Source organism: Trichosurus vulpecula, chromosome 1, assembly GCF_011100635.1.
Source record: "Trichosurus vulpecula isolate mTriVul1 chromosome 1, mTriVul1.pri, whole genome shotgun sequence".
In the NCBI taxonomy this organism is placed as follows: Eukaryota; Metazoa; Chordata; class Mammalia; order Diprotodontia; family Phalangeridae; genus Trichosurus; species Trichosurus vulpecula.
The window spans coordinates 4,376,200-4,448,288 of record NC_050573.1 but is presented as its reverse complement, the minus strand read 5'-3'; the positions used below and the strand labels follow the sequence as shown (position 1 = coordinate 4,448,288).

The 72,089-nt window shown below is 43.1% G+C and overlaps 2 protein-coding genes across 2 annotated transcripts; both read right to left on the bottom strand.

Moving 5' to 3' along the window:
* Positions 1–45,003: 45,003 nt before the first annotated feature.
* LOC118855483 (zinc finger protein 585A-like) lies at positions 45,004–54,688 on the bottom strand. The gene is made up of 5 exons (XM_036765585.1): positions 54,313–54,688; positions 53,014–53,245; positions 49,862–49,988; positions 48,306–48,401; positions 45,004–47,903 (listed from the first exon to the last, which is right to left on the bottom strand). The coding sequence occupies exons 2-5, from the start codon at positions 53,044–53,046 to the stop codon at positions 45,124–45,126; spliced, it is 3,036 nt and encodes a 1,011-aa protein (XP_036621480.1). The 5' UTR covers positions 53,047–53,245; positions 54,313–54,688; the 3' UTR covers positions 45,004–45,123.
* Positions 54,689–61,159: 6,471 nt separating this feature from the next.
* LOC118855490 (zinc finger protein 260-like) lies at positions 61,160–71,543 on the bottom strand. Its single transcript, XM_036765597.1, has 6 exons — positions 71,168–71,543; positions 69,867–70,098; positions 65,513–65,639; positions 63,957–64,052; positions 62,181–63,553; positions 61,160–61,846 (listed from the first exon to the last, which is right to left on the bottom strand). Exons 2-6 carry the CDS (start codon positions 69,897–69,899, stop codon positions 61,496–61,498), a joined length of 1,980 nt encoding a protein of 659 aa, XP_036621492.1. The 5' UTR covers positions 69,900–70,098; positions 71,168–71,543; the 3' UTR covers positions 61,160–61,495.
* Positions 71,544–72,089: the final 546 nt, after the last annotated feature.

Genomic DNA, 72,089 nt, shown 5'->3' with positions numbered 1-72,089 from the left:
ATTATGGCTGTGGAGGTCCGTTCTTGCTCTAGAACTGCACACCTACCATTTTAAAAGGTATAGCCTAACCAAGTATTTATAAAGTGAAAATAGTTTAATGTAATTGTTTCACTCTTTGAATTTCTAGCTCCAGTACCTAACACAGTGCCTGGCACATAGTACACTTTTCAAATGGTTGTTGATTGATTAATATATCTCTCCTCCCTTTCACAGTCATACTCCTAGAGAAATACAGGTAGAGTCACTCTTAAATTATGTCTTTTCAATATATTTTCCAAGTCAGTTGTATTTCTGATGAGATATTTCATATTTATTTTACTTTATTTCATTTTCTTGACTTAATTTTATTGTTTCTTGACATCTTGTATTAGGAAGGCAAAATTTATGATTTCAAAGAGAATCATATACATGCCTGAAAGGTTCAGAACCACAGGATATAAGGAAATCTCTAGGTAGAAGGCAGAAGAATTAAAGCATGTATTTAAGCTCCACAGTAACAGACCCACAAACCAGTGTCCCCATTTTGATATTTTGATCAAAAGCTTCCAGGCCCAATAAGTCTACCTCACAAGAGTAACCAGGAGGCCACAGAGAAGCATGATGGTATAAAGCACAATCATATACATGCTTCCCCTCTACAGTAAAAAGATTACCCACTGGTCTCAAGACCTTGCTCAGCACTCCTCGGTCCACACGTGGGTCAGCTCTGCTACCAGCAGCTCCTGCTTCAGCTTCAGCTGTGGGCATCTCTGCCTCCAATGGAAAGAAAAAAAAAGGGGGCTCTAAAAGCTGTCTTTTCTCCTCTTACAGAGTTTTTGACATCATCAAGCGCAGCTTGAATGACCAGGGCCGATTGGTTCTTGAGGTGGCCCCTCCCCCTAGGACTCTGGGAGATTCACATCCACGTTGACTAGGTTAACACCCAACAGGGCATGGCTCTGGAGTCAACACCTCTCCTCAGCCAGCCCCATGAATTGTCACACAGGAAGTTCTCTGCTCCCAGGCATGGGTCTCTGGACTTCCTGCCCCAGAGGAGAAGCAGCAGGCACCAGGGAAAGGTGAAGAGCTTCCCCAAAGATGACCCGACCAAGATTCCACACCTAACAGGGCTCTGGGCCTGGGACCCAGCACCCAGCAAGGCTCGATGAGATAAACTGAGTCACTCAAAGAAAATAAAGGCCATTCTGCTTACAGAAAGTTACTATGGTGACAAAGAAGATTAAAAACAACACTGGGAGGATGATATCTATGTCAAAACTCCTTACATCCAAAGCCTCAAAAACAAATTGGAATTAATCTCAAGACATGGAAGAGCTGAACAAAGATTTTAAAAACCATTACGAGAGGTAGAGAAGAAATTGGGAAAAGAAACGAGAGGGAGGCAAGAAAATCATAAAAAAAGAGTCAAAGGCGTAGAAAAGGAGGAACCAAAAATGCTGAAGAAAAACACTTCTTAAAATGTAGAATTGGCCAAATGGAAATGGGGGCACAAAATTTCAGTGAAGAAAACAATTCCTTGGAAGATAGAATCAAACAAGATGAAGCTACTGACTGTAGGAAACAGGAGGAAACAGTCGAACAGAATGAAAAAAACAAAGTAAGGCAATGAGAAAGGCCTTTCCAAGGGTACTCTCCCATGACTGTAATGTTCTCAATCCTAACTCTAACCAGACCCTAAATGCCTGCTCTGGGCTTCCTGCAAGTCTCAGCTAAAATTTCACTTTGTGAAGAAATTATTTTCCTGGTCCCCAAAATTGGTAGAGCTTTTCCTCTCAGAGTCAACACCATTTTATACTAGGCAAAGCTTGTTTGTACAGTGCTGCTGAGTTGTTGGGCAAGCTAAGTGGCACTGCGGATAGAGTGCTGGCCCTGGTCTCGGAGGACCTGAGCTCAGTTCTTGACTCAGACACTGACTGCATGACTCTGGACAAGTCACTGAACCCTGCTTGCCTCAGTTTCTTCATCTGTAAAATAAGGTGGAGAAAGAAATGGCAAACAACTCCACTGGCCTTGCTAAGAATACTGTGCATGAGGACTTAGTGCTCCACATACCAAAGAGCCAGGGAATCAGTTTAAGGCAGAGGAGCAGAGAGCAGGGCAGTGTTGTTACTACCTGAATCAATTGCATGCCTGTTTTTGTAAAGAAATGCTCCACGAAGAACACACTGGCAGCTTCACAGACCATCCTCTATGTCTGTGGCAATGGGCTCATTGGCTGATGTCTGTGCACAGGCTGCACTCACCTGGGGAGGGGGGCTGCTGCTCCCAGGGACTATTCTGTCTGGTTCCAGGCTCCCTGCTGGGGCCAGGCCTTGGTCCTCTGCAGACTGAGCTGGGCAGGGAGAAGGATCCCAGAGGGGGAGAGGTCTTGCTCTTCTCTTCCCAGGCAGCAGGCTGGCCTACAGGGATTTACAGGGTGAGGCCCCACAGGAGTCACAAAGGCCCTGGCCCTGCCCTCAGGTGAGAGACTCCACCCTACAGAGGGAGGCAGGAAGCAGGGAGGGTCAGGCTGGAAATGAAGAAGGTCTGAACAGTAAGACTACTTCCTCCCCTTCTTATTCCTTCTCTTCCCTCCCCTCCCCCCATTCTCCCACAGAGAGCCAAGAGGAAGAGGGGGTTTGGGACCCCATTCCGAGCCTCAAGGACTCCTCAGTCAGATCTCTCCCTCCAAGTGGTCCTCTGCCCTCCCTACATCCCCTCTCCCTGACTCACATACACATTGTATAGACTACAGACTGACTCCTGGATCTACCAGGGAAACTAAAGAAGGTTGAGGAGGGAGAGGGCTCTTGAATGGAGTCACCAGGGAATGATCCCGGGAAGCGTGTGGCTGGGAGACAAAATCCAGTCCCTCATGAAGCCCCCTGGCAGGGGGCCTGAGGCAGGGGAGCAGGGGTGTGGTCTGGGAGGCAAGACAATCTCACAAAACTTATGGAGGAAGATCAGGGACACTGGAGCTACTGAAGGGCTCCAGGGGGACATTAAGTCTGGGGAAGCAGGATGACTGTGTCCTGAGGTCTAACTAGGGGCTGGGGGGATTGTTGGGACCTTCTGGGAGAGCTTAGGCTTGGAATCCCTAAAGAGAAAGTGGAGACAGGGAGCCACATGCCTGGGATCTGACAAGAAATCAGCCCCAGAACCCCGGGTGCAGATAAGGGGGACCAGGAGAGAGCTTTGGTAACTGTGTTCAAGCCTGGGTAGGCAGGTAGAAAGGTAGGATTCTGGGATCTCCAAAGGAGCTGGATCTGAAGATAAAACAAGGGAATTTCTAACCAGGAGGTTAGAGATTAGGGGACAGGGAGGCAGGACACGTGGGGCCTCATAGGAAGGCTGAAATCAGGACTCCAGGAACCCTAGGGGCAAAGTCTGAAGTCTGGAAAAGTGTTATCCAATAATAAATCTGGGGAAGGTGAGCCAGAAGTGATGGGGGTGTCTGGAAAAGATCTAGGGGCAGGGAGCTCATCCGGCAGCCAGGCTGGGGAGAAAGGTATGCTCCTGGCGGACCTGGTGGACACTCACCATGAGGTCACATGAGGAGAATGAGACCGAATTGCCCGGGCAGCCAGCAGAACCAGGAAATATGGCAGGGCTCTGGCTCAGACTGACTGGGGATCTGCAAGCACAGAGCTGGCGTCCACAAGGAAGAGCGATCTCGGTTCCAAAGGAAGGCACAGCGATCTCAGCTCAGGGGAAGGCAGAGCGATCTCAGATCTAGGGGAAGAAAAGAGAGATTTGAGAAGAAGGTAAAACATCAGTATCAGCTCAAAGACCTCCAGCTTTTGTCCAGCCCACTCTGGGAGGGGTTTTCCTATTCAAATAGCACCAATCTGTCCAGCCCCCTGTCCAGGAGGGTGGGGTCCTTTCCTCTAATCACAACCAGGGTTAAGACTCAGAGAACCCCCCCCCACCAGCTCCACCCCAATGCCCCTGCAAGCCTTGCCCTCCATCACATGGAATGCCTTCTCCAGTGCTAGGATCCCCTCCTCTGCCTCCAAACTCCACCTGGGCCACCACCCACCAGGCTGCCCATCACTGAGAGCTCCTCCTCTTCAGTGTCTCCACCCACTCCCCTCTTCCCTCCCTCCCAGACTCTCCCCCTCTTCCTCCTGAGCAGAAAGCCTGCCAGGGTAAAAGTGTAGCAGCAAACTAAGGCAATGATGGACCCTATACTTTGAGGAGCAGGGCCACAAATAGGCCTTGGGAAAATTGGGATGCTATATACTGTTTGTAACTGTAAATCTAGATAGGATTGGACTGAGTTCTCCCCCAGTAATTGTGATGTTTGACCTTCTACAAGGAGATCAGATGTTAAGGCAAAATAGACTTAAAATTGGGCACTATTAGGAACTAGAAGAATAAAAGATAATTAGGTCAGACTGACTCGATCTTATTGGGAGTGAGGTCTGTTCAGGGAAGAGGAGTACATGCTGTATGGGGGCTGCTGAGCCCTTTTCAGGGCTACTCTCCATCTTTGGTGTCCACTTGGTCCACCTAACTCACCTGTGGCTCCAAGAAGCTGTAGCAAGTGCACTGGCCACACCCCTGTAAACCATCTCAGCAGACGGGAGAAACCAGGTGGAGGTAAACTGAGGGGTCTCATACACATCAGTGACTTAGGGGCGTGTCTACCCCAGCCACATGAAGACTTCCCCAGTGCAATGGGTGGATGAGAACAATTTGTTCCAACAGACATTAAGGTGGCTGATGCAGGCTTTGTGGAGTGCTGAGGGCTTGGCTGGACATACAAGATGCCAAGGTCATTCACCAGTCATCTTGATTCCATGTAACATACATGGAAGAGAGAGTGAGGCCTATGACCTTGTGTGGCTCAGCCTCACTTAAATCCAATTTGTGAGTGAGTCAAAAGACAACACCCACACCATTTTACCTTACTGTGGTGATAGGCAAGTGAGAAACCAGGAGGCCAGGATACACTGGGTGCTATAAGAAGGCACCTGCACACACGTGACCCAGGATATCTGGTCATGTTTTCACTGGAATCGGCAGTGGGATTTGGCAGCCACCTGGGTGTCTGAGGAACCTTTTAAGGCCCTCACTCCTCACCTCCTGGTGTGATGAAGGGGCCAGAAAAGGTGCCCTAAAAATTGTCTGCTTACCCAACCCTGGCCTGATTACCGTAGCAGGTAGGCATCCCACCCTTCAGTCAAAACATACAAAAAAAGGTACAAAAACTGCAAAGATGATTCCACTCACGTATCAGTGTGTGGAATTTTGACACACTTATGGACAACACAAATTTCAGTAGACCTGAAAGTTGAACAGCTCTTGTTTCAAGAGAATTCAGCAGATATCACAACCAAACAGCAGCCCTGAGCGAAATGAAGCTGGCAAAGGAAGGCCAGTTTGCAGAAGCTGGAGCTGGATATGGGGTTTTCTGAAAATAAGGGGGAAATTCAGTGAACAGGAGCACCGTGCAGCTGGTGTAGGTTTTGCAATTGATACTAATCTAGTCAACAGGCTTGTATGCCCACCAAAGGGAATGAATGACAGGCTCCTGACAATGTAATTGCCACTTGCAGGAAAACATCAGGCCACCAGCATCAGTGCTTATGCTCCCACCATGATGAACCCGGAAGAGGTCAAAGAAAAATTTTTGGAAGGCCTGGAGACACTAATCATCAATATACCAAAAGAAGACAAGCTGATATAATTCTGGATGACTTTAACGCTAGAGTAAGCTGAGACTAATGGCAGAGAATCCTGGGGAGTAATGCTGGAAACAGCAACAGCAATGGTCACTTACCATTAAGACTTGTGCATCTCATGACCTTCCCAGCACCAAAACTTTCTTCCTTTTACCTAAACCCAATAAAACTTTGTGGATGCACCCTTGCAGCAAACATTGGCATCTTAGAGACTCTGTGATTGTAAGGAGAAGAGACAGACAAGATGTGAGACTGACAAAGGTGACGTGTGGCACAGAGTGCTGGACCGATCATAGACTGATCCTCTCCAAACTACATATTTGCCTCCAACAAAAGCATTGATCCCAGGGCAAAATGACTAGCAGAAGACTTATTGTCAACAGATTAGAGCTCTTCTCTGAGCAGGACCAGTTTGGTGGGAAAGTTGAGCAAACACAGAGTTGGTAGCAATTGAACAGAATAGGAGTGGGAAGCTTTCAGAGAAGTGGTGCACAGCACTCCATTTACTCATGTGGATCAGAACAGGAACAAACATCAAGACCGGTTTGATGAAAATGATGGGGAAATTCAGAAGCTGCTAAATGAAAAACAAGATCTCCACAGGCGTTCCCAGAAGGGTACTTCACCCATCTCTAAGAATGCAACATTTGACTCCATCAAAGCAAAGTAAAAGTGGAGCTCAGAGAGATGCAGGATTCTTGGCTCATTCATAAGGCACAGGAAATTCAGTTTGGCACTTACAGTAACAATATACAATGCTTTCATGATGCCCTGAAGGCTCTTTGTAGCCAAAAGATATATGCTGCAGCTCATCTATTCACTGCCACCTTAATTACTGATAAAGACAGGATCCTGGAGAGATGGGCCAAATGTTTCCATAGTGTTCTCAGGAGACTTTCACCAACGAGAGATATCAGTCCTTCTTGAACACATTTTACAACTAGGGTGTATGAATCAGAGAATGATAATCTAGGCAAAACAGAAAGAGGAGATGGACAATGAAAAGAGAGAGAGAAATCCCATGTTGGAATGGGAAAGAAAAAGAGATGGAATTCAAAAGCTACTGAACAGGACGAGTTGAATGGGAAGAGGGAAAGAGAAATCTATATGAGAAACTGAGAGGGAAAATGAGAAGTAAGAAACGTAGAATGAGATGAAAGCAGGAGAAAGAAGCACATTTCTGGAGAAACTAGAGTTAAAAGATATGGCATCATCTAAATGGGACCACAAAGGAATATGCCTATTTCTTTGCAACACATGAAACTTCTGTGAAAACCACCAGGGCACAGAGATACTGCAAACAAATATAAAAAGGCAGAAAAAATCAACATATCCTTTCATTCCATAATGAAATAACAATGATAATTAGTTCAGGGACCACAAGCAAAAAACATACAAACCCAAATGGTAGAATGGGAAAGTGGCAAATGTTAGAGAAAAGTGGAAAAATTGGGACACAAATACATTGTTGGTGGAATTGTAAAATGATGCAAACATTTTGGAGAGCCATCTGGAATTATGTGGGCATAGCAATACTTGGTCTATTTGTAAACATGATTAAGGAAAAAGGAAAAGAGTATACATGTTCTAAAATGTTTATAGGAACTCTCTTTGTGTGGGCAAAGAACTGAAAACTTCAGAGATGCCCATCAATTTGGGAATGATTGAAGAAATTGTGGTATATGATTGTGATGGAACACTACTATGCTATAAAAAATAATGACCTCAAGACTTTAGAAAAACATGGGAAGAGTTGCATGAGACACTGAAGTGGGAAATGGCAGAACCAAGAGAACATTCTATACAGTAACAGAAATATTATTTTAAGAATGACTTTGAGTGAAGAAGTTATTTTGTCTATTACGAACACCCAAATTAGCTGTAAAGGACATATAAAGATAGATGTTATCTGCATGCAGAGAAAAGAACTGATAAATAGAAGTATGTAGGGAATAACTTACATACACACACCTAGGGCGGCAGGCTTTGGAGAGGGAAGAATAGAAGAAGAAAACTACATCATAATTTTGTTGTACGTTTGAAAGGAATAGCAACTTGTGCACCATGCATTTGCAGTTTCATGTAAATCACGCTTAGGCTTGGAATCCCTAGAGGGATTCTAGAAACAGGGAGCCACATGCCCGGGATCTGACAGGGAACCAGCCCCAGAGCCATGGCTGCAGATAAGGGGGACCAGGAGATACCTTTGGTTACTGTGTCCAAGCCAGGGTAGGCCAGTAGGAAGGCATGATTCTTGGATCTCGAAGGGGGCTGGATCTGAAGGCAAGACAAGGGAATTTCTAACCAGGAGGTTAGAAATTAGGGGTGTCAACCTGAAAGTTGGTTAAAATAGGCAAATAAGCTAGGTGATATGTAAATTCATATTGTTTATTCCCTTAAAGCTACCGAATACATACATGTATGGAGCCAGACAAAATCTGACTACCTGAACAGAAGAATGAGAAGGTTTAAATACACTTTTAGAACAGTTGCAACTCAGCATACCTGGGTTACTCAATCTTATGATCCCCATCTATGTTTAATCATGACAAAAGAAAAGGATTTTCCTCAATTGAATAGGTAGTAAATACAATACGATAAGAGAGTTGACAAAGGGTCCATTGAAATTATGACCCAGCGTTTCTGTGTTTAATTTACTATTAACATTCCCTAACATAGTACATGCCCATAAAATGTTAAGCAAGATAGTTTCTTGGGTTGAGGGTCTCATCCTTAATGGCTGATAGAGGAAAGAATGTTCTTAAGTCAGCCGGATCTGGCCTTGTTGACATAGGAAGAGGCATTCTCTGAGTGAAGAGAACAAATAGGTTGTTTGTTTAAGCTGGTTAATCAGTTCAGTTTCTTCCTCTGGTTAATCAGTTCAGGCTCTGGCCCTTATTGAAGTTACAAAAATGATATTAAATGATCATCGGGGGACAGGGAGACAGGGCACTTGGGGCCTGACAGGAAGGCTGAAATCAGGACTCCAGGAATCCTAGGGGCAAAGTCTGAAGTCTGCAATAGTGTTATCCAATGATAAATCTGGAGAAAGTGAGCCAGGAGTTTAGGAAGTGATGGAAAACATCTAGGGGCAGGGAGCTCATCCGGCAGCCAGGCTGGGGAGGAAGGTGTGCTCTGGGCAGACCTGGAGGACACTCACCATGAGGTCAGATGAGGAGAATGAGACTGCATTACACGGGCAGCCAGTAGAACCAGGAAAAATAGTGGGGCTTTGGCTTAGACCTACCTGGGACCTGCAAGCACAGAGCTGGGGTCCAGCAGGGAAAGATATCTCAGATCTAGGGGAAGTGAGAGGTTTGAGGTGAAGGTAAGGCAGAGCAGTCTGGGCTCAAAGACTTCCCCTTTCTTTCCAGCCCCTACTGTGAGAGTCTTCCTTTTTCCAAGAGTACCACCCTGTCCAGCCCATGAGGTCTCCAGGATGGTGGGGCCCTTTCCTCCAATCATACACAGCTCTAAGACTCAGAGACTGGCCTGCTTCTCCCCCCAAGCCCTGCCCTCTATCACATGGAATGCCTTCTCCAGTGCAAAGACCCTGTCTGCAGTCCTAAACTCCTCCCAGGCCTCCAAACTCCACCCAGAGTTCAAACTCCACCTAGGCCACCATCCCCCAGGTGGCCCATCTCTGAGAGCTCCTCCTCTCCAGTTTCTCCACCTCCCCCTCCTCCCTCCCTTCCAGACTCACCCCCTCCTCCTCCTGAGCAGAAAGACTGCCAGGATAAAAACATAACCCAATACTCCCTGAAAGTGATACTCTAACTCCAGAGGGAGGGCCAGGCTTGGAAGTGAAGATGGTCTGAACAGGAAGACTACTTCCCTCCTTCTCTTATTCTTTCTCTTCTTTCTGCCTCCCCTCTGCTCCCCATCCTTCTATAGAGACCCAAGAGGCACAGGGGTCTTTGGAATCACAGGTGGGATGAGACCAGCCAGAGACTCAGTGGCCCCAGAGTCAGAGTTGTCCCTCCAACTGGTACTCTGCCCTCCTTGGACTGAGAACCAAGGATGAACATAATTTAAGTAATAGTAGCTGCCCTGCTGGGGACCAACTGGCCAGTTCCAGTTAGACAATGCTACTGTTATCTCCCTCCCCCTCCATCTTTCCTTTCTCCATCCCCTCTTCTTCTTCCCTTCCCTCTTCCTTTTTCTATCCCTCCTTCCTTCCTTCCCTCCTTCCTTTGTCCCTCCCTTCCTCTCTTCCTCTGTCACAAGGAGTTATACCATTACATGTGGGAGTTCTGTTCAAAGGAGTATAAATTTTGACCTCTTAAATCTCCAAAGATCTTGAATTTTGGGAACTGAATTTTTTTCTTTCCTTCTAATTTATTCTGTCATCTAAAAAAAACTGGGACAATTAACGGTCATCTCACGTAGTCTTCATTTATGATTTCTTGAAATATAGCTCTGAAAAACCAGGTTTTGTTAAAGTCCATTGGGATCCAAATGGAGCTACTTGACTATCCCTTTAATCCCAAATCACTGGCTCTCTGGCTGGCCAATAACAGGTCCCAGCCCAAGCCTCACTTATTCCTTCTTTGGGTTTTGACAGTTCAGAGGGAGTGAAAATAGTGTCAACCTTTAAAAAAGACTTTGTTCTAAGAAGGACAAACCAAAGCAGGCTGCGTGTGCACGGTTATTTTTCTCAAAGCTGGTGGATCACACACATAGAGATGCACATGGGAGATCATCACAAAAATGAGCCAAAAAAGGACAGACGGTGGGGACCTGAGGTCTTCAGAACAATTCCCTCTCCTCCTTCACTCCCTCCCTTGCTGGCTCAGGATGCCTGTGTCAGCTAAAATCTCAGTCTTCAGAGGTTTGAACCATAATATGAGGAAGGAATTTCTTGATAGGCTGGATTGTAAATACAGTAATTGTCAGAGTGTCAATTGAAATTAGAGTTCCAGGATGTGTCATACCTGAACCAGCCAGCTATTGCTAGAAAAACCCTGCCCCCAGCCCCTAACTACAAACCCCAGTTTGCATAAGAAAAAAACAGACTGAGTTCCTGCCATTTGGCAAGTGTCCTGGGCCCCAAGACTTTTTCCAAGGAATGTAAGCTAATTACCAGGAAAAGCCTAATGCCTAACGATCTTCCTTTGTCTAACCGAGTGGGCTCAGAGATGTCTCTATCTTAGGTCAACAGACTGAGCTGGAGCATCCTTTGGCCTGTCCATGGCCATTAAGGATGAAAGCCTCGGCCCTAGACATTATCTTGAATTATATGACTTCTGCCTTATCTTGAGCCTTCCTAGTTGTGGGAGTTATGGCAAGATGGACACAGGGATCCTGGGCTGTAATTTCAGTTGACACTTTGTCAGCTATCTGATATGTTGTATCTACAATCTTATTAAGGAGGTTCCTTTTATCATGGTCATAAAAGGTACAGGCATGCCGAGTCTGCAAAATGACATTTCAAGAGGTAACCACTGTACCCTGTATTCTCTATATAAACTACACTTTCACTCCAATGCGGGGTCATTTGATCTGGGATGATTTCCCGAATGCCCGCCGGCTAATAAATTCTCCATTTAAAACTTATACTCTGTGGAGTGTCTCACTCGCTTCTGGTACAACAGATGTCTGTGTCTTTTCTCTCATTTACATGACATGATATAACTAACATAACATAAATAACATGACATGATGTAACTAACATAACACAACACAACACAACACAACACAACATACATGAGGAAAGACAGATGCCCTTACTCAAAACAGTGTCTGCTCCCAGGAGCCTGGTCCTTGGCTGGCATAAACAGAAGAATGCTCCTGCTCAGCTTCGTCTGGCCTTGTAGTTGGTAATACAGGAAAGGGCATTTTGGGCTCGCTCAGAGAGCAAAGCAAAGCATGTCTGTTATGCCAGAGCACCCAAAGCATTATATTAGGTTAAGCTCAGAGTGGGCCACAATGCCTCCCCTGACTGGCCAATCCAGGTTTTAGGCCTTTCTCAGGGGAGGGGGGATTCAAGGTTTGGGGAGGCCCCTGGCTGCTTCACAATACTAATTGTTTCTGTTCTAGTCAGAAGGCCTGAGGGTCTTCCGTTCCAGACTGATTCTTTTGAGAAGTCAAATCTTTAGCCTCATTTCTTACCTGGCCTTTAGTCTCTGAATGGGTATTGCCTCAAACAGACCTCAAGAGACCTTAGCTTACAAAGCCCAAGGTCTCCCACTGTCTTCAGGGCCATCGCCAGTGGTCCTGATCTATGTCTTGCCACTGGACTCTGAAAGACTCTGGGAGAGAGAGTGAAGCTGATGACTTTGTACTGTTATACCAGAAGCAAGTGAGACACACCACAGAGTATAAGTTTTAAGTGGAGAATTTATTTAGCCGGCGGCCATTGGGGTCTTCCCAAATCAATGGCTACATTTTGAAGTGAAAGAGTAGTTTATATAGAGAATACAGGATTCAGTGGTTAATTATCTCTTGGAATGTCATTTTGCAGACTCGGCACGCCTGTACCTTTTATGACCATGATAAAAGGAACCTCCTTAATAAGATTGTAGGTACAACATACCAAATAGCTGACAAAGTGTCAACTGAAATTACATCCCAGGATCCCTGTGTCCATCTTGCCATAACTCCCACAACAAGGAAGGCTCAAGATAAGGCAAAAGTCATATAATTCAAGATAATGTCTAGGGCCGAGGCTTTCATCCTTAATGGCCATGGACAGAGCAAGGGATGCTCTAAGTGTGTTGACATAAGATAGAGACATCTCTGAGCCCACTCAGTTAGACAAAGGAAGATCGTTAGGCATTGGGCTTTTCCTGGTAATTAGCTTGCATTCCTTGGAAAAGTCTTAGGGACCCAGGACACTCGAATGGCAGGAGCTCAGTCTGTTTTTTCTTATGCAGACTGGGGTTTGCAATTAGGGGCTGGGGGCAGGGTTTTTCTAGCAATAGCTGGCTACTCAAGTATCACGTCTCCCACTTCTTTTATGGAACATTTCAAATATTTGAAAAGGAATGACTTGATCCAGAGCACCTGAGGTTTGGGCCACTAAGACAGGGACAGAATTAACTTGAGAACAAATAAGGTTGGAGATATGAGAAAGTAATCAGGAACCTATAGTTACAGACAGGATCAATAAAATGAGGAGGGCCCAGCCAAAGTGCTAGCAGGGTGGTGAGCCAGGGGAAACATTGGCCCCCTGAAAATCACTCAATATCAGCTTAGGCTAGTGCCAGGTGAAAAGCTTGCAGTAAAAATTCCCTAAACGCATCCTGTAAAGCAGGGGTTTGGGAAGTAACTGAAGACATGCATATAGTAACAATACAGGGCAAGGCTCAGGCAGAAATTCAGAAGCTTCTTCATTTAGAGTGGCTGCAGCAGCCAGGGGGTCTAATTGCTTTTTAAAACAGGCAACTGGCTTAGGCAACTAAGGACTGCGTTAGGACTCCCAAAGCCTGTACTCTCCCTTCATCAACCTGCCAAGTGAAAAGTTTGTAAAGACAAGAGTGTTGACAAGAGTCAATTAAAGTATATACCTGTAAAATATTAAGCAAGGTGCTCCTCTCAGGATTAGGGTCTCATCCCTCAATGGCTAACAGGGGAAAAATATCCTTCAGTAAGTCTGATCTGGCCTTGTCAACAGAGGTAGGGGTATTTTCTGAGCAAAGTTTAGAGAACAAAGAAGCCCAGGTCCTGGATCTTTTTCCAGTTACTCATTAATTCAGGCTACAAAATGGTATAAAACGTTCCACATTTCCCCCTTTTGGCCAAAGGCAAACTGAAAGTTTCGCCTTAAAACCAATTAAGGTATGGAAAACCTCTATCTTCCTCAGGGGTGAAGTTGGAGTCAGGCTTTTTTCTTTTCTGTGTTTGGACGTCCCCAGGGATTGGTAGAAATTGTAAACTAATTGTAAACAAGCAGAGGGAGCATAATAGCTAAAAATACTAAAAATACAGGAAAAACAGTCTTGGGAACACAAGGACTCAGAAAAGGGAGCTGTCCTTCATGCAGGTACTCGTCCAGAGTGTCAGGAGGGGCTGCCTGTGTCTGATGCTGTCCCCTTCAGGCTCTTTGAAATTGCAGGGCAAGGTCTCCTATAGGCTCAGATGTCCACTCCTCAGATGTGACAGAAGGAGCAAGGAGTCGATATCCACCTACCAGAGGCTCCCAGAACACATGTGATTTGATGATTGAGAGAAAAAAAAAAACACAACATGGGTCCCAGCCACACAGGGCTAAGTTCAAACAAATACAATAAGTAGTTCAATATCCCAGCCACACAGGGCTGAGTTCAAACAATTACAATAAAGTTTTTTTTCATAATTCACAATACTGCACAATTACATTGAGTCAGGTACAGCACAACAGAGGGGAGATTTGCATGTGACATGCTTTACATTTACAAATTAGATGACCAAGAAAACTTAAACATGAACCATACAAAGTAATGCAATCATTATTAACAATCATATATAACAACATAAACTTTTAGCCATGTCATGTCTTTTTGATGGCATTTACAAATAATCCACAAACCATTCCTAACAAAACTAAAAATGTTTCTGATTTAATTCCAGCACTTAATTGCACATTTTGTATACAAAGTAACTTTGAATTACAGTTACATATTCACAATGTCCATTCAAAGCAGTATTTTTAAATCCCAGATGCCTGATTGCAGTTATCTGGTCCCTTGATAGTAAAAGAGAGTTCTGCTTCTCTGGTTCAGATCTAGAAATCCTCAGACAATTCTAACTTAATATAACTTAGTACAATCACTTAAATTTGGCTCTCCTTTTTTTTAACTTCAGAGTATTTCAGTTCATATATCATCTACTGTTTCTAACCTTACCTAAATTTTGTACCTGGTATAAGAATCCTTCAAAGTATGAAGGTCCAACCATAAATTGAACTCATCTTCCTTTTAAAATCATCAGACAGATACCTTACAAAGGAGATATAATTTCACTTGTAACAATATCTTATACAATTTTCTTGTACAAAAATCCACATTTAAGATCTTATTACCAAAACATACTTACCAGCTCGAATTTCCAGAACTGATAAATTTTGGAGCCAATCATACACATCTGTATAGAATTCTTAGAGGAATCAATCTGATCCTATTGCCTTTTCCTCAAAATTTGCTATCCTATTTAATTAGACATTTATCACATTACATCTTTGCCTTATTTGCTTTGCCTAATCATTTCCCCCTTTTGGAGGATGTTATCCCTATATTATTTCAATGTTTTATTTGGCCATGAACATAGGTTAAAATTGTAAGCTATTCATTGCTGTATCCTATTATAATAACTCAGAGATATTTCAATATTCAGCTATTACCTAACATATTTAGCATAGTGCTTACAAAACTTCTTGATAATATAAATTTGCTATGAAAGAAACGAGGGACTATGTCATATATCTTAACAGAAGGAAAGAACTTCCTCAGCTCTGTTTGATTCCAGGCACGAGTCATATCTGATAGCCAATCTTATAGTCACCAGGTGCTGAAAGCAGGGCTTAGGAGTAACCAGGTGGGGACTTTACTTTTCAGAAAGGAAATAGCAGAATTGGGAAATAGAGTCAGGAAGATCCTACCTAGGCTGTGTCCAAGGTCATCTTCAAGACTTTTCCCAGGCACAGACCTTTCAAGTTCTCAGCTTGCAATACCTGCCATACTACTACTGGCTCCATGTGACCTAGTCCTGTAATCAGAGCTTAAAACAATATTAAATTGTAGTCCCATAAAATCTTAAATAGCAAATAAATATCCTTCAGATAAGACTGTCCAAATGTCATTGAGCTAATAATTATCAAATCAAGCTACATAACATTTCCATCTTCTAAATACTTCCTCACACTCTTTCCCAACCTGCTGAAACCATCTGAAACTATCATCCGCAGGACAGGGGAGGCTTAGCTAACTCCCCTTTGTCCCCAAACTTTCTTATCTGCCTTTCGTATCCCCTCAAGCTTTTATTTACCTTTCCAAATCTTTCAAACCTATTACTCAGTGTCCCTTTACATTTCAACCATAAGACAAAACAACTCATAAGTTAATACTTCTACCGACATAACTGTGTATACTGGAATCCCATTCCAGCTTGCTTAAACAAGCAAAAGAGGTTAATGACTGACCTCACAAGTTGATGGATTTGTCCCTGTTAATTCCTTCTGGAGGAAAAAAGGAACACTTTAGAAATTAAGTCTTATACACATTGTCTCATAAAACTTCTCTTCCCTTTTTCCCAAATTATTCTCATTAACACTTTAGAAACCACATTATCTTTCATTTGGCTATACAAGAGTACCAATATAACCAGGCATTTGATTAAAACAACAAGATTTCACATATTTGCATTTAACCAGTTTTCCAATTTTTTTAAAAACAACTTCTTTCACAATGGTAACAGATTCTGGCAGATAACTTCCCTTTTGTCACTACTTGCTTATTTCTGATTAAAGAGATCTGCCATCTCATCTCCCCCTAAGGGTCGGTTCTTTTCCATCAGAAGGCAAGCTTCACTAATAAGAACTGTATCCTTAAGACCCACATCATCCTCAAAACCCAATCTTATCCTAAAAACCCATCACTTTTGCTGTCTTTAAAAAGGTTTTTTAGGTTTCTGATCCCTACTGTTCTTTCTTTCAGTAAAAACTCAAATCCCAGTAATTGTTGCCCCTCCCCCTTCCTTCCCTTCTGACAGGTGAGCAAAAGTAGAACTCTTTCTTCTTATTTAAACTAATGGGGGATGAGTAAGGAATGCAGACTGCCTCCTTACTCAAAAATGTAGAATAAGATATTGAATGGGCCATGCTTTAACCACCCTCCCCAAGACATCTATAGATAAGCATTAATTCTCAAGTATAAAGTTCTCATCCACAACTTGGAAAACTGCAGGTTTGAACTGCAACCAATTTGCTTACAGGTGGAAATTCAGCAGGCCTTCTGAAAATCATACAAAAAGATTTTACAGAGCATTTTAAAAGTATTTTCCCTTCTTAAAGCAAAATAACCTTTAAACATTTGGATTCATTCATATTCCCAAAGTGCCATCACCAATTAGTCCATAAACCTCCAGATTAACATATATACTTTCAAAGTATTATAACAACTGAATTCTTTGTTATTACAGAATTTCTAGATATCACAAAATCCTTTAGTCAAAAAGATGTTGTAATGGGGATAACACTTAGTTTCTATACCCAATTAAATTAGCTTTTATTACAATAACAAAGTTTACCAGGACTTTTAAAAGCTTTGTCCATAGGAATCCCTCTACCCTGAAAACTTTCACAAGATTGAATATCTAAACGTTCTCGGTTCAGTTAACAACCTCAATTCCTTAAGTAAGTACAATTCTTAATCTAACAACATCCAGATTATGAGAGAAATTATTTTCTAACAGCATAGGAAATGCGATGTTAACCAATTTGTATATAATAACAAATTTACAATTTAACAAATAACAAGCAATAATCATGTATTTAAAACTTGAAACAGATTCTAATTAATTACCAATCTAGTGATCATAACTGAGTTGGATAAGCAAATCAAATCTAGTTCGTAACCACCAGTGGTAACATTCTTAATTTCTAAGGCCCAATACTCTTAGCATAATAAAGGAAAACATTACAGTTTATAAAACCATATTTTAACAGTTCACAAGAGAACGCCAAAAGGCCTCTGCACAAATTCCTGACTTATAGCAAAAACAATTTCAATTGAACTTCCTTTTAAATAAAGACAAAACTTGGAAGTTTATAATTTCTTAGGTTACAGCAGTTGTCTAATTTCTTGACCTAATACAACTTTAAGCCCTAAACATTATTATGTGTAAAGTTTGAACTACTCGTGTCTGTCTAGGTAAATACATTTCTAAACCAAATATGACAGTTTAAAATTACCAAATTCTCATCACATCCTTTAAAAGCACCCAATTCACATATATCAAATAATCGCATAAGTCTTCTCAAATTACAAAATCTAAGAATTTTAGAAATGCAGAAACAATAAATTTCAGATTGCAATTCCAGATTATCACATGTAGGAATCATTGATCCTATTACTTCTGGTATTTCTATGTTAATACATTAATATACATGCATAACATATATCAATACATTAATATCTTAAATACACTTTAGTTATTTAACTGTATATTCTCAATCAGGTAACAAGTTTCTTTTAGCTTCAGCTTTCACAGTCTTTCAATGTGGAGGGTGGGGGGAGGGATGTGGCCAGGAGCAACATCCCCCCCACCTAAATTTCCCCATACAAGTTTTCTCTCTTTCTTTCCTAATTCTTGACCCAAAGCACCTCAAACATTTCAAGTGAATAATCAATTACAAACTCTCCCAGCTTTTATTATTTTTAGAATCTAACCACCCCTTAATTCAGAGCCCATTTACCAATTTAGATGAGCAAATTTCTAAACCTCTATGCACAGAGAATCTTCCATCTCGTCTTTAAACCACCAGATATATGCTCATAAAAACTTTCTCTCATGGAAAGTGTGTTCTCATGGTTAATATCAGTATTACTAATTAATTATTCACTTGTTACAACCACATATAACAGTTCCAAATTTTATCACATATAGAAATTATTCAACGTATTATTTTGGTATCCAAAAAACTACTTCAAAGGTTAACAATTACATGAAATCAGAGAGATAATAATGTTGTGTCTAAAATATAAACAACCATCATTATTATTTCCCTTTACAAATCAGGAAACAGGTCAAACAGAGATTAAAATACAGTTTTGCAATTGGAACAAAAATGTGAAGTTACCTAGAGCAGAAGCTGGTATCCCAGTGGTGACAATTCTAGGAGGCAGAAAGTCCAAATCCACCTACCTCGCCCTTCCCCCACGACCGCAGAAGTTACTGAGCCTAGGGCAGTTTGCAGCTTCTGAGGACAGAGTGGGCAAGATGCAAAGGACCTGGATGGCATTTCCAAGCTTTGCCAAAAAGGATGGGCTACGAAGGTACCCAGGGGCACAGGACTGACTGTCAGTCTGTGAATTTCTGTCCTTCTCCTCCTTTTTACCGGGTGGGGAAGGGTGATTTAAGTTTTCCCTACAGCTCTCCTGCCTTCTAATCTGATCTGAGAGGAGAGGAGTTTGTTTTATCTGCTCTAACTTTTACTGCAGCCCTGAGACAGGATAACAATGGTGAAAAATCTCAATGAAGTAAACTTCACTCCTTGCTTACTCCTAAAAACCTTTTGCACTAGAATCCAAGGGAAAAGATTCCCTCCTAACTGTGATCAGGGACAAAGACAAATGCGAGAGTCCCATAGAAAACTTTAGCAGAGGTTTTAGCCAGAAGGCATTCATTGGGAGGAGGTGTTTCAGCAAGACGAGCTCCTGGAATGAATTTACAATTTCAGGAGTTCCCTCTCCCGGAATTCAACTAACCAATTTCCAAACTTTTTAACAATTAAAACCCAGAATTTGCCAAAATTTTAACCCTTTTTTTTTTTCCATCGTGATTCCAGGTCGACCATATATAGAACCACAAGGGGAAAGAGTCTTTGTTCCCCTAGTTGCAGCCTGGAATCTCTGGCTGCCTGCATTTCAGATTTTAACAAAACATAGACATTTCACAATTTGACATAGACACACGAACAGAGACGAACTCAAAATGTAACAAAAACACAGTGTGGATCGAATTGAAGGCTAAACAGATTCCCCTCAGAGGAAAGAAAATGAACCAGATTTCCTCCTAAAAGGATAATGACCTCCAATCTTCCCACACCCAACACAAAACAGAAAACCAAATGGCATGGATTGATTGAGGGTTACACAGGTCCCCTCAGAGAAAAGAAAAGTGAACCAGATTTCCTCCTCAGGAATATGACCTCCAATCTCCCCACACCCCAGCAGGAAGAGGCTGACGTCTCAGCTCTTCCCCCATCTCTGTTCATCTTCCCCTCATCAGGGATGTCGTGGCAACAGAGACCAGATGGCTAGCCCCAGACCAGAAAAACTTACTTCTAGAGGCCTGAAAACCAGAATTCTCCATAGGCCAAAAAGGGACAGGTCAGCAAAGAGCCCATTCTCCGATATCATCTCCCCACATCAGAGTCCTAGGAAAAGAAATCCCCACGAGCCGGCCCTCTGAAGTGAGAGAAGGTGGATTGGGGGTAGAGACTCCCTGTTGAGGTCCGGAATTCTGTGTGTGTCTCCAGGGCGGTAACACGGAATACCGCCTCATCTCGCTGGGGCCTCCAAAATGTTATACCAGAAGCGAGTGAGACACGCCACAGAGTATAAGTTTTGAATGGAGAAGTTTATTAGCCGGCGGCCATTGGGGTCTTCCCAAGTCAATGGCCACGTTTAAAGGGAGAGGGTAGTTTATATAGACAATACAGGATTCAGTGCTTAATTATCTCTTGAAATGTCATTTTGCAAACTCGGCACGCCTGTACCTTTTATGACTATGATGAAAAGAAACTCCTTATAGATTGTAGATACAACATATCAGACAGCTGACAAAGTGTCAACTGAAATTACAACCCAGGATCCCTGTGTCCATCTTGCCATAACTCCCACAACAAGGAAGGCTCAAGATAAGGCAGAAGTCATATAATTCAAGATAATGTCTAGGGCCGAGGCTTTCATCCTTAATGGCCACGGACAGAGCAAGGGATGCTCTAAGTGTGTTGACATAAGATAGAGACATCTCTGAGCCCACTCAGTTAGACAAAGGATGATCGTTAGGCTTTTCCTGGTAATTAGCTTACATTCCTTGGAAAAGTCTTAGGGGCCCAGGACACTCACTCGAACTGCAGGAACTCAGTCTATTTTTTTTCTTATGTAGACTGGGGTTTGCAATTAGGGGCTGGGGGCAGGGTTTTTCTAGCAATAGCTGGCTACTCAAGTATCACAGTACAGTTCTGCCCCACTCAAATTTAATTCACTTACAAATCAAGACATCAGCCTCCTCTTGTTACTAGTCCTTTTAGAGGAAGAAGAATAAACAATGGAGACCCAAGAGGCAGAAGGGGTTTGGGATCCCAGGTGGGGTGAGACCAGTCATAGCCTCAATGACCCGAGAGTCAGAGCTCTCCCTCCAAATGGTCTTTTGCCCGCCTTGAATTCTCTTTCCCTAAGTCACACATACATTATCTAGACAACAGACTGACTTCTTGATCTAGGAGGGAAGCTAGGAAAGTTGAGGAGGGGGAGGGCTCTTGAATGGAGCCACCAGGGCATAATCAGGGGAAGCCTGATAGTGGGAGACAAAATTCAGTCTTGGGTTCAGCCCCCTGGCATGGGACCAGAGGCAGGGGAGCAGGAGGCCTGGAGAAGGGGAGCAGGTGTGGGGTCTGGAAGGCAAGACAATCTAACATAGCTCATGGGGGGAGGTCAGAGACACTGGAGTGACAGAAGGGCTCCAGGGGGACCCTGAGCCTGGGGAAGCAGGATGACTGTGTCCTGAGGTCTAACTAGGGGCTGTGGAGGACTGTTGGGATCCTCTAGTAAAGCTTAGGCTTGGAATCCCGAAAGGGAAAGTGGAGACAGGGAGCCACATGCCTGGGATTGACAGGGAACCAGCCCCAGAGCCATGGGTGCAGATAAGGGGGACCAGGAGAGAGCTTTGGTAACTGTGTCCAAGGTGGAGTCATCAGGGCAGGCAGAACTGGGGGATCCTTACAGGGACCATCTGAAGGCAGGAGCTAGAGACAGGGAGACAGGATATGTGGGTCCTAATGGGAAGGCTGAAAATAAGACTTTTGGGTCCCTGTAGGAAAGACTAAAGTTGGAGAAAGTGTGACCCAATAGTCCACCTCGGGAGGGTGACCCAGACATTTGTTAATGATCTTGAGTCTGGAAAAGAGTTAGGGGCAGGGAGTTCCAACAGAAGTCAGACCATGAGAAAGGCATGGTCCTAGTGGAGCTGGAGGACACTTACCACAAGGTCAGATGAAGACAATGAGACCCAGTGGCAAAGGCAGCCAGCAGAGGCCAAGACCTTGTAGGACCCTGGCTTAGTCATAGCTGGGACCTGTACCCACAGAGCTGGCTTCTGGAAGGCTGAGAGATCCCAGGTCTAGGGAAGAAAGCAGAAGGATCTGATCTCCAGGGAAGGCAGAGTGACCTCAGCTCCTGCTTCCAGCCAGCACACTTAGGGAGGCTTCTCCAAGTCCCAAGAGGTACCCCAGTGACCAGCCTCAGAGGCCCCCAGGATGTGAGCCCTTTCCTCCAATCTCATCCTAGGTCAGGACCTCAGGACCCAGTCTGCCTCTCCTTCACAAGCCCTGCCTTCCAAGGACTGGGAGCTTGTTCAGTAGCTTTGGCCTTCTCCGGTCCTTCCTGACCCCATTTGGGGTTTTCTTGGCAAGGACAATGGAATGATTTGCATTTCCTTCTCCAGCTCATTTTATAAATAAGAAAGCTGAGGCAAACAAGGTTGGGTGACTTGGTCAGGGTCACACAGCTAGGAAGTACCTGAGGTCCCATCTGAACTCTGCAAGAGTTTTAGGCCCAGGACTCTCTCCACTAGGCCACCCAGCTGCCCACTAGGAGCTTAACAGGCCAATTAAATAACGAACTCAAAAAGAAGACATTGTTTTCTTGGATTTATTGCAAACACTAAAGGTCATTTATTACATTAATACTTTAAACCCTTTTTTAAAAAATTCACCTCCCTCTACCTTTTTCTACCTAAGGGACTTACCTGATCACACCCCAATCTCTGGGCCAGTCCCAGACCTCAAGAGGGGAAAATCTACATCTCAATCTATATCTGCATGTACACGTGTGTTTAGGTGTGTGCATTTGTGAGTGTGTGTGCATGTGTCTTTGTTTCTGTGTACATGTGTGTTTCCACATGCCTTATTCAGAATGTCACTAACAAGGACCCTGAGAATTCTGGCAGCAGAATCAAATGAGCTAAAATGGACAAGGTGCCTGGCTCACAGCAGGTACATATAACCAGCCCCACCCCCTTTCCAGTCTTCTTACACCTCACTCCTCTCTTCCTCCTCCTCCTGCTCTCTGACCCAGGGTCACTGACCTCCAGACTTATGTTTGACTAAGACCTGATCTCCTGACTTTGCCTTTCCAATGGCTGTCCCCCATGCTGCGAACGTTCTCTCCCTCTTGCTAGGGTGTCTTTAGCCCCACCCCTCTCCCTTTCCAGGTATGTGGCTGTTCAAGGAGGACTAGCCCCTCTGATGGGAGGCCTGGTTGAGCCCTTTTCACACTCCTTGGGTGTCCACCTCTCACCCAACTCTCCCCTGTGGCCCCAAGAACCTGTGGCATGCCCAGCAGCCACCCTTGCTAATCTGCCTCTGGCTAAGCCATCTTGAGGATTACAGAAAGGCCACAAACACATGGGTGAGGGAGGGGGTGCCAACCCCAAGCACAAGAACTATGCCCTCCCACCCAGGAATGGGCAGATGAGAACAATTGCCTCCAACAGCCATGAAGGCGGCTGAAGCAGGCTCTGTAGAGGGCTTCGAGCTCGGGCAGACATGGAAGATGCCAAAGTCATCCCCTGCATCCCCAGCCATCCCCAGTCCAAGCTGCCTAGAGACCCCAACTCTAAGACTTCCTACCTCTGAAAGCCTTTCCACATTGATTACATTCATAAGGTTTCTCTTCAGTGTGTGTTCTCTGATGTGCAATAAGACATCCCTTCTCTCTAAAAGCCTTCTCACATTGATTACGTTCATAAGGTTTTCCTCCATGGAGGATTCTTCTGTGCATAACAAGACTGTTCTTACATGTAAAAGTCTTTCCACATTGATTACATTCATAAGATTTCTCTGCAGTGTGTGTTCTCTGATGTGCAATAAGACATCCTTTCTGTCTAAAAGCCTTCTCACATTGATTACAGTCATACGGTTTCTCTCCAGTTTGGATACTCTCAGGCGTTTTGCAGACTTCTCTCCAATTGAAGGCAAAGGGACTATCACTCATGAATCTTTGCTTGGGAGTTTCTGCCACAGAAAGGCTTAGCTCTGTAGCAGCTTCCTTCATTTCCACGCTCATCTCTCCATCTTCAAAAAAAAAAAAAAAAAACAAATGAACACTAAAACAAACAGACACTATACTTACAAACATACATATTTATATCCCCTTTGGTCCACAGGCAGCACAAAATCTCAGTTACTCTCTATTTCCCAGGTAAAGACAAACATCTCAAAAGGGAAGAAACAGTCATTTTAAAATGCCCTTAGCTCACATCCCAAAGATGACTGATTTTCCAAAGAGCTTCATGCATGTATTGACAGTGGATCTCACAAAAACCTTGTCACACAGGCAGGGCCATCATTCTCATCACATTCACAACTCAGGCCCACACCAGGAGCTCATTATAGCTGAGTGATTTGACACAAATCCCAGCAGTTAGGACTAGAATCCAAACCCTGAGATTGGTCTGTTCTGTCCACAGTACTTGACAAATTATCTCCACTTTCAATCTTTCTCTTACTCTTTCATTGTCAGCAATTTCAATCCTTTCTTCATAGATATGATGCCATTTGGAGCACATTTACTATGTATTCAAATTATTTCATCATCTATTCTACCAGTCATCATAACCTAAGTTACTTGGGGATCACTTTGAATCTTATTTTTTTCTGATAGATTATCTCAGTTCACATACAGAACACCAACACTTTTCTGTATTTAGCTGAGGCATGAGAGGTTTTGTTCTGACTCATCAATTTCTTGAGACAGACATTACTTATTTCTTTTTAAAAATTATCTTTAGAGGGGGCAGAGCTAAGATGGCCGCATGAAGGCAACATCTTACCGGAGCTCTCTCACAAGGTCTGTCAGATTCCTATAAAAAAGTGAATTTGAGCAGATTTGAGAGAGTCAGAAACTGTGAGGATTCTGCGTGGGGCAAATTTCCGAGCCGGGAGAGTCTGAAAGGCCAGAGGCACGAACCTGTAGGCCCGGAGAGTGCTCGGTGCGGAGCTGCTCCAGACCAAGGCAGAAGCGGCTGGCCGGGAAATCCACGTGGGAGACGGGCTGGGAGAAAGCTGGGTGCCCGAAACCAGCGGTGATCCCCAGGCCTCCCAACACAGGATGGAAGTCTGTGGAAGTGACGAGAGGCAGCGCAACGCCACCAGCCATGAAACACCGACTCCTGAGGCTTGCAGCCCAAACGTATTAACCACGGCTTCTTGAACTTCCCAGACACACAATGGCCAGGTAAAGGGCTCTAATCCCTCCCCTCCCCACCCAGAGAATTCCTCGGGGGAAAAAAAAGAGAAAGCTGGAACTGAGCAGAAAGTAGTGGGGCTTCAGTGGTCAAATAGTAGAAGTTCATCAGTCCCAGAGGGGCAGAGTCGGCAGGGGTCAACACCAGGAGCCCAGACCTAACCTTGCTCCCCCAGGGGAAGTGCCAGACATCAGCTCAAACAACAAACAGCTGAGACCATTGCTGAAAAGCAAGTGCTGGAGAGCACCCATAGGGAGTGAGAAGCCAGAGAGCCAGACCCCTCCCCCACACCTCAGGAAACTGAAGGCTAAAATTCTAGACTCACAACCCCCAGAATAAGAAAGCTGGGACAGAAAGCCCTGAGGCCCAAAGGTAGAAATTCCTTGTAAAGCCAGGAAAAGGCAATCCAACATGAAGAAGAACACAAAAAAACCGAGGACAATAGATTCCTTTTATGGAGACAGGCAGGATCAAAATACCAACATAGAAGAGTACAGCAATGATACTGTAGATACATCGGATACCTCAAAAGGTAATGTGAACTGGTCTCCAGCCCAAAAAGCACTGCTGGAAGAACTAAAGGAGGATTTTAAAAACCAAATTAGGGAGCTAAAAGAAAATATGGAAAAAAAGATTGGTGAAATGGCTACGGAGATTCAGAATCTAGAGACAGAAAATGACACCCTGAGATGTAAAATCAACCAATTGGAAAAGGAGACTCAAAAGCAAAATGCAAACACTAACTCATTAAAAATTAGACTTGAGCAAGTGGAAGCTAATGAATCTATGAGGCACCAAGAAGTAGTAAAACAAAACGTAAAGAATGAAAAAAAAGAAAAAAATGTGAAATATCTGATTGGCAAAACAACTGACCTGGAAAATAGATCCAGGAGAGACAATTTAAGAGTTATTGGTCTACCGGAAATCCACGATGAAAAAAAGAGCCTTGACAGTATCTTCGAAGAAATTATCAAAGACAACTGCCCAGAGGTCCTAGAACCAGAGGGCAAAATAGTCATTGAAATGGATTATTTTGATTACATTAAATTGAAACATTGTCTACAAAGTCAATGCAACAAAGAAAATTGGGAAATAATTTTTACAACCAGTGTCTCTGATAAAGGCATCATTTCTAAAATACATAGAGAACTGAGTCAGATTTATAAGAATATAAATCATCCCCCAATTGATAAATGGTTCAAGAATATGAACAGGAAGTTTTCAGATGAAGAAATTATATATATGTATATATATATATACATATTCATATGAAAAATGCTATAAATCACTATTGATTAGAGAAATACAAATTAAAAGAACTCTTAGGTACCACATCTCCCCTGTAAGATTGGCTATCACGAAAAAAAAACAGGTAAATTATAAATCCTTGAGAAGATTTGGGAAAATTGGAAGACTAAGCCATTGTTGCTGGAGTTCTGAACTGATCCAACCATTCTGGAGAGCAATTTGGATCTATGCCCAAAGGACTATAAAAGGTGCATACCTTTTGACCCAGCAATACCACTTCTAGGGCTGTATCCCAAAGAGATCATACAAATGGGAAAAGAACAAACAAGTAAAAACTGTTTAGAGCAGCTCTTTTGGTGGTGGCCAAGAATTGGAAATTGGGGGGATGCCTGTTAGTTGAGGAATGTTTGAACAAGTTGTGGTATATGGATGTAATGGAATATTATTTTGATATAAAAATGATGAGCGGGAAGACTTCAGAGAAAAGCCTTATATTAACTGATGCTGAGTGGGAGCAGAAACAAGAAAACACTGTACACAGTAATAGCCATATTGTGGGATAACTAACTTTGATAGACTTAGCTCTTCTCCACAATGCAAGGGTCTAAGACAACACCAAAAAGCTCATGATGGAAAATTCAATCAGATCCAGAGGAAGAACTATGGAGTCTGAATGGAGATGGAAACATATTATTCAGTCTTTTGTTTTATTTTGTTTTGTTTTCTGTCTTTCTTGTGGTTTCTCCCATTCATTATAATTCTTTACAACATGACTAATGGGAAAATATGTTTAATAAGAATGTTTATGCAGAGGCTTTATCAGATTCCATGCTATTTAGAGGAAAAGGCAGGGAAGGGGAGTGGAGAAAATTTAAAACTCCAAATCTTATGGAAGCGAATGCTGAAAAGTAAAATTAAATGTTTTTTTAAATGAATCATGAAAATATCTCAATAGACCAAATTTAGAAAAAGAAAATGAACAAGTCATAAATGAGCTTCCTAAGAAAAAAGCACCAGGACAAGACAGATTTACAAACAAATTCTAACAAACGTTTAAAAATCAAGTAGTTCCAATATTGAATAAATTATTTCAAATCAAATACAAAAAAGATCCTACCAAATTCCTTTTATGAAACAGACGTGATGCTGATACTCAAACTAGGAAGTGTAAAAGCAGAAAGAGAAGATGATAGACCAAATTCATTAATGAATATGGATGCACAAATCTTAAATAAAATACTGGCTAAAAGATCACAACAGTACATTACAAAGATTATACATGAGGGCGGAGCCAAGATGGCCGCATGAAGGCAGCTTCTTACCGGAGCTCTCTCACAAGGTCTGTCAGATTCCTATAAAAAAGTGAATTTGAGCAGATTTGAGAGAGTCAGAAACCACGAGCAGTCGGCGTGGGGCAAATTTCCGAGCTGGGAGAGTCTGAAAGGCCGGAGGAACGAACCTGCAGGCTCGGAGAGTGCTTGGTGCGGAGCGGCTCCAGACCAAGGCAGAAGCGGCTGGCCGAGAAATCCACGTGGGAGACGGGCTGGGAGAAAGCTGGGCGCCCGGAACCGGCAGAGATCCCCAGGCCTCCCAACACAGGACGGCAGTCTGTGGGAGCAACGAGAGGCAGCGCAACGCCACAGGCCATGAAAACACCCACTCCTGACGCCTGCAAAACCCAGGAACTCGGCTTCTTGAACTTCCAGAAGACTCAATGGCCAGGTAAAAGGCTCTAACCCCTCCCCCCCTAACCCAGAGAATTCCTCGGGAAAAAAAAAAAGAGAACTGAAACAGAGGAGAGAGTAGTGGGGCCTCACAGGACAAATACTAGAAGCTCATTAGTCCCAGAGGGGCAGAGTCGGCAGGGGGCCAAGCCAGGAGCCCAGACGTAACCTTGCTCCCCCAGGGGAAGCTCCAGTCATCAGCTCAAACAACAAACAGCTGAGACCATTGCTGAAAAGCAAGTGCTGGAGAGCACCCACAGGGAGTGAGACACCAGGGAGCCAGACCCCTCCCCCACACCTCAGGAAACTGAAGGTTTTAATTCTAGACTCACAACCCCCAGAATAAGAAAGCTGGGACAGAGAGCCCAAAGATAGAAATTCGTTGTAACGCCAGGAAAAGGGAAAACAACAAACATGAAGAAGAATACAAAAAAACCGAGGACAATAGATTCTTTTTATGGAGACAGGCAGGATCAAAATATCGACATAGAAGAAGATAGCAATGACACGGTAGATACATCAGATACCCCAAAAAGCACTGCTGGAAGAGCTAAAAGAGGATTTTAAAAACCAAATTAGGGAGCTAAAAGAAAATATGGAAAAAATGGAAAAAAGGGAGAAAAAATCCACTGACGAAATCAAGTCCCTAAAGAATAAGATTGGCGAAATGGCTATGGAGATTCAGAATCTAGAGAGAGAAAAGGACACCCTGAGAGGTGAAATCAACCAATTGAAAATGGAGGCTCAAAAGCAAAATGTAAACACTAACTCATTTAAAATTAGACTTGAGCAAGTGGAAGCTAATGAATCTATGAGGCATCAAGAAGTAATAAAACAAAACGTAAAGAATGAAAAAATAGAAAAAAATGTGAAATATCTGATTGGCAAGACAACTGACCTGGAAAATAGATCCAGGAGAGACAATTTGAGAGTTATTGGTCTACCGGAAATCCACGATGAAAAAAGGAGCCTTGACAGTATCTTCGAAGAAATTATCAAAGACAACTGCCCAGAGGTCCTAGAACCAGAGGGCAAAATAGTCATTGAAAGAATTCACTGATCACCCCCTGAAAGAGATCCCAAACTGAAAACACCAAGAAATATTATAGCCAAATTTCAGAGCTATAAACTCAAGGAGAAAATACTGCAAGCAGCCAAAAAGAAGCAATTCAAATATTGTGGAACTACAGTCAGGATCCCGCAGGATCTCTCAGCTTCCACATTAAAAGACAGGAGAAATTGGAATATGATATTCTGAAGGGCAAAGGAGCTTGGACTACAACCAAGGGTCAACTACCCAGCAAAACTAAGCATAATTTTCCAGGCAAGGCGATGGACGTTCAATGAAATAAGGGAATTCCAGACCTTCCTGATGAAAAGGCCAGAACTCAATGGAAAATTTGATCTCCAAATGCAAAACTCAAGAGAGACATAAAAAGGTAACCAGGGGGAAAAACCCCACAAACCTTATTAACCAATAAGGGTAGGTTATTTACATCTTTATATGGGATTATATCATCTTATATATGTTATATATATATATATATATATATATATATATATATATATATATATATATACACACACACACACACATATATAAGTCAGTCTTGAGAATGGTACAGCTATTAGGACAATTGAAAGGGATATACATAGGTTGTGAATGCCTGTATAAATTAACTGATGTAAAGATACAAAATAAAAGTAAGAGATATAAAGGGAGGGCTATGAGAGAAGCGGTAAGGAGGTAGTAGAAAAGGGTAAAATTGCACCAAATGAAGTGGCACCAAAACATATTATAGTAGAGGGAAAGAAGGGAAGGAGAAGAGCAGTATTTGAGCTATACTGTCATCTGATCTAGTTCAAGAAGGGAATAACATACCCTGATAAGTTTAGAAAACTAACTTGTCCTACGGGAAGTAGGAGGGGAAGGGGGGAAAGAAGGGAGGGGGTGCTCAGAAGGGTGAGGAGAAGTAGCAAGTGGGAAACGGTAAGATAAGGGAGGGGAATAAAGAGGGAGGGTCATCTGAAGAAGGCAGCGGTCAAAAGCAAAACTTTCTTGAGGAGGAGAAGGGGTAAGGGAGAAATAAAAGCATAAACAGGGGGAATTAGGATGGAGAAAAAGACACAGATAGAAATCATAACCCTGAATGTGCAGGGGATGAACATTCTCACAAAACAGAAGCAGATAGCAGAATGGATTAAAAACCATAATCCTACAATATGCTGTTTACAGGAAACGCATTTGAAACAGGGGGATACACATAGGGTAAAGGTAAAAGGCTGGAGTAAAATATATTGTGCCTCAGCTAAAGTAAAAAAAGCAGGTGTAGCAATCCTAATCTCAGACAAAGCAAAAGTAAAGATAGATTTAATTAAAAGACATAAGGAAGGACATTGTATCCTGCTAAAAGGCACCATAAACAATGAAGCAATATCATTGCTTAACATATATGCACCAAGTGGTAAGGCTTATAAATTCTTACAGGAGAGGTTAAGGGAGTTACAGGAAGAAATAGACAGCAAAACTATAATATTGGGAGACCTCAACCTCCCCCTTTCTGAACTTGATAAATCTAACCTCAAAATAAATAAGAAAAAAGTTAAGGAGGTAAACAGAATTTTAGAAAAGGCACATATGATGGACCTCTGGAGAAAACTGAATGGGGATAAAAAGGAATATACTTTCTTCTCAAAAGTACATGGCACTTACTCAAAAATTGACCATGTACTAGGGCATAAAAACCTCATAATCCAGTGCAGAAAGGCAGAAGTAGTCAATGCATCCTTTTCAGATCATGATGCAATAAGAATAATTTTTAATAAAGTACCATGGAAAAATAAGCTAAAAACTAATTGGAAACTAAATAATTTAATTCTAAAGAATGAGTGGGTCAAAGAACAAATCAGAGAAACAATTAATAACTTCATTCAAGAGAATGACAATAATGAAACATCATACCAAAACTTATGGGATGCAGCAAAAGCAGTTCTTAGGGGAAGTTTTATATCCTTAAATGCCTACATGAATAAAATAGGGAAAAAGGAGATCAATGATCTGGGCATACAACTGAAAAAGCTAGAAAAAGAGCAAATTGAAAACCCCCAATTAAATACCAAATTAGAAATAATGAAAACCAAAGGAGAGATTAATAAAATTGAAACCAAGAAAACTATTGAATTAATAAATAAAACAAAGAACTGGTTTTATAAAAAACCAATAAAATTGATAAACCTTTGGCCAATTTGATTAAAAAAAAGAAAGAAGAAAATCAAATTACCAGTATCAAAAATGAAAAGGGTGAGGTCACCTCTAATGAAGAGGAAATCAAAACAATAATTAGGAATTATTTTGCCCAACTGTATGCCCATAAATTTGACAACCTTAGAGATATGGATGAATATCTACAAAAACATAAACTGCCCAGGCTAACAGAAAAGGAAGTGAAATTTCTTAATAACCCCATCTCAGAAAAAGAAATTGAGCATGCCATCAATGAACTCCCTAGGAAAAAATCTCCAGGGCCAGATGGTTTTACATGTGAATACTATCAAACATTTAAAGAACAACTAATTCCAATACTTTGTAGACTATTTGGGAAAATAGGTGAAGAAGGAGTCCTACCAAATTCTTTTTATGACACAAATATGGTACTAATACCCAAACCAGGTAGAGTTAAAACAGAGAAAGAAAATTATAGACCAATTTCTCTAATGAATATTGATGCAAAAATTTTAAATAAAATATTAGCAAAAACATTGCAGCAAATCACCACGAGAATAATACACTATGACCAGGTAGGATTTATTCCAGGAATGCAAGGCTGGTTCAATATTAGAAAAACTATTAGCATAATTGACCATATCAACAACAAAACTAGCAGAAACCATATGATCATCTCAATAGACGCAGAAAAAGCCTTTGACAGAGTACAACACCCATTCCTATTAAAAACACTAGAAAGCATAGGAATAAGTGAAATCTTCCTTAAAATTATAAATAGCATCTACCAAAAACCATCAACAAGCATTATTTGTAATGGGGATAAACTAGATGCATTCCGAATAAGATAAGGGGTGAAACAAGGGTGTCCATTATCACCCCTATTATTCAATTTGGTACTAGAAACACTAGCTGTAGCAATAAGAGAAGAAAAAGAAATTGAAGGAATTAGAATAGGAAAAGAAGAAACTAAATTATCACTTTTTGCAGATGATATGATGATTTATTTAGAGAATCCTAGAGAATCAAGTAAAAAACTACTTGAAATAATAAACAACTTTAGCAAAGTTGCAGGATATAAAATAAACCCACATAAATCCTCAGCATTCCTATACATTACTTACAAAGCCCAACAGCAAGAGACAGAAAGAGAAATTCCATTCAGAGTTACTGTAGGCACTATAAAATATTTGGGAGTCTATTTGCCAAGACAAACCCAGGGCGTATATAAACATAACTATGACACACTTTTCATGCAAATAAAATCAGATCTAAATGAATGGAAAAATATCAGTTGCTCATGGGTAGGCCGAGCTAATATAATAAAAATGACAATTTTACCTAAATTAATCTATCTATTCAGTGCCATACCAATTGAACTACCAAAAATTATTTTACTGAGCTGGACAAAATAATAATTCATCTGGGAAATTCATCTGGGAAAACCAGAGGTCTAGAATATCTAGGGTGTTAATGAAAAGACATACTAGAGAAGGTGGCTTAGCCATACCAGATATTAAACTGTACTACAGAGCAGCAGTCATCAAAACTGCCTGGTACTGGTTAAGAAACAGGGGTGTGGATCAGTGGAATAGGATAGGTACACAAGAAGGAGAAATCAACAAGTTTAGCAATCTACTCTTTGATAAACCCAAAGAGGCCAGATTCTGGGCTAATAATTCACTATTTCACAAAAACTGTTGGGAAAATTGGAAAATGATAGGGCAAATACTGGGCATAGACCAATATCTTACACAATGGGTTCATGATTTAGGAGTAAAAGTTGATACTATAAGTAATTTGGGAAAGCAAGGAATAGTTTACTTATCAGATTTATGGAAAAGTAAAGAATTCATGACCCAACAAGAGATAGAGAGCATTACAAAATGCAAAATGGATAATTTTGATTATGTCAAATTGAAATGTTTTTGTACAAAAAAGGCCAATAAAACAAAAATTAGGAGGGAAGCAGAAAACTGGGAGAAAATCTTTGCAACTAGTATCTCTGATAAAGGCCTCATATCTAAAATATACAGGGAACTAAGCCAAATATATAGGAATACAAGCCATTCCCCAATTGAGAAATGGTCAAAGGATATGAACAGGCAGTTTTCAGAGGAAGAAATTAAAGCTATCTATAGGCATATGAAAAAAATATTCTGGATCACTACTGATTAGAGAAATGCAAATCAAAGCAACTCTTAGGTACCACATCTCTCCTGTCAGATTGGATAAAATAACAAAACAGGAAAATGATAAATGCTAGAAAGGATGTGGGGAAATTGGAACATTGTTGCATTGCTGGTGGAGTTGTGAGCTGATTCAGCCATTTTGAGGAGCAGTTTGGAACTATGCCCAAAGGGCTATAGAAATGTTCATACCCTTTGACCCAGTAATACCACTTCTAGGGTTGTATCCCAAACAAATCACACAAGAGGGAAAGGGACCCATATGTACAAAAATATTTATAGCAGCTCTCTTTGTGGTAGCCAAGAATTGGAAATCAAAGGGATGCCCATCAATTGGGGAATGGCTGTACAAGCAGTGGTATATGAAGGTGATGGAATAGTATTGTGCCATGAGAAAGGGGAATGATGCAGACTTCGTAACAACCTGGAAAAACCTACATGACATAATGCCGAGTGAGTGGAGCAGAGCCAGGAGAACCTTGTACACAACCACAGACATATGGATTCCGTGAGGACCAACCCTGACATACTTCGCTCTTCTCAGCAACCTAAGGTGCAAGGACAACTCCAGGGGACTCACGATGGAGAATGCTATCTTCATCCAGAGAAAGAACTATAAAATTTGAATACAGATTGAGGCGCACTACATGCTCGCTTTTTTTTGCTTCTCTTTTGTTTTTGTTTTTGGGGTTTTTTTTTTTTTTTTGGTTCTGTTTCTTCTTTCTCATGATTCATTCCATTGGTCATAATTCTTCTCCACAACTTGACTAGTGTATAAATTAATTCAATGTGAAGTTATACATGGTAGTTATATGAGATTCCAGGCTGTCTTGGCGAGGGAGGGGGGGGGGAGGGGAGAAAAACTGGAACTCAAAACTATGTAGAACCGTGCGTGGTAAACTAAAAATAAATAAAAAAAATTACCTTTAAACGGTTCTGCTCACTGAAACAAACTTAAAGGCCTTCCATAAAACACAATTTTGAAAAAAATGCATGGCATTGCCCATGTCTGAAATATGTGTCTGACACAGGAATTGGAGTGTATCAACCTACGGTACAGAATTGGATCGTGTGTTTCACTACTGGTCTTCTTGCACCCCTTCCTCTTTAAATGTTCACAAACGCCTTGAAAGATGGAGGCCATTGTCCAAGGGATTTGAGCTAAAAATTTGTCAGTGGCACCTTAAGTGGTAAATAATTGTCCAGTTTGGTTACAAAATGTTTATCTACTTGGACAAGAAGTATGTGCATGTTTCCACCTTAACAGGTATAGTTTTGCAGTGATCCCAAACTATGATTATCAGGAATACATGGCTTCTGGAGATCATGCAGTGAGTACCTCAAACTGTGACTGCTTCTTGACAAGTACAACATATACTTTTAGTTTCTCAACATGACATCAAATTGTTTCCAAACTTCCAGGAAGGTTACACATTCATGTTTCAATGGTCACTGGCATGCAAAGACCCTTGGTGGCTGTATATCACTGCACTGGAGGAGTTCTCTCCTTCTTGTTCTAACTTGTAACCACATCTCATTAAGCCTGAAATTACCAGATCAAGAACTCACTTGGGTTTGTATTCTTGCAGCAGTGAGAGCAGGCTATTGGAAAACCATCATCACCAGGCATACACAGTAGAGTGCATCACGAAACTGTCACGGACCACCACAAAAGTGCTACAAAAACAGACCTTAAAATGCCACTAACCCAAAGGTTGTTTTCTAATTTGAACTTCTGCTCTATTCATGTCACTCTTCTTCTATCTGGCAGTTTCTCAAAGGACTTGGTTGGCAACATAGGTCATTCATTTCAGTGAATGTGCAGCCACTTTACCAGTGGTAGAAATAACAAAGTTATGTCTGAGCAAATCCTATCCTCCCGAAGTTTGTTTTCTATATAAACACTGATTTAATAACAACAACAAAGCAATACTTGCAACTGACCTTCGACCATATTTGTCATTTAATGCAGTACTCGCCAAGAGCCCATAGGAAAACAAAATTTTAAAATACTAATTAGCAATTCGTTGTGAGTGGTGAGAGTTAAAAAAATGAATTTCCAAGGCCTGGAAGGAGCTTGTCAAAGTCACCTTCCATTTAGCACCTCATCCATGAGTGAGAATTTTCAACATATAAAGTTTAAAAAATGAGAATATAAATGGTAGTACAGTGGACAGAATGCTGGGCCTTGAATCAGGAAGACCTGAGTTCCAATGCCACCTCAGAAACTTGCCAGTTTGGTGACCCTAGGGAAGTCAGAAGACCTCTGTTTGCATCAGAATTTTTATGCGCAAAATGGGCATAATTATAGCATCTATTCCCATGACTCTTATGAATGCAAAAAGAGACAAGATTTATACAGTGCAGGACACATAGTAGCTGCTGTATAAATGCTAGCTAACACTTTCATTTGATTTTGACTGTTTCCTCCCCAATTCTGCTCTTTTCTTTTTCTCTTTTTTTTGAAGGGGGAAGGCAGGGCAATTGGGGTTAAGTGACTTGCCAAGGTCACACAGCTGGTAAATGTGTCAAGTGTCTGAGGCTGGATTTGAACTCAGGTCCTCCTGACTCCAGGGCTGGTTCTCTACTCACTATGCCACCTAGCTGCCCCTCTGCTCTCCTTCTTAAACCTGTATTCTTGTCACTGGCTTTATTCTCCTATATCCTTGGGGAACTAAATGTATTTCCATTCCAAAACACTCACTTTCCCTTGCAGCAGCATTAGTTTGTAAACTACATTCTGAGCTCTGTGACAGCAGACACTGCCTTTTGCCTTCCTTTGTAACCTCATGGTTTAGCATAGTGCCTAAAAGAGAAACCATTTAATCTGTGTTCATTGATTGCCTGCCTGGGGCCACGGCTGATAGCAGTCCCAGCCTCTACTTTTACTCCCTAGGTCCTGGTCTCTCCCCTAGTTGCTGAATGCACATTCAGGCCTCAGCCCAGTTTCTGTCCCTTTCTTGTACTCCATCTCCTCCAAGTAGTCCCCTTAGTCAGGTTCTAACCCTGATGGAACCAGACCAGAACCAATATTGAAAATTACAGAGGCTGCTTTCTAGGGTCCTGAAGGGTCTCCTGCTATAGGACACCTCTGGGTCTCTAACTCCCAGCTCCCTCAACTGATGTGGTGGTCACCCACATGAACCTGTGTGTTGGCAACCAAAAATGGGCTCCTTAGCACTTAGTCAACAAGTGCCCTTGACTAGTTTGGCTTTTTCCCCTGAACTGAATGCTGTTTGTATGTTGGACTGGAGTAAGCTTGTCGGCCCCTTCACCTTGCTTCCCTTGCTTAAGCTGATGGAAAGAACCTGTGCTTTCCTAGTCAACCCCTTCACCTTGCTTAAGCAGATTGAAAGAACCTGTGCTTTCCCTGGCATACCTTACACCCCCGCAGAAGCTGGATGGCTAAAAGCAGCTCCCGTTGGAGCCAGAGGCTGCTACAGCCACAGCTGAAGCAGGAGCTGCCAGTGGCAGAGCTGACCTACGGGAGGAAGCTTAACAAGGACTCCAGGCCAGTGGGTAATCTTTTTACCATAGAGGGGGAAGCATGATTTTGCTTTACGCAATCATGCTTCTCTGTAGCCTCCTGGTTACTCTTTCAAGGCGTACTTATTGGGCCTGGAAGCTTTTGATCAATATATCAAAATGGGGTTGCTGGTTCATGGGTTGGTTACTGTGGAGCCTAAATATATGTTTTGATTCTTCTGCCTTCTACTTTGAGAGTTTCTTATATCCAGCGGTTCCGAACCTTTCAGACATGTATATGATCCTGTTTGAGATTATAAACTCTGCCCTCCTAATACATTTGGCAATGAGGATGGGATCGCTAGGTATAAGATCTCTATTTAGAAGCAGAACAATTTCAGAGGAAGAGATGAATATCCCAGGATGGGAGGATCCATTTTATTCCTCCCTAGCAAAAGAATTGGCTATAAAAGCTGGACCCTGTGAAAACTGGGAACCAAGGCTACGGAGAGGAGATCCTAGGGATTTGGAAAAGTGTTTACAAGAAGTTGGGATTCAGTCAGGGGCATCACTATGTAGGCAAAGCTGGATAGTGTTATCAGCCTACCGGCTAGTATACGAAAGATTGAGATAAAGTGAAAGACATGGGGGCACTCCTACCCCACAGCAAGAAGGGGAATCTCAGATAGCAGGAGAACAAACTGACTCAAATGAGAACTTTTCTATTAATGTGGCTAGGAGCAACAGGAGACCAAATAAGCCAAGAGTGCATTTCAACCCAGCCCAGAAAGAGCCTGACTGCCTGCTTCGTCCTAGCCATGGTGGCAGAGGAAGTGAGTGGGGGGAAAATGAGACGTTAGGGGCTGAGGCACAAAACACTACTGGGGTTCAGGATGTCCCTCACACAGAGAATAGGAGATGGTTAAATGATCAGACAAGTGCTCGACCCATACAAAGGAGGAAGACAGAAACCCAAGGTGAAGATTCAGTTACAAGGGAAATTCAGGAAGATTTCTCACCGCAAGAGGTCACAGATATTTTGAGTAGATTCAGCCAAAGAATAGGAGAACCATTAATATCTTGGATGGTAAGACTCAGTGATCAAGGGGCCAGTGGAATATCAGTAGATAGGACAGACTGTATGAGATTCATAGGTATCAGCCATGATCCTCTAGTTCAACAAGCTTTTAGGGAACATCATCAGCAAGGAGATGGTGATAGCAGGACTACTCTGTTGGCGTTAGCCGCTGTGGGATGCAATAAGAGATATGCTACTGATTCTATGTGGCACACTGAGCACAGACCCTGGTATTCACTTAGAGATTGTATCATGAGACTAAAGGAGGAGGTAATGAAGACTGCCATTATGATAGGAACCGCAGACAAATATTACAATGATCCAATGGGACTGCCTCATAGGAATTTAATAATTAGGACAGCTCCCCCTGCTTATAAACAACTAATTTTGAATTTATTACTTGGGGAAGTAGGGAGCCATCTTACAACAGTGATAAATAAGATTTTACAGTTACATGACTTAGGTGACTGGGGAAGGGATAGATCTCCTCGAGAGAGAAGGGTGAATAACCAGCAAACTTGGCGCCAAAGGAGAGTAACAAGGAAAGAAATGTTTACTGCTCTATTGAGAGCAGGGGTAGGTTTTGAAATGATAGATGGCATTCCAACCAATGAATTATACAGAATGTACAGAGATAAAGGACTTGATAACAGGAGAGATAGGGAAATAAGAACTGCTCCTGCAAATGCTACAGATGTTGAACCTTCAAACCCAAGTGAATCACATGAAAGGGAATACTAGGGAACCGGCCGAGCCCCAGTCCAAATTAAGGAAATACACAGGATTAGGAGGGACTGAACTATCAGCCAGGCAGGTTAAATTAATGATGAAAATTGGACAGTTGCCCAACAAAGAATATAGTGTGGTTATTGTGCCTATTCCCGAATACATCATTGGAATAGACATATCGAAGGGTATGACCTTAAATTTACCCAAAGGGAAATACCAATTTGCTGTGAGGAAAATGGGCATTAATGCAGTCTTAGTGGGGAAAATCAAGATGGATCCAATCACTTTGCCCGAACCTTCTAAAATAATTATTTTGAGGCAATATCGTGTGCCAGGTGGGCAAGATGAAATTGCCAACACAACCTGGCCAATGATTCTCCAAGAATGGGGACAGAGATTAGTCATAGAGATTAGGAAAGGTCCTTGGCCTGATGATTTATGCAAAGTTTAGCCTTGGAAGACTCCTGAATAAGGCAGCAACCACCTCTCCTCCTCAGGTGCTGCTAATGTAGAGAGAAAATCATGAAACTAGGCTGCCAGATCCACCACCAATTTAGGCTATGTATTATTCTTGTGATGAGTTGCTGCAATCTTTTTGCTAATATTTTATTTAAAATTTTTGCATCAATATACATTAGGGAAATTGGTGTATAATTTTCTTTCTCTGTTTTGACTCTACCTGGTTTGGGTATTAGTACCATATTTGTGTCATAAAAAGAATAGCAATCTACTCTTTGATAAACCCAAAGAGGCCAGCTTCTGGGCTAATAATTCACTATTTCATAAAAAATGTTAGGAAAATTGGAAAATGGTAGGACAGAGACTGGGCATAGACCAATATCTTACATCATATATCAAAATAAAGTCAAAATGGGTCCATGATTTAGGAGTAAAGGCTGATACTATAAGTAATTTCGGAGAGCAAGGAATAGTTTACTTATCAGATTTATGGAAAAGAAAAGAATTCATGACCCAACAAGAGATAGAGAGCATTACAAAATGCAAAATGGATAATTTTGATTATGTTAAATTGAAATGTTTTTATACAAAAAAAGCCAATGCAACAAATATTAGGAGGGAAGCCGAAAATTGGGAGAAAATCTTTACAACTAGTATCTCTGATAAAGGCCTCATTTCTAAAATATACAGGGAACTGAGCCAAATATATAGGAATACAAGTCATTCCGCAATTGAGAAATGGTCAAAGGATATGAACAAGCAGTTTTCAGAGGAAGAAATTAAAGCTATCTATAGGCATGTGAAAAAATGCTCTAAATCACTACTGATTAGAGAAATGCAAATCAAAACAACTCTTAGATACCACATCTCTCCTGTCATATTGGCTAAAATAACAAAGCAGGAGGATGATAAATGCTGGAGAGGATGTGGGAAAATTGGAACATTGTTACATTGCTGGTGGAGTTGTGAGATGATCCACCGATTTTGGAGAGTAATGTGGAACTATGCCCAAAGGGCCACAGGAATGTTCATTCCCTTTGACTCAGCAATACCACTTCTAGGGTTGTATTCCAAAGAAATCACACAAGCGGGAAAAGGACCCATATGTACAAGGATATTTATTGCGGCTCTTTTTGTGGTAGCCAAGAATTGGAAATCAAAGGGATGCCCATCAATTGGGGAATGGCTGAACAAGCTGTGGTATATGAAGGTGATGGAATACTATTGTGCCATAAGAAATGGGGATGATATGGACTTCATAACAACCTGGAAAAACCTACATGACATAATGCTGAGTGAGTGGAGCAGAGCCAGGAGAACCTTGTACACAACCACAGATATATGGATTCCATGAGGACCAACACTGACAGACTTCGCTCTTCTCAGCAACACAAGGTGCAAGGACAACTCCAAAGAACTCACGATGGAGAAAGCCATCTACATCCAGAGAAAGAACTATGAAGTTAGAAAGCAGATTGAGGCACACTTCATGCTCGCCTTTTTCTCTTCTCTTTTGTTTTTGTTTTTGGGTTGTTTTTTTTTGTTTGTTTGTTTGTTTTGGTTCTGTTTCTTCTTTCTCATGACTCATTCCATTGGTCATAATTCTTCTCCACAACTTGACTAGTGTATAAATTAATTCAATGCGAAGTTATTCGTGACAGTTATATGAGATTCCATGCCGTCTTGAGGAGGGAGGGGGGAGGGAGGGGAGAAAATCTGGAACTCAAAATTATGTAGAACCATCTGTTGTAAACTGGCCATAATGTTCATAATTTGAACAATAATGTCTGTTGTACAACTGGTTGTGATTTTGGAATTGGGGTCCAGGCATAGGCCCCTAAGCAGAGGCTAAGGAGAAATGATAGAATTGGGGTTCAAGCACAAGCACCCAAGGACACCATCATTCTCTCCCATTCGTTAAAATTCTTCTATGCAACATGACTCATGTGAAAATGTGTTTAACAGAAGTGTATAAATAGTCATATTACATTGCATTCTGTCTTTGGGAGGGACAGGGGAGGGAGGGGGGTAATTTAAAACTTATGGAAGTGAATGTTCAAAATTCAAAATCAATTGATAAATTGAGAAAAGGGTGATGGCAGCCCCATTTCCTGTTCTTCATTGTAGCCTTTCCCAGTGAATACACAAAGAGCAAGGTGTGCCTGTAACCCTTCCCCTCTTTCATAAGCTATTCATTCACAGGGGGCCTGGGATGAAGACAGGACAAGGGAACCTCTTACCTTGAGCTGGGAGAAGGGGTTGAACACACCTGGGGTCCTATAGGAGAAGTCTGAAGACTGAGACAGTGGGAGCCACTGATAAAGTCAAGGTTGGTGTCCTGGGGCATTTGGGTTGTGGTTGGGAGTCTGGTCAAGTTTCAGGGACAGTGACCCCAGGCAGTAGCTAGGCCTAGGAAAGAGGCATGTTCCTGACATCCATGGAGACTGGTCAACAAGATGTAAGAAGAGGGAAATGAGGCCCAAAGGAAGGGGAGCCAGGAGGAACCTGGCACCTTGTAGGATCCTGGCCCAGACCAACCTGGGATCTGCTCCTAAAGAGCTGGCTTCCAGAAGGCAGAGTGATCTCAGCTCCCAGGTTTCCTGTTTATAGCCAGCCTACTGAGGATGGGTCCTCCAAGTGCTAAAGAGCCCAATCCTGTCTAGTCTCTGAACCCCAGGTTCAGCCCTTTTTTCCAATGGCTCACTGAGTCCTCAGGACCTCAGGACCCTGCCTGCCTTTCTTCCCCAACCCTACCCTGCATCCCAAGGAATGTCCCAACCCCCTTTCCCATCTTCTTATACTTCACTCCTCTCCACCTACTCTCTAACCCAGGGCCACTGGCCTCCTGCCTCATCCTTGGTCAAGAACCTCCATCTTCTGAAACCGTGTCCTTCCAATGGCAGCCTCCTACGCTTACAATGTTCTTTCTCATCACCTCAGCCCCCTGGATTCAGTCTTCTCAGCCAACAGCTCACCTTCTGAAAAAAGTTTGTTTTTTTCTGGTACGTAAAACTATTTGAGCTTCTCTTTGAAAACCGTAGACTTCTTCCTGTACAGACTCCTCCCAGGCCTCCAAACCCCACCCCAGGGTTTTAATTTCCCTTGAGCCATGTAATATCAATTAAGTTGGGATTTTTATACTGTTTTAAATGATAAATTAGTTAAGTGTCTTTGAGCCTTACTAGGTGCAAAGCCCCAGGCCCAAAGCCCTAATTACTAGGTGGTAAGCCTATGTGGACATGAAGCCCTCAGGGTCCTAAGGGGACTTGCTAAGACCAGAGCCAATAGTAGGAGCCTACGTTCTGTTCACTCAGGCGACATTTGACGAAGTCTAAAGAGTGTATAAAAAGAGAGAACAATTTCCTTGGGGTTCTGAGTCACAGGTGGAGTGGCAGATGGCTTCAGGCCAGCCATAGTTATGAGCTCCCTGGCTCACCAACCCAGACGTTGATGGTTTCTTGGTAACTATGAATTGCATTTGGTCTGTTTATAATGTATGTATGTAATTTGTTTGTATTTACTCTGCAGGTCAGGGTGCTGGCTTTTTCCCCTGAACTAAGTGAGTTTATATGTGTGTGATGGATTAAAGTAAGATTGTTAACTCCTTAACGTTGCTTTCCTTAGTAAAGCAGATCAAAAGAACAGGCCACTATCCCCAACCTGGGCATCCTGGAAAACTCTGCCTCTCCTATCCCTCCACCATCTCCCTTACCCCTCCCGCTTTAGGGCTCAGACCCTCCTCCTTCTTGCTGAAAGACAGCCAGGATAAAACTTGGGCAGCCCCTAACTGAAATCAATGGGCTCCATTATTGAAAGTGCTGACAGAAAATGACTCTTAGGCAATTCTGCATCGTACCGTTTATAAGTTTAATCCACATTTCATGGGACTGAGTTTGTCCCAAACTATGTGGTACCATTTAAAGTTACAGTGTGAGGGGCAGCTAGGTGGCACAGTGAATAGAGCACTGCCCCTGGAGTCAGGAGGACCTGGGTTCAAATCCAGCCTCAGACACTGGACCCATTTACTAGCTCTGTGACCTTGGGAAGCCACTGAACCCCAATTGCCCTGCATTGCCCCCTCAAAAAAAAGTTACATGCGTGTTGCCATTAGGATAATTTTGATTTTTGACCCTGTAAAAGGTAGGACAGACCTGAATGCAAATTAAATTATGCATGAAATTTCATGAGGGTGATCTATTTAGACATGTCAGCATAAGAAATACAAGTGAAATTGGACCTCAAGTCTGCTACACTGGTCAATGAATGCAATTATTCCACAGTGGTAAATCGGTAGATGCATAAAGTGATTTTATGTGGAGCATAGTTTGGAAACACATTCAACTGAATCAATGTCATTTGACTGTCAAAAAGTCTATGTCATATTTGAAATGCACATTATCATCTATTCCTTCTTCTTTGGGACTTTGGGGAAAGCACTGTGCATGGCATGTTGCTAATAAAAAAGTAAGTTCTAGAGGGTGATGCAACTATACTCTTACCCAATTAACTTTTATTGAGAAATACTGAATTAAGTTATTCCACAGTGGGTAACAATGCTTAACAACTCAAGTATTTAATTGGGCATGCTTTGTTTTAAAGCAAATAATGATAAATTACTATTTGGGAAAAGTACAGAAGACCTTGTGAATTCTCCTTTTCTGGGTAGTCCTCTGGGGCCTTAACTGGGTCTTGGGGACCCTCTCTATTGAAAAGATTATTAAATCTTATCAGGTCTGGGAGAAGAACTTGCTAAAAGAAGGCTATCCAATTGTGACTCAGTAGTCAAGGAGGTGGTATTGTTTAGAAGCTTATTTCTAAGAAAGAATTGATCTTTATCTGATAGAATGATTACTGATGATGAAAACTATCATAATACTTATTATAATTAAAAATTATTTAAAAAAACATAAAAGCATCACTCTGATGAATGTGCTGTCATCAGGACCAGAGCCCTTCATTGATTTGTACAGTGCAGGTGACAAGCAGCCCAGATGCCTCTGATATGGAACTGACTTCCCTTAGCTTTCCTTTCCAGGCTGGCAGAGCAGCTACAACCATGGGAGGCTTTGCAGATAGAGATTGCAAGGCCTCTTGCCTGCCTAGGAGCAGCTGCTTTGTTCATATGATGGTTCTGCTCTGCCTCAAGTCCATCAGGGGAATCCCTGATGCATCATCATGATCGTTGGGTCACCAACATCAGGAGGCAGCCATGATCTGAAATTAATGAGAAGTTTCTTGACTGTCACATGAAGTGGCCTGGACACAGTCTGAATACATGCATGTAGGTGGCCTGCGGGAGAACACAAAATTCCCTAAAGTGCCCTAATTTTGATGCCTTTGATTAAATATTTGTGAGTGTGTGTGCACGTGTATTTGTTTCTTTGTTCATGTGTGCTTCTGTATGCCTTATTCAGAATGTCACTTACAAGGACCCTGAAAATTCTGGAATGTACAAGGTGCCTGGCACACAATAGGTACATATAACCAGCCCCACCCCCTTTCTAGTCTTCTTACACCTCACTCCTCTCTTCTTCCTCCTCCTGCTCTCTGACCCAGGGTCCCGGTCCTCCGGGCTCATGTTTGACCTAGACCTGATCTCCTGACTTTGCCTTTCCAATGCCTGTCCCCCATGCTGGGAATGTTCTCTCCCTCTTGCTAGGGTGTCTTTAGCCCCACCCCTCTTGCTTTCCAGGTATGTGGCTGTTTGAGGAGGACTAGCCCCTCTGGTGGGAAGCCTGGTGTTTCCACTATCCAGCTAGCAGCTGCTGTGGGGGTGGAAGACCAACACAACACCAACAATAAGAATGCTACCAGCAGGCTGCAAAAGCACAGGTTCTTTTGATCTGCTTTAATAAGGAAAGCAAGGTTAAAGGGGTTGACAAGCCTACTTTAATTCAGCATACAAATATCATTCACTTAGTTCAGGGGAAAAAGCCAGCACACTGAACTTCAGAGCAAATACAAAGTACAAACATCAACAGACAGACCTTGTCTGTTTCAAATCCCAATACACAGTTACCAGAGTTTAACAAAGTCTCAGCATCCAGGTTACAAGCTGGAGGGCCCTTAGCTGCAGCTGCCCAGAGTCTCAACACCATCTCGAGTGATAAGGTTTCTCTCCAGTGTGTGTTCTCTGATGATTACCAAGAGACTTCCTACATCTGAAAGCCTTTCTTCATTGATTACATTCATAAGGTTTCTCTCCAGTGTGGATTCTCTGATGTTTAATAAGACTTTCCCTGCATTGAAGAGTTTTTCCACATTGATTACATTCATAAGGTTTCTCTCCAGTGTGTGTTCTCTGATGTGTAATAAGACTCTCCCTGCATTTAAAAGCTTTACCGCATTGATTACATTCATAAGGTTTCTCTCCAGTGTGGATTCTTCGATGTCTAGCCAGATTCCGCTTATCAGTAAAAGTCTTTCCACATTGATTACATTCATAAGGTCTCTCTCCAGTGTGTGTTCTCTGATGTGTAATAAGAGAAGCCTTCACTCTAAAAGTCTTTCCACATTGATTACATTCATAAGGTTTCCCTCCAGTGTGGATTCTCTGATGTGTAATAAGACTCTCCCTACATTTAAAAGCTTTACCGCATTGATTACATTCATAAGGTTTCTCTCCAGTGTGGATTCTTTTATGTTTAACAAGACTCCACTTATCAGTAAAAGTCTTTCCACATTGATTACATTCATAAGGTTTCCCTCCAGTGTGGATTCTCTGATGTGTAATAAGACTCTCCCTGCATTTAAAAGCTTTTTCACATTGATTACATTCATAAGGTTTCTCTCCAGTGTGAATTCTTCTATGTTTAAGAAGACTCCACTTATCAGTTAAAATCTTTCCACATTGATTACATTCATAAGGTTTCTCTCCAGTGTGTGTTCTCTGATGTTTAATAAGAGAAGACTTCACTCTAAAAGTCTTTCCACATTGATTACATTCATAAGGTTTCTCTCCAGTGTGGATTCTTCTATGTTTAACAAGACTCCGCTTATCAGTAAAAGTCTTTCCACATTGATTACATTCATAAGGTTTGTCTCCAGTGTGGATTCTCTGATGCGTAATAAGAGAAGCCTTCACTCTAAAAGTCTTTCCACATTCATTACATTCATAAGGTTTTTCTCCAGTGTGGATTCTTCTATGTTTAACAAGACTCCACTTATTAGTAAAAGTCTTTCCACATTGATTACATTCATAAGGTTTGTCTCCAGCGTGGATTCTCTGATGTGGAATAAGAGAAGCCTTCACTCTAAAAGTCTTTCCACATTGATTACATTCATAAGGTTTTGTTCCAGTGTGGATTCTTCTATGTCTACCCAGGTTCCACTTATCAGTAAAAGTCTTTCCACATTGATTACATTCATAAGGTTTCTCTCCAGTGTGTGTTTTCTGATGTCTAATAAGAGAAGCCTTCACTCTAAAAGTCTTTCCACATTGATTACATTCATAAGGTTTTGTTCCAGTGTGGATTCTTCTATGTCTACCCAGGTTCCACTTATCAGTAAAAGTCTTTCCACATTGATTACATTCATAAGGTTTCTCTCCAGTGTGGATTCTCTGATGTGTAATAAGACTATCCCTGCACTGAAAGGCTTTTCCACATTGATTACATTCATAAGGTCTCTCTCCAGTGTGGATTCTTCGATGTCTAGCCAGATTCCGCTTATCATTAAAAGTCTTTCCACATTGATTACATTCATAAGGTCTCTCTCCAGTGTGGATTCTTCGATGTCTAGCCAGATTCTGCTTATCAGTAAAAGTCTTTCCACATTGATTACATTCATAAGGTCTCTCTCCAGTGTGTGTTCTCTGATGTGTAATAAGAGAAGCCTTCACTCTAAAAGTCTTTCCACATTGATTACATTCATAAGGTTTCTCTCCAGTGTGGATTCTCTGATGTTTAATAAGACTTTCCCTGCATTGAAGAGTTTTTCCACATTGATTACATTCATAAGGTTTCTCTCCAGTGTGGATTCTTCTATGTTTAACAAGACTAATTTTCCATGTAAAAGTCTTTCCACATTGATTACATTCATAAGGCTTCCCTCCAGTGTGGATTCTCTGATGTGTAATAAGACTCTCCCTGCATTTAAAAGCTTTACCGCATTGATTACATTCATAAGGTTTCTCTCCAGTGTGGATTCTTCTATGTTTAACAAGACTAATTTTCCATGTAAAAGTTTTTCCACATTGATTACATTCATAAGGTTTCCCTCCAGTGTGGATTCTCTGATGTGTAATAAGACTCTCCCTGCATTTAAAAGCTTTACCGCATTGATTACATTCATAAGGTTTCTCTCCAGTGTGGATTCTTCTATGTCTACCCAGGTTCCACTTATCAGTAAAAGTCTTTCCACATTGATTACATTCATAAGGTTTCTCTTCAGTGTGTGTTCTCTGATGTGTAATAAGAGAAGCATTCACTCTAAAAGTCTTTCCACATTGATTACATTCATAAGGTTTCTCTCCACTGTGGATTGTTCTATGTCTACCCAGGTTCCGCTTATCAGTAAAAGTCTTTCCACATTGATTACATTCATAAGGTTTCTCTCCAGTGTGTGTTCTCTGATGTGTAATAAGAGAAGCATTCACTCTAAAAGTCTTTCCACATTGATTACATTCATAAGGTTTCTCTCCAGTGTGGATTCTACTATGTATAACAAGACAGCGCTTTTCTCTAAAAGTCTTTCCACATTGATTGCATTCATAAGGTTTCTCTGCAGTGTATGTTCTCTGATGTGCAATAGGACATCCCTTCTCTCTAAAAGCCTTCTCACATTGATTACAGTCATACGGTTTCTCTCCACTTTGGATACTCTCACGTGTTTTGCAGACTTCTCTCCAATTGAAGACAAGGGGACAATCACTCATTAATCCTTGCTTGGGAGTTTCTGCCACAGAAAGGCTTAGTTCTATAGCAGCTTCCTTCATTTCCAGGCTCATCTCTCCGTCTTAAAAAAAAAAAAACAAACCAACTCTAAAACAAATAGACACTATACAAACAAACATATGAAGGTCTAGGAAAGAGCTCATAGAAGAAAACCTAATCCCCTTTACTACTCTCAGGAGAATTCCATGCCCCCAAATTCCAAACAATGACTTCTTTTTGGATCATATATTTATCCCTGGAAGGAAGGTGAAAGGCCATGGAGTCCAAACCCCTCTTATGACTGTTGGAGACACTGAGACTCAGTGGTCCAGTGACTGACCCAGGAAGCTGCTACTGAGAAATATCTGAAAAAGAATTCCAAGTCAGGCCTTCCTGCCCCCAGATCTACCACTTGCTTCACCACAAGAACAAATAGCGGCCTCTTGTAATCCCACCTCTCATATATCTGCCTTCACTCACTCACCTGGACAGCAGCTCCTCAGGCTTTCTTGCTCCAGCATCCATGGGCCTTCCCTTTGCTCAAAGGAAGAGATCATGTCTTCTCTGGGAACTGGCAGCCCTGGGCATGGGGAGTCAGATAGAGATGAGCATGGAGACAAACTTGGCCTTTAGTTCTCTTTAGGGAAAGGTGTTCAGACCCACAGCTGCTCCACTGTGAGATTTACACACATGAGTCTGTTCTCACCCATTAGTGATTACAATGCAGGTAACCCAAAGCAGGGTGTGCCCCATTATCCTTTTGTACAACCTGCTGTGAGAAAGAGCCAAACCTCTGCCCCCCATCCTGTCGAGTCCCATTCTTATAGAAACTCCTAAATCCAATGCAGGCTACAAAGGCTTATTATGCAAGACCAGCCTCAAGCGCCAGAAGGAGGATCCTTGACCACCCACCTTCTGCACTGTACCCCTCCCCTGTTCCTCACTCCCTGAAACCTGTAGAAACCTTGTGTGCTGCTCATTTGGGGCATCTTTGCCTCTTCAGGTGAGAGTCTCCTGTTGGCAAACTCAAGAAACCCTAGATGGTCCAAATTCTATTTCTAGGCCAGTCTCTTATTCCTGGCAATGCCAGGGTCATGTAAACAAGGACACCAGGGTTGTTCCCAGGCCTCCTGGAGGATAGTCTGATACCATTTCTTTTGTAAGCTTTGGGAGAAGATCAGGGAACCAGGATGGGGTCAGAAAATCTGGTCTTGGTGCACCTTCTTCATAGAAGGATGGACTCATTGCACACTTTCCATTCTCTAGAAATTAGAGGCAGCTGATGGTGCTGTGGAGACAGCCCTGGGCCTAGAGTGAGGCATGCCAGGGTCTGAATCCAGCCTCAGACAGTTACTTGGCTGTGTGCCACAGGACAAGTCACATAAACTCCATGTGCCTCAGTTTCCACAACTGTCAAATGGGGAGAATAGTATCACCCAATTGTGAGGATAAAGTGACATAATATTGTAAAGAAAGCCCCAGGCCCAGCACCTGGCAAATACTAAGTGAGAATAAATGCTTCTTCCCTTCCCTTCCTTTCCTACCATCTGTGCTGGAATTTCAGGGCAATGGGAAGGAAGATTAAAGACGAACTCACTATACGACGGACGAGTAGAAATTGGGAGCTACAAAGTGATGCTGTTAAAAAGAAGAATATTCCAGATCCCAGACCCATCCCAGAGAGGACAGGCTTGTAAGGAAAAGCCTCCTGAGCAGCTTTCAGAGCCTTGGCAGACAGATTTCATGGCCAGGTAGGGGTTAGGCCAAATGATCCCCGACATTACTTCAAGGTCTGAGATTTTTCCACACTAATTTGAAGCTGCCTAGAAGAGGTGAGAGACAGCTTCAGGAGCAACAAGGAAACCCTCAGCTTCCTGTCACACAATGCACAGACTTTCTATAGAAAACTCCAGGCAGCAGGACAGGAGATTAACATTTTTCTCTCTCTAATAACTGATCAGTGCTCCAAACCCTGCTCACTAGGGGATGAAGATATTCCTTTGACTGCAGACTCAGCATTACTAGAGGACGTGGCCTTACCCAGGGAGAGCAGGTTCCGGGCATTCTCCAGCATGACCCCCTTGTACAACTCCTTCTGAGGATGGTCCAAGAGGCCCCACTCCTCCTGGGTGAAGTCCACAGCCACGTCCTTGAATGTCACCAGCCCCTAAATCATTAAAAGTCATGGAATGTAGAGCTGAAGGACACTTCACATTTAAATAATCCAATCCTCATTAAATTTACAGAAAAAAACTGAAGCCCAGGGAAGGGATTTGCTGAAAAGTCAGACCTTTTATGAGAATCAGAGTCAACTTCTAAAACCACAGTCATTAAGAGCCCAACTGATTTTTGAGAAAAACATTTTCCATGATCAGTTAGAATAAAACTGAGGAATATTTTCTTCTGAAATGCATCTTCCTGTGGAATCAGGGAGAGAGTTTGTGTTTGATCAGTGAAGAAGGTGGATGTGTCGGGGAACATGAGACAGGGTGATGGGTAATATCTTCCTCATCGGAACTGACATAAGTGATTTATTATTTTTTTAAAACATTATTTTTTAAATCTCTTATATGCATATCCATGGTAAACTGTAGAATTTATTTCATTCCACGTTGAATTGAGATGTAGGAAGATTCACTTAAATCCAAATAACACAGAGACCAAAGCAGAGAACTTGTGGATCAGAGGAAGGGAAACCCCAGACCAAATTAAAATATTATATTTAAATACATATGACTATCAACACACATGCACATGAATGTATGACAACACTTTATATAACAAATAAACCTTATATGAACAAAATAATTTGCATTTTATCTCTTCCACAAGAATGTGAGCTCCTTAGCATGAGGAACAGGATTCCCCCCCCCTTTTTTTAATTTATTTAAAATTCAGGGAACAGAAAAAGCATTTCTGTAAGAGTACAATAAAAAAGATGATTGCTCATGAAACTGCAAATCTCCCATGTATGACGTGGTATTCCTTGAAATGTACAAAAATTATCGTGGAAAATTCTTTTCTTTCTCTCTGCCCTTACCCCAACCCTAGGTACGGCTACAACGTGTATGCACACACACACACATATATAATTTATATGTCTCGGTGTATATGCAAACACACAAACATATATATATGGAACATTATTCCATACATACCACTGTGTGTCAGTTCTTTCTCTGGATGCAGATAGCATCACTCTTTACACGCCCTTTACTTTTCATTTGTGTCCTTAGAATAGTCAAAACAACTCATGTGCTCAAACCCTTCTGAACACAATATTGCTGTCACTGTATACAATGTTCTCTTGGTTCTGCTCACTTTGCTCTTAGACACTTTGTGCAAGTCTTTCCAGGCCGTTCTAAGACCACTGAGCTCATCCTTTCTTACAGCACAGTAGCATTCCATCACAACCACACACCACAACCCATTCAGCCTTTCCCCAAATGATGGGGATCCCTGCACCCTCCAGGTCTTTGTCACCACAAAGTAAGTTGCTGTCAACATCTCAATCACATTCAAAGTCATAATTGCTGTCTGAGAATTTCTTTCCATCTCATTTTTACTCATGATTTTCTTTTCTGCCCTCTCTTTTTACCCTACTGCCTTTACATTATCCTCTCCCCCCACCTTCCTACCCCCCAATTCACCCAAACCTCCAAGAGTCACCCATTTCCTTCCCCCCCTATTTCAGCCCACAAGGTCTCCAAAAGTCCCCCACCTCTGCCTGACCCTCCTAAATCCCAGTCCACACACCCCTCTGAATAGTCCCTCCCCCATCCTGTTCCCCAATTTTCTCACCTCTCTACATGTTCAGAAGACTTGTACACCCTTTCCCATGTACATGAGGCTTCTTTTTCAACCCAGATGAGGGTATGGTTCCAACCTTAGCAACTCTCCACCCTTACTTGCTTCCTCTCTGTGAGGTCTTTTTTTCACTCTCCCTTTCTCCAATATTGTTTTTCCCTTTCGACTTTCCCTACACAGGTTTGTTTTTTATCATCACCCCATCATACAGAACTCAGCCACCACCTGTCTTTCAAACTACCTCAGGAATGATGACAGTTATAAGAATACTGATAACTTTTTCATATATAAATGATACTAAAACAGTTTGACCTTCATGGGGGCCTAATAATCAGGCTTTAATGATTTCCAGATATTTCTTCTGGATATTTTACATCGAATTTTCCAATGAGTTTTGCTCTTCTTGTTCCAAACCTGACAGTCTCTCAATTCATCAAACAGTCATTTTTTCCCATTCAGGATCATACTCACTTTGCTGGGTAAGTTATTCTTGAGTGCAACCATAGCTCCTTTGTTCTTTGAAATCTAATGTCTCCAAGCCTTCAGTCTTGGAGAGTGGAATCTGCCAGTTCTTGGGAAATCCTAACTAGATTTCCACTTTATTGAAATGCTTTCTTTTTCTTGTTGTTTACAAGATTTTCTCCTTACCCTGGGAGTTTTGAAACTTGGCTATGACATTCATGTAGGTTTTCCTCTTGGCATCTCTTTCAGGTGGTGAACAGTAGAAGTTTTTCTATTCTGCTTTCCCTCTTGTTCTAGAACTGAAAGGGCACTTTTCCTTAATAATTTCTAATTAAGAAGTGATTTGTTCTAAAGAAAAATCTGTGAAAAGTCTGTATGAAGCTGGCAGTTGCACGGCATTCTGGGGGAAAGCATTTAATGTGATCACTTGAGAGAGAACAAAGTTAAAGAAAAGATCTAGTTTGGTTCCTGAATGGCTGAAATAAATAAAGTCTGATCTGGAAGAGGATTCTAAAGACCTATTCACTGGAATTGTTGATTTGTAAGAGACGCCCCCAGCCAAGGTTGTTACACTGAGGGCTGCAGGTTACTCCACAGATGATGTGTCATAGCCAAGACAGCTCATGCCTTTCCTTACTGAGTGCTTTCATTTGTCTATGATGTACATTCCTTAATTATAAAATTAATTACCTAGAAATAAAAGTAACTATGATGGAGAAGGGCAAGCTAGATGGCAGAGTGGACAGAGCACTGGGCTTGGCATCAGGAAGATACCATGTTCATAAGTTCAAATCTGGCCCCAGAAATTAGCAGCTGTGTGACCCTGGACAAGTCACTGAACCCTGCTTGCAGCTTTACAGACCATCCTCTATGTCTGTGGCAATGGCCTCATTGGCTGATGTCTGTGCACAGACTGCACTCACCTGAGGAGGGGGGCTGCTGCTCCCAGGGGCCATTCCCTCTGGCTCCAGCCTCCCTGCTGGGGCCAGGCCTTGGTCCTCTGCAGACTGAGCTGGACAGGGAGAAAGATCCCAGAGGGGGAGAGGTCTTGCTCTTCTCTTCCCAGGCAGCAGGCTGGCCTACAGGGATTTACAGGATGAGGCCCCACAGGAGTCACAAAGGCCCTGGCCCTGCCCTCAGGCGAGAGACTCCACCCTACAGAGGGAGGCAGGAAGCAGGGAGGGTCAGGCTGGAAATGAAGAAGGTCTAAACAGTAAGACTACTTCCTCCCCTTCTTATTCCTTCTCTTCCCTCCCCTCTCCCCATTCTCCCAGAGAGCCAAGAGGCAGAAGGGGTTTGGGACCCCATTCCAAGCCTCAAGGACTCCTCAGTTTAGATCTCTTCCTCCAAGTGGTCCTCTGCCCTCCCTACATCCCCTCTCCCTGACTCACATACACATTGTATAGACTACAGACTGACTCCTGGATCTACAAGGGAAGCTAAAGAAGGTTGAGGAGGGAGAGGGCTCTTGAATGGAGCCACCAGGGAATGATCTGGGGAAGCCTGAGGCTGGGAGACAAAATCCAGTCTCGCATGAAGCCCCCTGGCAGGGGACCAGAGGCAGGGGAGCAGGAGGCCTGGGGAAGGGGTGCAGGGGTGTGGTCTGGGAGGCAAGACAATCTCACAAAGTTTATGGAGCAAGATCAGAGACACTGGAGCGACTGAAGGGCTCCAGGGGGACACTGAGCCTGGGGAAGCAGGATGACTGTGTCCTGAGGTCTAACTACGGGCTGGTGAGGATTGCTGGGACCTTCTGGGAAAGTTAGGCTTGGAATCCCTAAAGGGAAAGTGGGGACAGGGAGCCACATGCCTGGGATCTGACAAGGAATCAGCACCAGAACCCCGGGTGCAGATAAGGGGGACCAGGAGAGAGCTTTGCTAACTGTGTCCAAGCCTGGGTGGGCAGGTAGAAAGGTAGGATTCTGGGATCTCCAAAGGAGCTAGATCTGAAGACAAAACAAGGGAATTTCTAACCAGGAGGTTAGAGATTAGGGGACAGGGAGGCAGGACACATGGGGCCTCATAGGAAGGAGGAAATCAGGACTCCAGGAACCCTAGGGGCAAAGTCTGGAAAAGTGTTATCAGGTGATAAATCTGGGGAAGGTGAGCCAGGAATTTAGGGAGTGATGGGGGTGTCTGGAAAAGATCTAGGGGCAGGGAGCTCATCCGGCAGCCAGGCTGTGGAAGAAAGTGTGCTCCTGGCAGACCTGGCGAATACTCACCAGAGGAGGAGAAGGAGACGGAATTGCCCGGGCAGCCAGCAGAACCAGGAAATGGGGGGAGGGGCAGTGCTGCGACTGAGATCTCTCAGGGACCTGCAAACACAGAGCTGGTGTCCAGAAGGCGGAGCGATCCCAGATCTAGGGGAAGAAAGAAGAGATTTGTGGTGGACGGAAGCCAGAGCAGTCTGGACTCAAAGATTTCCTGCTTCTTGTCCTGCCCACTCTGGGAAGGTCTTCCTTTTTCCAATAGCACCGCCCTGTACAGCCCCTGAGGCCCCCAGGAGGGCGGGGCTCTTTCCTCCAATCACTCCCAGGGCTAGACCCAGACTGCCTCCCTTGCCCTCCAAAAAGTGGAAAGCCTTCTCCAGTGCTAGGATCTCCTCCTCAGCCCTAAACTCCTCCCAGGCCTCCAATCTCCACCCAGACCTCCTCCCAAACTCCACCTGGGCCACCACCCACCAGGCCGCCCATCTCTGAGAGCTCCTCCTCTCCAGTTTCTGCACCTCCTCCCATCCTCCTTTCTTCCTCCTCCGGAGCAGAAAGACTGCCAGGAATAAACTAGCACCTGAGTACCTGAAAGTGATACACCAACCCACAGAAGGGGTGTCATGCTTGGAAATGAAGATGGTCTGAACAGGAAGAGTAGTTTCCTCCTTCTCTTCTGTCTGCCTCCCCTCACCATCCTTCTAATAGAGACCCAAGAGGCACAGGGGGCTTTGGGATTCCAGGTGGGATGAGACCCATCAGAGCTGCCCCTCCACCTGGGTCTCTGCCCTCCTTGTATCAAGAACCAAGGGTGAGCAACATTCTGTAAGCAGTAGTAGATGCCCCCCCTGGGGACAAACTGGCCAGTGCCAGGTGGACAAAATTGTAAAATTCATTTTCCAAACAGTTGGGGCCATAAGGCCCCAACCTACTCAAAAGTTGCTGAGATAAGATACAAAGCTTGACCAGTGAACAATTGTCATACCAATTAAGTTGGGACCTGTTAAAAACTGTTTTAGAATGTTAAATTAATTGTCTTTCAGCCTTACTAGGTGCAAAGTCCCAGGCCCAAATCCCTATCTACTAGGTGCTAAGCCTTTGTGGGTCCTAAAGGGAGTTGCTAAGACCAGAGCCAATACTAGGAGCCTAAATTCTGGTCGGTCAGATGACGTTTGATGATGTCCAAAGACTGTATAAAAAGACAGAACAGACCCATTTGCAGGGGCTCTCACTCATTTGAAGAGTGGCGTTTGACTGGAGGAGACTCTGGGCAGCTGTAAAGAGCCCCCCAGATTGTAAACCCGGATATTGGGACTTTGTTAAACCCTGGTAACTGCGCAGTGAGATTTGAATCAGACCAGGTCTGTCTGTTGGTGTTTGTAATTTGTTTGTGTTTGCTCTGAAGTTCAGGGTGCTAGCTCTTTCCCCTGAACTAAGTGAATGATATTTATATGTTGGATTGAAATAAGATTGTTAACCCCCTAACATTACTTTCCTCAGTAAAGCAGATCAAAGAATCTGTGCTGGCAGTGTCCTTGATGTTGGGCTTGCGTTGGTCTTTCACCCCCACAGCAGCTGCTAGCCAAATTGTTGTAACTGCAATGCATGGAAGGAGCTCACAAACCCCAAAGTTATGGGCCCCAGCAAACTGGCTCCGACTGGCCAGAGTTAACTCCTGGTCAACAACCATGTGGCAACTGCTGGGAAAGGGAAATGGGCACATAGGGAGTGTTGGAACCTGGAGGGATCCTCACAGATCCTGATCCAGAAGGGGGGAGCTCCAGTGCCTAACCTGCATTATGGAATCTCAATAGAGAGAGAAGCAGACTCTTTTCTTTTTTGTTTACTTTTTCTTTCTCATGGTCTTGTTGAGGGAGGTGAGGTTAAGGAACTCCAAGACTGCAGTTCCCAGATGGGGTTGTTGAGGGGGAGTGCCCCTCAAGGAACCCAGTACTGCAGAGAGTTGGGGCCATCTGGAATGAATTCACGATCTCAAACATTCTTTAAGTCAAGGTGACAAAGACTTCTTATGCTTTACAGGGGGCAAGAGTTCTTAGGGAACCTGCAACCTTACAAGGGCACAGGGAAAGTTTAAATAGGAGGTGTGGAGATGAAACAAGTCAATTAGGTGTTTTGGGGTGGGATTAGGGAGTGCTTAAGAGGTGGTTGGTTCTTAAAGGAACATGCACTTTACATTTCTACTGGGCAGGTATCTTACCCAGAGTTCACTGGGAAACAGCCCAAGGGGGAGCTATCTGGGAGTGTGGTTTTGACCGTGAAACATCACTAAGTCAACCATTGGTCAGGGCTGACTAGAAATATCCAGATGGCTTCCATCAAATGTCTTGCTCGACCAGAGGGATGTAAGGGAGTATACATTTGACCACGTCTAGGATACATATGAGTAAGGTCAGGAAGTAGTGAATATTGTTATGTCCCAGTGCACAGCCAATTAGCACTACACAGGGAGTTGGACTGATAAAATTCTATAGGTGCAGCTGGCCGCAGTATCAGGAAGAGAGAGGAGTGTTTTGCTAAGGCATGCTGCCCTTGAACTGGACAGGGACTGCTAGGGCCAATTTTTGAAGCTAGATGTGATTTTTAGAACTCAATGTGATTTTGGAATTCGGGTCCAGGCACAGGCACCTAAGCAGAGGCTGAGGAGAAATGATAGAATTGGGGTTCAAGCACAAGCACCCAAGGACACCATCGTTCTCTCCCATTCGTTAAAATTCTTCTATGCAACATGACTCATGTGAAAATGTGTTTAATAGAAGTGTATAAATAGTCATATTACATTGCATTCTGTCTTTGGGAGGGATGGGGGAGGGAGGGGGGTAATTTAAAACTTATGGAAGTGAATGTTCAAAATTCAAAATCAATTGATAAATTGAGAAAAGGGTGATTGCTGCCCCATTTCTGTTCCTCATTGTGGCCTTTCCCAGTGAATATACAAAGAGCAAGGTGTGCCTGTAACCCTTCCCCTCTTTCATAAGCTATTCATTCACAGGGGGCCTGGGATGAAGACAGGACAAGGGAACCTCTTACCTTGAGCTGGGAGAAGGGGTTGAACACACCTGGGGTCCTATAGGAGAAGTCTGAAGACTGAGACAGTGGGAGCCACTGATAAAGTCAAGGTTGGTGTCCTGGGGCATTTGGGTTGTGGTTGGGAGTCTGGTCAAGTTTCAGGGACAGTGACCCCAGGCAGTAGCTAGGCCTAGGAGAGAGGCATGTTCCTGACATCCATGGAGACTGGTCAGCAAGATATAAGAAGAGGGAAATGAGGCCCAAAGGAAGGGGAGCCAGGAGGAATCTGGCACCTTATAGGATCCTGGCCCAGACCAACCTGGGATCTGTTCCTAAAGAGCTGGCTTCCAGAAGGCAGAGTGATCTCAGCTCCCAGGTTTCCTGTTTATAGCCAGCCTACTGAGAATGGGTCCTCCAAGTGCTAAAGAGCCCAATCCTGTCTAGTCTCTGAACCCCAGGTTCAGCCCTTTTTTTCAATGGCTCACTGAGTCCTCAGGACCTCAGGACCCTGCCTGCCTCTCTTCCCCAACCCTACCCTGCATCCCAAGGAATGTCCCAACCCCCTTTCCCATCTTCTTATACTTCACCACTCTCTGACCCAGGGCCACTGGCCTCCTGCCTCATCCTTGGTCAAGAACCTCCATCTTCTGAAACTGTGTCCTTCCAATGGCAGCCTCCTACGCATATAATGTTCTTTCTCATCACCTCAGCCCACTGGATTCAGTCTTCTCAGCCAACAGCTCACCTTCTGAAAAAAGTTTTTTTTTTTTTTTCTGGTACCTAAAACTATTAGAGCTTCTCTCTGAAAACCGTACACTTCTTCCTGTACAGACTCCTCCCAGGCCTCCAAACCCCACCCCAGGGTTTTAATTTCCCTTGAGCCATGTAATATCAATTAAGTTGGGATTTTTATACTGTTTTAAATGATAAATTAGTTAAGTGTCTTTGAGCCTTACTAGGTGCAAAGCCCCAGGCCCAAAGCCCTAATTACTAGGTGGTAAGCATATGTGGACATGAAGCCCTCAGGATCCTAAGAGGAGTTGCTGAGACCAGAGCCAATCGTAGGAGCCTACGTTCTGGTCACTCAGGCGACATTTGACGAAGTCTAAAGAGTGTATAAAAAGAGAGAACAATTTCCTTGGGGTTCTGAGTCACAGGTGGAGTGGCAGATGGCTTCAGGCCAGCCATAGTTATGAGCTCCCTGGCTCACCAACCCAGATGTTGATGGTTTCTTGGTAACTATGAATTGCATTTGATCTGTTTATAATGTATGTATGTAATTTGTTTGTATTCCCTCTGCAGTTCAGGGTGCTGGCTTTTTCCCCTGAACTAAGTGAGTTTATATGTGTGTGATGGATTAAAGTAAGATTGTTAACTCCTTAACGTTGCTTTCCTTAGTAAAGCAGATCAAAAGAACAGGCCACTATCCCCAACCTGGGCATCCTGGAAAACTCTGCCTCTCCTATCCCTCCACCATCTCCCTTACCCCTCCCGCTTTAGGGCTCAGACCCTCCTCCTTATTGCTGAAAGACAGCCAGGATAAAACTTGGGCAGCCCCTAAATGAAATCAATGGGCTCCATTATTGAAAGTGCTGACAGAAAATGACTCTTAGGCAATTCTGCATCGTACCATTTATAAGTTTAATCCACATTTCATGGGACTGAGTTTGTCCCAAACTATGTGGTACCATTTAAAGTTACAGTGTGAGGGGCAGCTAGGTGGCACAGTGAATAGAGCACTGCCCCTGGAGTCAGGAGGACCTGGGTTCAAATCCAGCCTCAGACACTGGACCCATTTACTAGCTCTGTGACCTTGGGAAGTCACTTAACCCCAATTGCCCTGCATTGCCCCCTCAAAAAAAGGTTACATGCGTGTTGCCATTAGGATAATTTTGATTTTTGACCCTGTAAAAGGTAGGACAGACCTGAATGCAAATTAAATTATGAACGAAATTTCATGAGGGTGATCTATTTAGACATGTCAGCATAAGAAATACAAGTGAAATTGGACCTCAAGTCTGCTACACTGGTCAATGAATGCAATTATTCCACAGTGGTAAATCGGTAGATGCATAAAGTGATTTTATGTGGAGCATAATTTGGAAACACATTCAACTGAATCAATGTCATTTGACTGTCAAAAAGTCTATGTCATATTTGAAATGCACATTATCATCTATTCCTTCTTCTTTGGGACTTTGGGGAAAGCACTGTGCATGGCATGTTGCTAATAAAAAAGTAAGTTCTAGAGGGTGATGCAACTATACTCTTACCCAATTAACTTTTATTGAGAAATACTGAATTAAGTTATTCCACAGTGGGTAACAATGCTTAACAACTCAAGTATTTAATTGGGCATGCTTTGTTTTAAAGCAAATAATGATAAATTACTATTTGGGAAAAGTACAGAAGACCTTGTGAATTCTCCTTTTCTGGGTAGTCCTCTGGGGCCTTAACTGGGTCTTGGGGACCCTCTCTATTGAAAAGATTATTAAATCTTATCAGGTCTGGGAGAAGAACTTGCTAAAAGAAGGCTATCCAATTGTGACTCAGTAGTCAAGGAGGTGGTATTGTTTAGAAGCTTATTTCTAAGAAAGAATTGATCTTTATCTGATAGAATGACTACTGATGATGAAAATTATCATAATACTTATTATAATTAAAAATTATTTAAAAAAACATAAAAGCATCACTCTGATGAATGTGCTGTCATCAGGACCAGAGCCCTTCATTGATTTGTACAGTGCAGGTGACAAGCAGCCCAGATGCCTCTGATATGGAACTGACTTCCCTTAGCTTTCCTTTCCAGGCTGGCAGAGCAGCTACAACCATGGGAGGCTTTGCAGATAGAGATTGCAAGGCCTCTTGCCTGCCTAGGAGCAGCTGCTTTGTTCATATGATGGTTCTGCTCTGCCTCAAGTCCATCAGGGGAATCCCTGACGCATCATCATGATCGTTGGGTCACCAACATCTGGAGGCAGCCATGATCTGAAATTAATGAGAAGTTTCTTGACTGTCACATGAAGTGGCCTGGACACAGTCTGAATACATGCATGTAGGTGGCCTGCGGGAGAACACAAAATTCCCTAAAGCGCCCTAATTTTGATGCCTTTGATTAAATACTTGTGAGTGTGTTTGCACGTGTATTTGTTTCTTTGTTCATGTGTGCTTCTGTATGCCTTATTCAGAATGTCACTTACAAGGACCCTGAAAATTCTGGAAGCAGAATGTACAAGGTGCCTGGCACACAATAGGTACATATAACCAGCCCCACCCCCTTTCCAGTCTTCTTACACCTCACTCCTCTCTTCTTCCTCCTCCTGCTCTCTGACCCAGGGTCCCAGTCCTCCGGGCTCATGTTTGACCTAGACCTGATCTCCTGACTTTGCCTTTCCAATGCCTGTCCCCCATGCTGGGAATGTTCTCTCCCTCTTGCTAGGGTGTCTTTAGCCCCACCCCTCTTGCTTTCCAGGTATGTGGCTGTTCAAAGAGGACTAGCTCCTCTGGTGGGAGACCTGGTGTTTCCACAATCCAGCTAGCAGCTGCTGTGGGGGTGGAAGACCAACACAACACCAACAATAACAATGCTACCAGCAGGCTGCAAAAGCACAGGTACTTTTGATCTGCTTTAATAAGGAAAGCAAGGTTAAAGGGGTTGACAAGCTTACTATAATTCAGCATACAAATATCATTCACTTAGTTCAGGGGAAAAAGCCAGCACACTGAACATCAGAGCAAATACAAAGTACAAACATCAACAGACAGACCTTGTCTGTTTCAAATCCCAATACACAGTTACCAGAGTTTAACAAAGTCTCAGCATCCAGGTTACAAGCTGGAGGGCCCTTAGCTGCAGCTGCCCAGAGTCTCAACACCATCTCGAGTGATAAGGTTTCTCTCCAGTGTGTGTTCTCTGATGATTACCAAGAGACTTCCTACATCTGAAAGCCTTTCTTCATTGATTACATTCATAAGGTTTCTCTCCAGTGTGGATTCTCTGATGTGTAATAAGACTCTCCCTGCATTTAAAAGCTTTTCCACATTGATTACATTCATAAGGTTTCTCTCCAGTGTGGATTCTTCTATGTTTAAGAAGACTCCACTTATCAGTTAAAATCTTTCCACATTGATTACATTCATAAGGTTTCTCTCCAGTGTGTGTTCTCTGATGTTAAATAAGAGAAGACTTCACTCTAAAAGTCTTTCCACATTGATTACATTCATAAGGTTCCTCTCCAGTGTGGATTCTTCTATGTTTAACAACACTCCGCTTATCAGTAAAAGTCTTTCCACATTGATTACATTCATAAGGTTTGTCTCCAGTGTGGATTCTCTGATGCGTAATAAGAGAAGCCTTCACTCTAAAAGTCTTTCCACATTCATTACATTCATAAGGTTTTTCTCCAGTGTGGATTCTTCTATGTTTAACAAGACTCCACTTATTAGTAAAAGTCTTTCCACATTGATTACATTCATAAGGTTTCTCTCCAGTGTGGATTCTTCTATGTTTAACAAGACTCCGCTTATTAGTAAAAGTCTTTCCACATTGATTACATTCACAAGGTTTGTCTCCAGCGTGGATTCTCTGATGTGGAATAAGAGAAGCCTTCACTCTAAAAGTCTTTCCACATTGATTACATTCATAAGGTTTTGTTCCAGTGTGGATTCTTCTGTCTACCCAGGTTCCACTCATCAGTAAAAGTCTTTCCACATTGATTTCATTCATAAGGTCTCTCTCCAGTGTGGATTCTTCGATGTCTAGCCAGATTCCCCTTATCATTAAAAGTCTTTCCACATTGATTACATTCATAAGGTCTCTCTCCAGTGTGTGTTCTCTGATGTGTAATAAGAGAAGCCTTCACTCTAAAAGTCTTTCCACATTGATTACATTCATAAGGTCTCTCTCCAGTGTGTGTTCTCTGATGTGTAATAAGACTTTCCCTGCATTGAAAGGCTTTTCCACATTGATTACATTCATAAGGTCTCTCTCCAGTGTGGATTCTTCGATGTCTAGCCAGATTCCGCTTATCATTAAAAGTCTTTCCACATTGATTACATTCATAAGGTTTGTCTCCAGTGTGGATTCTCTGATGCGTAATAAGAGAAGCCTTCACTCTAAAAGTCTTTCCACATTCATTACATTCATAAGGTTTTTCTCCAGTGTGGATTCTTCCATGTTTAACAAGACTCCGCTTATCAGTAAAAGTCTTTCCACATTGATTACATTCATAAGGTTTCCCTCCAGTGTGGATTCTCTGATGTGTAATAAGACTCTCCCTGCATTTAAAAGCTTTACCGCATTGATTACATTCATAAGGTTTCTCTCCAGTGTGGATTCTTCTATGTTTAAGAAGACTCCACTTATCAGTTAAAATCTTTCCACATTGATTACATTCATAAGGTCTCTCTCCAGTGTGTGTTCTCTGATGTGTAATAAGAGAAGCCTTCACTCTAAAAGTCTTTCCACATTGACTACATTCATAAGGTTTCTCTCCAGTGTGGATTCTTCTATGTTTAACAAGACTCCGCTTATCAGTAAAAGTCTTTCCACATCGACTACATTCATAAGGTTTGTCTCCAGCGTGAATTCTCTGATGTATAATAAGAGAAGCCTTCACTCTAAAAGTCTTTCCACATTGATTACATTCATAAGGTCTCTCTCCAGTGTGTGTTCTCTGATGTGTAATAAGAGAAGCCTTCACTCTAAAAGTCTTTCCACATTGATTACATTCATAAGGTCTCTCTCCAGTGTGGATTCTTCTATGTCTACCCAGGTTCCGCTTATCAGTAAAAGTCTTTCCACATTGATTACATTCATAAGGTTTCTCTCCAGTGTGTGTTCTCTGATGTGTAATAAGAGAAGCATTCACTCTAAAAGTCTTTCCACATTGATTACATTCATAAGGTTTCTCTCCAGTGTGGATTCTACTATGTATAACAAGACAGCGCTTTTCTCTAAAAGTCTTTCCACATTGATTACATTCGTAAGGTTTCTCTGCAGTGTATGTTCTCTGATGTGCAATAGGACATCCCTTCTCTCTAAAAGCCTTCTCACATTGATTACAGTCATACGGTTTCTCTCCACTTTGGATACTCTCACGTGTTTTGCAGACTTCTCTCCAATTGAAGACAAGGGGACAATCACTCATGAATCCTTGCTTGGGAGTTTCTGCCACAGAAAGGCTTAGTTCTATAGCAGCTTCCTTCATTTCCAGGCTCATCTCTCTGTCTTAAAAAAAAAAAAAACAAACCAACTCTAAAACAAATAGACACTATACAAACAAACATATGAAGGTCTAGGAAAGAGCTCATAGAAGAAAACCTAATCCCCTTTACTACTCTCAGGAGAATTCCATGCCCCCAAATTCCAAACAATGACTTCTTTTTGGATCATATATTTATCCCTGGAAGGAAGGTGAAAGGTCATGGAGTCCAAACCCCTCTTATTACTGTTGGAGAAACTGAGACTCAGTGGTACAGTGACTGACCCATGAAGCTGCTGCTGAGAAATATCTGAAAAAGAATTCCAAGTCAGGCCTTCCTGCCCCCAGATCTACCACTTGCTTCACCACAAGAACAAATAGCGGCCTCTTGTAATCCCACCTCTCATATATCTGCCTTCACTCACTCACCTGGACAGCAGCTCCTCAGGCCTTCTTGCTCCAGCATCCATGGGCCTTCCCTTTGCTCAAAGGAAGAGATCATGTCTTCTCTGGGAACTGGCAGCCCTAGGCATGGGGAGTCAGATAGGGATGAGCATGGAGACAAACTTGGCCTTTAGTTCTCTTTAGGGAAAGGTGTTCAGACCCACAGCTGCTCCACTGTGAGATTTACACACATGAGTCTGTTCTCACCCATTAGTGATTACAATGCAGGTAACCCAAAGCAGGGTGTGCCCCATTATCCTTTTGTACAACCTGCTGTGAGAAAGAGCCAAACCTCTGCCCCCCATCCTGTCGAGTCCCATTCTCATGGAAACTCCTAAATCCAATGCAGGCTACAAAGGCTTATTATGCAAGACCAGCCTCAAGCGCCAGAAGGAGGATCCTTGACCACCCACCTTCTGCACTGTACCCCTCCCCTGTTCCTCACTCCCTGAAACCTGTAGAAACCTTGTGTACTGCTCATTTGGGGCATCTTTGCCTCTTCAGGTGAGAGTCTCCTGTTGGCAAACTCAAGAAACCCTAGTTGGTCCAAATTCTATTTCTAGGCCAGTCTCTTATTCCTGGCAATGCCAGGGTCATGTAAACAAGGACGCCAGGGTGGTTCCCAGGCCTCCTGGAGTATAGTCTGATACCATTTCTTTTGTAAGCTTTGGGAGAAGATCAGGGAACCAGGATGGGGTCAGAAAATCTGGTCTTGGTGCACCTTCTTCATAGAAGGATGGACTCATTGCACACTTTCCATTCTCTAGAAATTAGAGGCAGCTGATGGTGCTGTGGAGACAGCCCTGGGCCTAGAGTGAGGCATGCCAGGGTCTGAATCCAGCCTCAGACAGTTACTTAGCTGTGTGCCACAGGACAAGTCACATAAACTCCATGTGCCTCAGTTTCCACAACTGTCAAATGGGGAGAATAGTATCACCCAATTGTGAGGATAAAGTGACATAATATTGTAAAGAAAGCCCCAGGCCCAGCACCTGGCAAATACTAAGTGAGAATAAATGCTTCTTCCCTTCCCTTCCTTTCCTACCATCTGTGCTGGAATTTCAGGGCAATGGGAAGGAAGATTAAAGACGAACTCACTATACGACGGACGAGTAGAAATTGGGAGCTACAAAACGCCGCTGTTAAAAAGAAGAATATTCCAGATCCCAGACCCATCCCAGAGAGGACAGGCTTGTAAGGAAAAGCCTCCTGAGCAGCTTTCAGAGCCTTGGCAGACAGATTTCATGGCCAGGTAGGGGTTAGGCCAAATGATCCCCGACATTACTTCAAGGTCTGAGATTTTTCCACACTAATTTGAAGCTGCCTAGAAGAGGTGAGAGACAGCTTCAGGAGCAACAAGGAAACCCTCAGCTTCCTGTCACACAATGCACAGACTTTCTATAGAAAACTCCAGGCAGCAGGACAGGAGATTAACATTTTTCTCTCTCTAATAACTGATCAGTGCTCCAAACCCTGCTCACTAGGGGATGAAGATATTCCTTTGACTGCAGACTCAGCATTACTAGAGGACGTGGCCTTACCCAGGGAGAGCAGGTTCCGGGCATTCTCCAGCATGACCCCCTTGTACAACTCCTTCTGAGGATGGTCCAAGAGGCCCCACTCCTCCTGGGTGAAGTCCACAGCCACGTCCTTGAATGTCACCAGCCCCTAAATCATTAAAAGTCATGGAATGTAGAGCTGAAGGACACTTCACATTTAAATAATCCAATCCTCATTAAATTTACAGAAAAAAACTGAAGCCCAGGGAAGGGATTTGCTGAAAAGTCAGACCTTTTATGAGAATCAGAGTCAACTTCTAAAACCACAGTCATTAAGAGCCCAACTGATTTTTGAGAAAAACATTTTCCATGATCAGTTAGAATAAAACTGAGGAATATTTTCTTCTGAAATGCATCTTCCTGTGGAATCAGGGAGAGAGTTTGTGTTTGATCAGTGAAGAAGGTGGATGTGTCGGGGAACATGAGACAGGGTGATGGGTAATATCTTCCTCATCGGAACTGACATAAGTGATTTATTATTTTTTTAAAACATTATTTTTTAAATCTCTTATATGCATATCCATGGTAAACTGTAGAATTTATTTCATTCCATGTTGAATTGAGATGTAGGAAGATTCACTTAAATCCAAATAACACAGAGACCAAAGCAGAGAACTTGTGGATCAGAGGAAGGGAAACCCCAGACCAAATTAAAATATTATATTTAAATACATATGACTATCAACACACATGCACATGAATGTATGACAACACTTTATATAACAAATAAACCTTATATGAACAAAATAATTTGCATTTTATCTCTTCCACAAGAATGTGAGCTCCTTAGCATGAGGAACAGGATTCCCCCCCCCTTTTTTTAATTTATTTAAAATTCAGGGAACAGAAAAAGCATTTCTGTAAGAGTACAATAAAAAAGATGATTGCTCATGAAACTGCAAATCTCCCATGTATGACGTGGTATTCCTTGAAATGTACAAAAATTATCGTGGAAAATTCTTTTCTTTCTCTCTGCCCTTACCCCAACCCTAGGTACGGCTACAACGTGTATGCACACACACACACATATATAATTTATATGTCTCGGTGTATATGCAAACACACAAACATATATATATGGAACATTATTCCATACATACCACTGTGTGTCAGTTCTTTCTCTGGATGCAGATAGCATCACTCTTTACACGCCCTTTACTTTTCATTTGTGTCCTTAGAATAGTCAAAACAACTCATGTGCTCAAACCCTTCTGAACACAATATTGCTGTCACTGTATACAATGTTCTCTTGGTTCTGCTCACTTTGCTCTTAGACACTTTGTGCAAGTCTTTCCAGGCCATTCTAAGACCACTGAGCTCATCCTTTCTTACAGCACAGTAGCATTCCATCACAACCACACACCACAACCCATTCAGCCTTTCCCCAAATGATGGGGATCCCTGCACCCTCCAGGTCTTTGTCACCACAAAGTAAGTTGCTGTCAACATCTCAATCACATTCAAAGTCATAATTGCTGTCTGAGAATTTCTTTCCATCTCATTTTTACTCATGATTTTCTTTTCTGCCCTCTCTTTTTACCCTACTGCCTTTACATTATCCTCTCCCCCCACCTTCCTACCCCCCAATTCACCCAAACCTCCAAGAGTCACCCATTTCCTTCCCCCCCCTATTTCAGCCCACAAGGTCTCCAAAAGTCCCCCACCTCTGCCTGACCCTCCTAAATCCCAGTCCACACACCCCTCTGAATAGTCCCTCCCCCATCCTGTTCCCCAATTTTCTCACCTCTCTACATGTTCAGAAGACTTGTACACCCTTTCCCATGTACATGAGGCTTCTTTTTCAACCCAGATGAGGGTATGGTTCCAACCTTAGCAGCCCTCCACCCTTACTTGCTTCCTCTCTGTGAGGTCTTTTTTTCACTCTCCCTTTCTCCAATATCGTTTTTCCCTTTCGACTTTCCCTACACAGGTTTGTTTTTTATCATCACCCCATCATACAGAACTCAGCCACCACCTGTCTTTCAAACTACCTCAGGAATGATGACAGTTATAAGAATACTGATAACTTTTTCATATATAAATGATACTAAAACAGTTTGACCTTCATGGGGGCCTAATAATCAGGCTTTAATGATTTCCAGATATTTCTTCTGGATATTTTACATCGAATTTTCCAATGAGTTTTGCTCTTCTTGTTCCAAACCTGACAGTCTCTCAATTCATCAAACAGTCATTTTTTTCCCATTCAGGATCATACTCACTTTGCTGGGTAAGTTATTCTTGAGTGCAACCATAGCTCCTTTGTTCTTTGAAATCTAATGTCTCCAAGCCTTCGGTCTTGGAGAGTGGAATCTGCCAGTTCTTGGGAAATCCTAACTAGATTTCCACTTTATTGAAATGCTTTCTTTTTCTTGTTGTTTACAAGATTTTCTCCTTACCCTGGGAGTTTTGAAACTTGGCTATGACATTCATGTAGGTTTTCCTCTTGGCATCTCTTTCAGGTGGTGAACAGTAGAAGTTTTTCTATTCTGCTTTCCCTCTTGTTCTAGAACTGAAAGGGCACTTTTCCTTAATAATTTCTAATTAATAAGTGATACGTTCTAAAGAAAAGTCTGTGAAAAGTCTGTATGAAGCTGGCAGTTGCACGGCATTCTGGGGGAAAGCATTTAATGTGATCACTTGAGAGAGAACAAAGTTAAAGAAAAGATCTAGTTTGGTTCCTGAATGGCTGAAATAAATAAAGTCTGATCTGGAAGAGGATTCTAAAGACCTATTCACTGGAATTGTTGATTTGTAAGAGACGCCCCCAGCCAAGGTTGTTACACTGAGGGCTGCAGGTTACTCCACAGATGACGTGTCATAGCCAAGACAGCTCATGCCTTTCCTTACTGAGTGCTTTCATTTGTCTATGATGTACATTCCTTAATTATAAAATTAATTACCTAGAAATAAAAGTAACTATGATGGAGAAGGGCAAGCTAGATGGCAGAGTGGACAGAGCACTGGGCTTGGCATCAGGAAGATACCATCTTCATAAGTTCAAATCTGGCCCCAGAAATTAGCAGCTGTGTGACCCTGGACAAGTCACTGAACCCTGCTTGCCTCACTTTCCTCATTTGCAAAATAAACTGGAGAAGGAAAAGGCAAACCACTCCAGTATCTTTGTCAAGAAAAATCTCAAACAGTTTATAAAGTCCTGAACATGAGTGAACAAGAATGATGGAGTGGGGGGAGAGGGGGTGTTCCTTCCTTGGTTAAAAATAAAAGCAATATTCAATTAACCTGGGATTTGCTTGAGCTATTTCTTCAGAAAATTCACACAGGGAGAATTACAGAAACTTGGTAGAAGAAGAGTCAAGAGGAGGAGTAAGAGGCCTACTGATGGGCCATATAAAGGAGAGGTTGGCCAGGTTTGGGAATATGAGAGAAACGATTCATTGAGGACCCCTACTCAAACAACATTAGTCAGTTCATTAGGATTTTATAAGGGGTAATGATTGTTGTAATGCTTTCAGTATATTCATCTAGTCAGTCCCCAAATACCAGGTCTAAGAATAAGCAATGTATTAATGCATACTTTGTACAAGTCACAGAGGAATATGGATTCCAATAGAAGGGCCCCAGAATAGGCCTTCAACTTAAATGAGGTAATAGGGAAACAGGAGTGTGTGGTTGTGTGAGAGTTTTTGTGTGTGTATGTGCATAGGTGTGTGTGTGCGTGTGTGTAAATGTCTGGGGTAAAAATCACAAGCTCTCTTTATGATACATTGAATTTCAGACGTCTATTGGTCACGCAGTTTGAGATATCTCTTAAGAAATTAGACATGAAAGACTGCAGGTTAGCAGAGAGACTGAGGCAGGAAGGGTCCGTTTGAGAACCATCAGCACAGAGATAGTGATGACATGGATGGCAGCTGATGAAATCACCAAGGAAAATAGTATAGAGGGAAAAGGGAAGAGGACCAAGGACACCTATGGTCATAGGGTTTGATCTCAGGAAGATCCAGAAAAGAGAGACAAGTAGTCAGATAGGTCAGAGGAAAACCAGGAGAGAGTGGGGTCCTAAAAGGCCAGGGAGAAGAGAGTATCATGGAGGAAAGAGTGATCACCAGGGTCAGAGGCTGGAGAGAGGTCAAGGAGAATGAGGATGGAGGTCACCTCTGTGGTCTCAAAAAGAGAAGAGCACAGAAGAGTAGGTGAGGAGGAGGGGCCTTTGAAGGTGAGAGGGGGCACTGTTGTTACTGCCTGAATCAATTGCATGCCTGTTTTTGTAAAGAAATGCTCCAGGAGGACCACACTGGCAGCTTTACAGACCATCCTCTATGTCTGTGGCAATGGCCTCATTGGCTGATGTCTGTGCACAGACTGCACTCACCTGAGGAGGGGGGCTGCTGCTCCCAGGGGCCATTCCCTCTGGCTCCAGCCTCCCTGCTGGGGCCAGGCCTTGGTCCTCTGCAGACTGAGCTGGACAGGGAGAAGGATCCCAGAGAGGGAGAGGTCTTGCTCTTCTCTTTCCAGGCAGCAGGCTGGCCTACAGGGATTTACAGGGTGAGGCCCCACAGGAGTCACAAAGGCCCTGGCCCTGCCCTCAGGCGAGAGACTCCACCCTACAGAGGGAGGCAGGAAGCAGGGAGGGTCAGGCTGGAAATGAAGAAGGTCTAAACAGTAAGACTACTTCCTCCCCTTCTTATTCCTTCTCTTCCCTCCCCTCTCCCCATTCTCCCACAGAGAGCCAAGAGGCAGAAGGGGTTTGGGACCCCATTCCAAGCCTCAAGGACTCCTCAGTTTAGATCTCTTCCTCCAAGTGGTCCTCTGCCCTCCCTACATCCCCTCTCCCTGACTCACATACACATTGTATAGACTACAGACTGACTCCTGGATCTACAAGGGAAGCTAAAGAAGGTTGAGGAGGGAGAGGGCTCTTGAATGGAGCCACCAGGGAATGATCTGGGGAAGCCTGAGGCTGGGAGACAAAATCCAGTCTCGCATGAAGCCCCCTGGCAGGGGACCAGAGGCAGGGGAGCAGGAGGCCTGGGGAAGGGGTGCAGGGGTGTGGTCTGGGAGGCAAGACAATCTCACAAAGTTTATGGAGCAAGATCAGAGACACTGGAGCGACTGAAGGGCTCCAGGGGGACACTGAGCCTGGGGAAGCAGGATGACTGTGTCCTGAGGTCTAACTACGGGCTGGCGAGGATTGCTGGGACCTTCTGGGAAAGTTAGGCTTGGAATCCCTAAAGGGAAAGTGGGGACAGGGAGCCACATGCCTTGGATCTGACAAGGAATCAGCACCAGAACCCCGGGTGCAGATAAGGGGGACCAGGAGAGAGCTTTGCTAACTGTGTCCAAGCCTGGGTGGGCAGGTAGAAAGGTAGGATTCTGGGATCTCCAAAGGAGCTAGATCTGAAGACAAAACAAGGGAATTTCTAACCAGGAGGTTAGAGATTAGGGGACAGGGAGGCAGGACACATGGGGCCTCATAGGAAGGAGGAAATCAGGACTCCAGGAACCCTAGGGGCAAAGTCTGGAAAAGTGTTATCAGGTGATAAATCTGGGGAAGGTGAGCCAGGAATTTAGGGAGTGATGGGGGTGTCTGGAAAAGATCTAGGGGCAGGGAGCTCATCCGGCAGCCAGGCTGTGGAGGAAAGTGTGCTCCTGGCAGACCTGGCGAATACTCACCAGAGGAGGAGAAGGAGACGGAATTGCCCGGGCAGCCAGCAGAACCAGGAAATGGGGGGAGGGGAAGTGCTGCGACTGAGATCTTTCAGGGACCTGCAAACACAGAGCTGGTGTCCAGAAGGCGGAGCGATCCCAGATCTAGGGGAACAAAGAAGAGATTTGTGGTGGACTGAAGCCAGAGCAGTCTGGACTCAAAGACTTCCTGCTTCTTGTCCTGCCCACTCTGGGAAGGTCTTCCTTTTTCCAATAGCACCGCCCTGTACAGCCCCTGAGGCCCCCAGGAGGGCGGGGCTCTTTCCTCCAATCACTCCCAGGGCTAGACCCAGACTGCCTCCCTTGCCCTCCAAAAAGTGGAAAGCCTTCTCCAGTGCTAGGATCTCCTCCTCAGCCCTAAACTCCTCCCAGGCCTCCAATCTCCACCCAGACCTCCTCCCAAACTCCACCTGGGCCACCACCCACCAGGCCGCCCATCTCTGAGAGCTCCTCCTCTCCAGTGTCTGCACCTCCTCCCATCCTCCTTTCTTCCTCCTCCGGAGCAGAAAGACTGCCAGGAATAAACTAGCACCTGAGTACCTGAAAGTGATACACCAACCCACAGAAGGGGTGTCATGCTTGGAAATGAAGATGGTCTGAACAGGAAGAGTAGTTTCCTCCTTCTCTTCTGTCTGCCTCCCCTCACCATCCTTCTAATAGAGACCCAAGAGGCACAGGGGGCTTTGGGATCCCAGGTGGGATGAGACCCATCAGAGCTGCCCCTCCACCTGGGTCTCTGCCCTCCTTGTATCAAGAACCAAGGGTGAGCAACATTCTGTAAGCAGTAGTAGATGCCCCCCCTGGGGACAAACTGGCCAGTGCCAGGTGGACAAAATTGTAAAATTCATTTTCCAAACAGTTGGGGCCATAAGGCCCCAACCTACTCAAA

What these genes read in the sequence shown, in the direction of transcription:
- LOC118855483 (XM_036765585.1), bottom strand. Translation starts at nt 53,046, where the DNA reads ATGGCCCCTGGGAGCAGCAGCCCCCCTCCTCAG. An exon ending in GCAGCAGCCCCCCTCCTCAG is followed by an intron (nt 49,989 to 53,013) that starts GTGAGTGCAGTC and finishes TTAATGATTTAG; the next exon opens with GGGCTGGTGACATTCAAGGA. An exon ending in CCGGAACCTGCTCTCCCTGG is followed by an intron (nt 48,402 to 49,861) that starts GTAAGGCCACGT and finishes CCCCATGCCCAG; the next exon opens with GGCTGCCAGTTCCCAGAGAA.
- LOC118855490 (XM_036765597.1), bottom strand. Translation starts at nt 69,899, where the DNA reads ATGGCCCCTGGGAGCAGCAGCCCCCCTCCTCAG. An exon ending in CCGGAACCTGCTCTCCCTGG is followed by an intron (nt 64,053 to 65,512) that starts GTAAGGCCACGT and finishes CCCCATGCCTAG; the next exon opens with GGCTGCCAGTTCCCAGAGAA. An exon ending in GAAAGACTTTTAGAGTGAAG is followed by an intron (nt 61,847 to 62,180) that starts GCTTCTCTTATT and finishes TTTACTAATAAG; the next exon opens with CGGAGTCTTGTTAAACATAG.